Source organism: Spermophilus citellus, assembly GCF_964194105.1.
Source record: "Spermophilus citellus genome assembly, chromosome: 2".
Lineage (NCBI taxonomy): Eukaryota > Metazoa > Chordata > Mammalia > Rodentia > Sciuridae > Spermophilus > Spermophilus citellus.
The window spans coordinates 12,594,042-12,656,544 of record NC_138183.1 but is presented as its reverse complement, the minus strand read 5'-3'; the positions used below and the strand labels follow the sequence as shown (position 1 = coordinate 12,656,544).

Genomic DNA, 62,503 nt, shown 5'->3' with positions numbered 1-62,503 from the left:
AGATATGGTTTTTTCCTCCAGCCATATTTGTTTATTAATGTTACTAATCCTGATTTGTTTTCCTCTTTGATTACTTTCCCCCGTTTACTGTCCTACCTCCCACTGTTGGTTTTCAATGTTATTTTCGATTTCCTCTTCCTGTAATGTTTTGCCAAGGATTTTTTGAAGAGATGGTTTTCTAGCTGCGAATTCTTTTAACTTTTGTTTATCGTGGAAGGTGTTAATTTCATCTTCCATCCTGAAGCCTAATTTCGCCGGATACATGATTGTTGGTTGGAACCCATTTTCTTTCAGTGTTTGAAATATGTTATTCCAGGATCTTCTAGCTTTCAGAGTCTGTGTTGAGAGATCAGCTGTTATCCTGATTGGTTTACCCCTAAATGTAATCTGCTTTCTTTCTCTTGTAGCTTTTAAAATTCTCTCCTTATTCTGTATTTTGGGCATCTTCATTATAATGTGTCTAGGTGTGGATCTCTTATGATTTTGATTTTCGGCGTCCTGTAGGCTTCTAGGATTTGGGATTCTGTTTCATTCTTCAAGTCTGGGAAGTTTTCTCGTATTATTTCATTGAATAGATTGTTTATTCCTTTGGTTTGGAGCTCTGTGCCTTCCTGTATCCCAATGACTCTTAAGTTTGGTCTCTTTATGTTATCCCATATTTCTTGGATGTTCTGTTCATGGTTTCTTAGCAGACTTGCTGAGCTGTCTATGTTCTTTTCAAGTTGAAATACTTTGTCTTCATTGTCTGATGTTCTATCTTCTAAGTGATCTACTCTGCTGGTAGTATTCTCAATTGAGTTTTTAAGTTGGTTTATTGCTTCCTGCATTTCTAGGATTTCTGTTTGTTTTTTATTACCTCTGTCTCCCTGTATAGTTGATCTTTTGCTTCTTGGATTTGTTTATGTAATTCATTGTCGAAGTGATCTTTCATTGACTGATTTTGCTGTCTATTGTCTTCCTTGAGACTCCAGATCATCTGAAGCGTGTATATCCTGAATTCTTTATCTGACATTCCGTCTGTTGCAGCTATTATCTCTTCTAAAGTTGAGTTGACCTGCATTGCTTGTGGTCCTTTCTTTCCTTGTCTTTTCTTACTGCTCGCGTTTCTTTCTGCTTGGTGAAACTGTTGTGTTTTTGAAATTTTCCCCCTATTTATTTATATTGCTCTTGTATAGTTGGGAGATCTCTCTTGCAGGGCGGGTAGTGGCTGTGCTCCTCCTCTAATTAGGGTGATCTATCTACCACGCTGGTTAGTCACAGGCCTTCCCACCCTGCGGGCGTGGGAGGCGGCTCTACTCTGCCCCTACTCCAATTGTGGTGATGTAACTACCCCGCCCTCGGGTCGTTGGTCCTGATCCGGATGTGGGCGGCAGCTCTGCTCTGCCCCTACTCCAATTGGTGTGACGTGTCTACCACGCTGGTCGGCCTCTAAGCCTGTTCCGCCGGTGGGTCGCAGATCTGCCTACCTTGCGGGCTTGGGCGGCAGTTCTGCTCAGCCCCCACTCCCAGTGGGGGTACCTAACTGCCTCTCCAAGGGGTCGCTGGGCATTTTCCGGACACGGGCAGCGGCTATGCTCCACCCCCACTCCAACCAGTGTGACGTGACTGCCTCGATGCTACTTGTCCACCACACTGGCAGGCTGCCGAGCCTGTCCTGCCAGTGGGTCGCAGGTCTGCCTACCTTGCAGGCTCAGACGGCGGCTCTTCACAGCCCCCACTCCAAATGGGGTGACTTGGTTACCGCGCCGTTGGGTTGGTGGTCCTGTTCCAGGCGTGGGCGGCTACTCTCCTCGGCCCCAGCTGCAGTTGGGGTGTCATGATACCACACCGGCGGGTCACTTGGCCTGCTCTGGGCGCAGGTGGCAGCTCCAGTCTGCCCCCCAGGCCCCCACAGCACCCAGCAGGACCCGGACCGAGAAGCAGTCCCCGCAGGTTCCCCAGCTCTGGGCCAAAGCAGCTTCGGGAGCTAGAACCCGGCCTCTCCGATCCCAGCCACGCTCTTCTAGGAGCAGGCTCCACAGAGCGACCCCCGCGGGTTCCCCAGCCCCAGGCCAAAGCAGCCCCGGGAGCCCGAGCCCGGCCCCTCCAAACTCTCCCAGCTCGGTGCACGCTCCGCTAGGAGCAGGGTCAAAGACACAGTCCCCGCGGGCTCCCCAGCCCCTGGCCAAAACTGTTCCGGGAGTCAGAGCCCAGCTGCCCCTCAGCGCACGTTCCACTTGGAGCTGGCTTCAGCACGCAGTCCCCGCAGGTTCCCCAGCCCTGGGCCAAAGCATCCCAGGGAGCCAGAATCCGGCCCCTCAAAGTCCGGCGCACGCCTTGCCAGGAGCGAGCCCCGAAGAGTATTCTCCTCAGGTTCTCCGGTCCCGAGCCTGAGCGATCTGTCTGCGAGACGCAGGCAAGTACCAGCCTGAAATCACCTGTTCCGTAGTTGAATGAGCTGAGATCAGTAGAAAACAGGGATGATTACATCAGCTCTCCAAGATGGCGGCTGCTGTCCTCCTCCGTGGTCTGACCGGTGTCGAGAATCGAACTGGACCGCTTCTCTCCTCTGTCTCAAAGCCGGAACTCAGCACTAAGCACGGCCAGTGCACCACTGGCAGGAGCCCCCAGAATCCGCATCGCTGTACTCCCGCTCCGGTACCTCGCCGCTACCCAGTGCGCGCCCCAGACTCCATCCGCGGGGTGGTCCGCCGACCCTTTTGAGTTCTTTATATACCCTAGAGATTAGTGCTCTATCTTATGTGTGAGGGGTAAAAGTTTGCTCCTAGAATGTAGGCTCTCTATTCACCTCACAGATTGTTTCTTTTTTAAATTTATTTTTATTATTTTTACTTATATATGATAGCAGAATGCATTACAATTCTTATTACACATACAGAGCACAATTTTTCATCTCTCTAGTTGTATACACAGTATATTCACACCAATTCGTGTCTTTATACTTGTACTTTGGATAATAATGATCATCACATTCCACCATCATTAATAACCCCATTCCCCTTTCCTTCCCCTCCAACTCTCTGCCCTATCTAGAGTTCGTCTATTCCTCCCATGCTCCCCCTCCCTATCCCACTATGAATCAACCTCCTTATATCAAAGAAAACATTCAGCATTTGGTTTCTTGGGATTGGCTAACTTCATTAAGAATTATCTTCTCCAATGCCATCCATTTGCAGAAACAATCTGCAAATGCCATAATTTTATTCTCTTTTATTGCTGAGTAATATTTCATTGTGTATATATGCCACATTTTTTTATCCATTCATCTACTGAAGGGCAAGATTTTTCCCAACCTTTCACCTTCAGTCTGTGTATATCTTTTCCTATCAGATGAGTCTCATGGAGGCAGCATATTGTTGGGTCTTGTTTTTTAAACTCAATCTGCTAGCATATGTCTTTTGATTGGTGAGTTTAATCCATTAACATTCAGGGTTATTATTGAGACATGGTTTGTATTCCCAGCCTTATTTTGTTATTTTTGTTATTTAACTCAACTTGATTTTCTTCTTTGATTAGGTTTTCCTTCCGGGTACCACCTCCCTCTGCTGATTTTCATCATTGTTTTTTGTTTCCTCTTCATGGAATATTTTTCCAAGGATGTTTTGTAGTGCTGATTTTCTAGCTATAAATTCTTTTAACTTTTGTTTATCATGGAAGGTTTTAATTTCATCTTCAAATCTAAAGCTTAATTTTTCTGGATACGAGATTCTTGGTTGGTACTTATTTTCTTTCAGAGCTTGACATACGTTGTTCCAGGATCTTCTAGCTTTCAGGGTCTGTGTTGAAAAATCTGCCATTATCCTAATTGGTTTTCCCCTATTCTGCTTTTAAAATTCTTTTCTTAATCTGCATGTTGGGCATTTTTATTATAATGTGACTTGGTGTGGATCTGTTGTGATTTTGTACATTTGGCATCCTGTAGGCGTCTTGAATTTGGATTTCCAATTTATTTTTCATGTTTGGAAAGTTTTCTGATATTATTTCAATGAATACATTGTTCATTCCTTTGGTTTGGATCTTTATGCTTTCCTCTATCTCAATAACTCTTAAATTTGGTCTTTTTATGTTATCCGTATTTCTTGAATGTTCTGCTCATGGTTTCTTACCATTATCACTGTGTGGTCTATGTTCTTTTCAAGTTCATATATTTTGTCTTCATTGTCTGAGGTCCTGTCTTCCAAGTAGTCTACTCTGTTGGTGATGCTTTCATTTGAGCTTTTAATTTGGTTTATTGTTTCTTTCGTTTCAAAGATTTCTGTTTGTTTTTTTCATTACCTCTATCTCCCTGTTGGTGATCTTTTGCTTCCTGTATTTGTTTATGTAGCTCCTTGTTGAAGTAACCTTTCATTGCCTGGAATTGCTCTCTTATATCTTCCTTGAGTTCACAGAACATTTTAACCATGTACATCCTGAACTCCTTCTTGTCATTTCTTCTGCTGTGGCTGGCAATGATTCTAAGGATGTGGTGTCTTCATTTGTTGGGGGCATTTCCTTCCCTTGTCTTTTCATGTTGCTCGAGTGTCTTCCTTTCCAGCTCTGTGGGTCTGGATTGTTATTGTTTTTACCCTATAGATTTGTAGTGCTCTTGTAGGATTCTAAGACCTCTCCTTTGTGGGGAAGGGCAATGTTAACAGATCTCAATACCAATAATATACCACCTATGAACAATTTGTTGGTATTAAGACGTTTACAGTTTAGTCTCAATATATAGAAATATTGGATTCAATTATTATCTAAAATATAATCAGTAGTTTTGTAAAAAGGTTTATATTTTCTGACAGTGGACAATGAACTGGTGGTGAGGTGTAGGAAGATATGCTGAGGAGGTAGGATGTGAGGATATGGAGTTAATATATCTTAGGAAGTGTAAAGGAGAAATCTAGTGAAGAGGGTTAGTAGCAAGAGAATAGACAGGAAGTAATTTAGGATAGGCAAGTACGTGGGATGACAGTAGAGTACAGAAAACAAACACACATATGTATTTAGAAAAATACAGATGTTAAAACAGTAAAACTTGGAGGGGGAAAGAAAAATGAAAGAAGAAAAAGGAAAAGAAAAGAAAAAAGGGCATATACAACAACTCTATATTATATTATTCAGATGACACAGTCCTCAAAGTCCAATTTCATGCAATGTTCTTGGGTTCACATATGTTGGGGTGTGAGGGCTGGAGGATGAAGGGGTAGAAGAGAAAAAAAAAACCTGGGTGGAAGAAGCCAGGGTTGTAGCTAGCTTTAGAGATCCGTATCTTTCCTGCTTCTCTTCTCATCCAATAGGTGGTGTCATCTCTTGTAAGCTGGGGTCTCTGCCCTCAGGATGGTGGAGGTAACCAGGGTGGGATGACTGGTCCTGGTGTAGGGCATCTGGAAACAGGAATGGCACCTGCCAATCCCTGCAGAAAGACTACACGTCACAGGTCTCTTTTGGGGACGGCTTGTATGACTTGAGCGCCCGACACTATCTCCCTCTGTTGCCTGGAGATTTCCCAGTTCCTGGTTTCTCTGTTAGGCTCCAAACTTTAGCCCGCCTCCCTCTCCCTTAGCAATTCCTAATTGAGGAACCTGTCACACCGGAGCTCCCTTGGGCGGTGCCCTGGTCACACTGGGCAGTGGTGCTGGGCAGCTACTCTGTTGGGTTACTGCCACTGGGGAGAGGCAGAGGTTGCAAACCTGGTACCTGGCTGCTGGGGATCTGATCTGGGAGCTGCCCCACCTAATATGGTGAGAATATTGAGCCAAGATGGCGGCAATCTGCTTTCAGCGTGGGGTGTCTGATGGGGTGGGGGAACCTGGGTGATGGCATTGTGCTGTGGGTAGGTAGCAGCTGAGTGACCTTCATGGGGTGGAGTGAAGTCTTGGAGATCTGCAGATGTGTTAATAGGTGATTCTGCTATGGCATTGGTGAGCCCTGGGTGGCTAGACCTTCAGACTTTCGGTATTGAGAGCCAGGAATCCTACTGGAACTGCTGAAGCCCGGAGCCCTGCACAGGGTCATGGCCTGGGTACAGTATTCTTGATTGGCACTCATTTTCTTTTAGTGACCTCTCTATTCTGCCATCTTCTCAGAGGTCTCATATTGCTTAGTTAGTTGAGAAATCATGAGGAGTAATTTTTTTTAATCTCCATGAAAGCAGGGAAAAGAGGAGGTGATCATGAAGTTCTGGTTTGAGAAGGAAGGATTGCTAACCTTTGACTTCTAGGAAACAGGCAGGTGCACTGGAGCATTATCATCAAGGCAACAGGTAGTCAACCATGACCCATAGGACCCAGAACCACTCCAGAGGCTTAAATATCTTACATGATTACTTCACTCAAGTAGCAGTTCCATGTGCAGGTTGATTTCTAACTTGAACTGAACAAATCAATAGCATAAGTCTTCATATATCTTCACCTATAATAATGAGCACAAGGTGTTCATTATCTACCAATCATGGAAGAAATGGTAGAGTAGTCCTATTTTATGGTTTGGAAATGAGGTGTCCCTCAAAAGCTCATATGTGAGATAATGAAAGATGGTTTTGAGGAGAAATGACTGGGTTATGAGAGCCTTAACCCAACCAGTGAATTAATCCCCTGATGGGATTAACAGAGCGGTAAGTAAAGGTAGGCAGGGTATAGCTTGAGGAGGTTGGTATTGGGGGTTTACCTTTGTGAGCTGCTCCCTCTACCACACTCTTCTGCCATGGTGTTCAGCCCCACCTGATGCCCCAAGGAGCGGAACCAGCTGTTCATGGTCTGAGACTTCTAAAACTGTGAGCCCACAAATAAACTTCCCTCCTCCACAACTGTTCTTGTCAGGACTAAAAGACCTGACAGTGAAAAAGCTGACTAAAAGGTATATTCAATGGAATTGAAATCATTTTTGTAAAGGGTTGAGTGAAATCATAAATTAAGGAGCTATTTTATGGTTTTGTGAGTAATTTACATAGCAAAATGCTGACAGCTCAGCCTTTGGGCTGGGATTTATAGAAACTACATTGCATTTCCTGGGTCCAGGAATGATGATCGTTATAAGTTTCTGATTCTTTTATTCAGAGAGTGATAGGATTAGAGTGTTTCTAGTGTTCTTGATTTAGCATGGGGTCAGAAGTAGAAACTTTGATATTAGACTCAGCTCCAGCTTGGTTTATTATGAATTCTCAGTCACATTTTTCTAATGTAAAGAGAAGGCAAGAAGCTTTGTGGATCACCAGGTTCTTAATGGTTATTATTATTATTCCTCCAAGGGTGAACTCTTTCATGTTGCTTCAACAAGTAGTTCTTCTCCCAAGGGAGCCAAAGGCAATGAAGTAATTATATCCTATTCATGTTTAGTTGACCTGGGGATAGTGTAATTGACCCCTAGAGCATCCCCGTGGTTTGTCAACTTAGAACTCACTCTGATTTCATATTCCATATATGCATCTTGAATACTTCTGAACTGGTAGGTCTTCTGCCTGTCCCAGTGGAACTCTGAGACCCGTGTAGTTTAACCACCTGTTTTACTGTATGTTGAGCCTGCTAGAGAGAAATGCAAGAAACTTCTCCTGGCTCATAGCTGAAGGTAACTCTACTCATCATCTAGGGAAACTTGTCAGAGAAGAAGTAGAATTTATATTAAATAATTTGATTGTAGGTGTTTGTGTGTGTATGTTTGTGTCTAGTGTATGCTACTGATCCCTATCTCCTACTACACTCACCCTACACTATGACTGATCCCTATCTCCTACTACACTCACCCTACACTATGACAAATAGCACCCTGTAAAGACACTCATATTAAATGGAGTAGCTATCTGAATTTTGAGAGGATAGGAAAAAACCATATCTCCATGTTGAATTATTTTCTCAAAAGGGTTCTATGACTAATTTTGAGAAGATATGAGAAAAACATGCCTCCTTTTGTTTATCTTTATTCCATTAAGTCTTTTGGGATTTGTACCAAATTTTATACCAAATCTCTGAAATTTTATTCATCCCTTCTGCCACAATCCAGGTTTAACAGGTGTTATTTTGTGTCTAAGCTGCTGCCATAACCTCCTATTCAGTTCCTTGTGAATCTCTTGCCTTGTTGAAATCTGCTTCTCTACCCAGTAGAGAGCAAGTTACTTAAAACTTTCACTTATGTGTTTATTCAAATCTTTTCTTGGGTATACTTTTGCTTTGAGAATAGCACTGAAACTTTCTATCATGTCAGAAAGGTCTCCATGTCCTTCCCAGGGTGATCATGCTCTTCAATTTCTCTGTCCTGTGCCCAGGTCCTGTCCTCCCCAAACACCTAACTACAGTGCCCATACTTTGATATTCATATGACAAACTTTTATATCCATGACTCCATGAAGTACATGAGAGAAACAGCATCCTCAACACCAAAGTCTCATGAAATAGGACAGTCCATCAAAACTGTGAACATACAAACTTACTTCCCTAATGTCAGATTTGCATTATAACTCACAGGTTTCTTAAGTTGGCACCTGGCCTCATCTGATGATCATTCATTGATTTCATATTTTCTTTTCTTTCTTTCTTTTTTTTAGGTGTACACAATGTCTTTATTTTTCACTTTATGTGGTGCTGAGGATTGAACTCAGTGCCTCATGCATGCTAGGCAAGCGCTTTACCTTTGAGCCACAACCACAGCCCCTATTTCATGGTTTCTCCAAAAGATACTGTGTTAGTTCTTAGGTGGTCAAATAACACAGCTTGTCTAGACAATCACTAGAGCATTAGTGTGGCGACAGTTGGAGGTACTCCAGTTAACATGTACATACATATTAATTAGCTGAAAATCTATGTTGTTGTGTAATACTCCCAGTGACTTCTCATTCTTTCACATTTCCATCTCCTGTTTTCTCTACAGAAAAAAGTAACAAGAAGAGCATGAGGAGGGATAATCAGAGCAGTGTGTCCGAGTTCCTCCTCCTGGGGCTCCCCATCCAGCCAGAGCAGCAAGGCATGTACTACGCCCTGTTCCTGGGCATGTACCTGACCACGGTGCTGGGGAACCTGCTCATCATCCTGCTCATCAGGCTGGACTCTCGCCTGCACACCCCCATGTACTTCTTCCTCAGCCACTTGGCCCTCACTGACATCTCTTTCTCCTCAGTCACGGCCCCAAAGATGCTCATGAACATGCTGACGCAGACTCAATCCATCTCCTATGCTGGGTGCATTTCTCAGGCATATTTTTTCCTATCTTTTGTGGATCTTGACAGCTTCCTTCTGACCTCAATGGCCTATGACAGGTATGTGGCCATCTGCCACCCTCTTCACTACACCAGAATGATGAGGCAGAGCCTCTGTTTCCTGCTAGTGGTTGTGTCCTGGGTCTTATCCTTTGCCATTGCCCTTTTGCACACCCTCCTCCTAGCCCGTCTCTCTTTCCTTAGAGGCAACACTCTGCCCCACTTCTTCTGTGACCTCTCTGCCTTACTCAAGCTGTCCAGCTCAGACACCACCATCAATCAGCTGGTCATCCTCACTGTAGGTGTGGTGGTCATTACCCTGCCACTCCTGTGCATTCTGGTCTCTTATGGCCACATTGGGGCCAGTGTCCTGAGAAGACCCTCCATCAAGGGCATCTGCAAAGCCTTGTCCACATGTGGCTCCCACCTGTCTGTGGTTTCTCTGTACTATGGAGCCATTATTGCACTCTACTTTGTCCCCTCATCCAATAACTCTAATGACAAGGATGTCATTGTGTCTGTGCTGTACACGTTGGTCACCCCCATGCTGAATCCCTTCATCTACAGTCTGAGGAATCGGGATATGAAAGGAGCTCTGAGAAACATCCTCAGGAGAGCAACATTTTCAGCATAGTGGGACTGTCTTTTTACTGTATGTATATGAGACCTTCTTGATCCCACATGTCTTCCATTTCCTCTCTTAAATGCTGTGTTTTTCATGAATCTTGATGTGGCACTCTAGCTTTCTATCTGCCATTCATCCCAGATAGTTTTTCTGTCTGATTACTTTGATCTTAAGATTTAGGAATGGTTTTTACAAGCATACTTGCATTACTCTCTCTTATATTTTTCATTTTCTTAAGGTGTCCCTGTCCATCACACATATTTCCCCTTTTAATTAGTTGACCTAATAACAAAATAAATGGCTTTCATAAAAGAGCAGGCAATGATCCATGCAGAATTGTTATAGGTCTCAAATGGTACACAGATACTTACTTTGAATCCTGTAATTTATGAGGATACTTTTCAACCCTTGGCTAAATTGCTCCCATTTTGCTGGAAATTGTATTTTCATCTTTACAAAAATATTGAAATAGCATGACAACAAAATATCATATAAATATATACACGCATATATAACATTACATTATATATGTATATACCTATTTGTACATATATATGTGACATGAATGCATTTTAAATAGCCATATTAAAAGAAATATTCATTTAAAAATATCTAGGCTTAAAAAATAGAAAATTAGCAATATTTTTGGAGTTTCTATTGTCCTTCTCAATTGTTTTTCTTTCCCCTGGAGATACCCAGCATCTTTACTATTTTAAATAATCCTTGAATGCATTAGAGTTATACATAATAGTGGGGTCATTTGACATGTTGATAAATGCATGTAACACTTCTGTTTTGATATTTCAATTTTGACTGCTGAATATTTCATATAAATGAAATGAGTATATTTATTTATTTATTTTAATGAAATGTCTGACTGTTAGAATGGTATTAGGCTTTAAATATACCAATTTTGGTAATCAAATTATTGTTTTTTTCCTTTAATAACAAATGACACTAGAGAAGTGCAACACTGGCCCAACAGCCTTGTCTTTTCTGTTATAGCAAGAAACAGAATGTGAGTCATCAGAAAGCACTAGCAGGCATCAGTTAGTCCAAGATACTAGGTTCTTAGTTCCAAAAGCACTTGCAAAGAAAACCATTGGTTTTCTGGAATCCCTGCATACACCAAGTCTTATGAGGCTTTTTGAATTTGTCCTTTACTTGGTCACTTTTTCTTCCTCAAATACTACAGTTTTCCTTTGTTTTTTTTTTTCATCAAAGTACAAAAAGCATGAAATGTAAACAAATGCTTGCATTACACACTTGGAAGTGTTCAATTCAAGCATTATAGAGCTATCTATATACAGATAAATTCCATCAAATCTTGGATAATTTAATAATATTCAAAGTATCAGGGCACAAAATGAACTAAAACCCACTTGTTTTTGTTATACAGAAGATTCAAATATTCAATCTAAAGAAAAATGATCATTTGGGTCTCTTCTACATTTGCATGTTGATACACTTATTAAAATATTCCTGTATAATCATGTTTGGTCTTACTATTTCAAGTCAGGTTTGAAACCACAAAACCAGCCATCCAGACCAAACAGGTAATGAAAACGATTCTCTTTTCTCCACTTCCATAATCCCAATAACTCTGAAGCCAGTTACAACATGACTCCAAACACTGGATTGTGACGACAATTGCTAGGTCCAATTTAATCATAATCCTTTTTGGTGTGGCATACTTGATAGAACTCAGGCATGGAAGCCAGCATTGATCCTCCAAACCAAACTGTGTATGGCTGCATGTAGTGTGTAATAACTTGTACATCAATAGGTTTTGGCTTTAATCTACCACCACTCAATTCCTCACTTTATTTCAGCCTGGCATCTACATCTACAGTTCTTTTCAAATCTCTTTGCATGCGATGTCCAAAGTCCCTGAACATGGTTGAACCTCCAGAGGACAATATTCTTGTAGAGAAGACATCTGACATCCATAGGACAATTTTGAATTACCTCATCTACAACTTCTGAGATAGATTGTGTAAAGTCTGGATTAGCAAATTCTGGATGAAAAAAGATTTCAGGTCCCAAGGATCTCTTATAATCATCAATAGAAAATTCTTTCTTTGAGATAGCATTGATTCGAGTATACTGCTTAATCCAGTTTGATCCATCTGTGTCAAATTTGTTAAACTTTTTTTACCAAATCTGGGCAGACATAACTACAGCGTTCCTTTATTGCCTTTGTGGTTTCCACAGATTGCTCTGGAGGGACTAACATGAGTGACACCATCTCCAATGTCTATTACCGTACAGTATCTTCCCTGTTTCCTGGAGTATTCAGTGGAGGTTCAGTCAAAAGAAAATAATGGTCTTCAGGTTCTGCCCTTAAATATTTAAAGATCACTTGCTCCATAAACCTTTCCAACAAGTCCCAATCTTCAACTATGCCAAGGTGGACTGGCCACTTTGCTGCATATGTAAGTTTTTCTATTGCTTCATCACCAATGAAAAAGTCTAGGTCATCAACACCTTTCATGACCCTCCTTTGGGCTTGATCACCTACTTTTGCTGACTCCTGAATAGCAATACAGGAGGGATGATAAAATGTGGTTCTGTATTTCCAGCAGATACTAGTTTTATGTATAAGAAGTGCTTCTCTTTTCTTTGTCTTCTGCCAACCCAGTCTCCCGCGCTGGGTCACTGAGTCCCCATGCCCACAGGCAGGAAGGGGCTTGGAGGGAAAGGAAAGCCAGGTGGGCTGGGCTGTGCGACCACCTCCAGGGTGAAGAACACCTGGAGGCAGCGGCCCCATCTCTGCTCACCATGGTGGGGGAAGGGCAGAGAGGGGTATCGTGGAGGAAGCTGTTCCCCGGGGGTCCTAGAATATAAGAATAAGCCCTAGAATATAAGCAGAACAAAATGGACAATTCTGGTGTGAGCTTATAAGAACAAAATGCTGATGAGAATGTGGACACGTAGGGACTGTACTCATTAGGTTTTAGATGGAAATGAAGACTCCATTGGAAACTGGACTAGAAGTCATCCACATTACTTATGGTAAAAAATTCATTTTACATCCTGTCCTTTACGTGAGAATTAGTGTGAGACAGAGCTTAAAGGCAATGGGCTAATTAATCTGGCAGAGGAAACTTCAAGGCAGTAGGGCCATCAGCAGCAGCATAGGTATTGCTGGCAGCATTTAGAAAGGTTTACAACAAGAAGCAGAGGAGAAAGATTTAAACAATGTGCAGTTGGGTCAGGAAAAAACCCATGTAAAGTTGGGGCCATGATGCTGAAAAGACTAGCATCATTACCAAGAAGCCAAATACTTTGCACCTGGACAAGAGAAAAGATGACTTGAAAGCATCTTAGCAATTGTCAAGACACCCCCCATTCCAGACTCAATGGTTTGAAAGTGAAAACTCATTGGAAAGACTTTGCTTTGATGAGAGTCAGCATGCCCTTCTCCCACAAGAAGCCCAGGTTTCATTTCACTGTGATCAGATGTCCATACTAAGAAGTCCCTGTAGCCACGTTTCAAGTGGCTTCTGCTCAATCTGCTGGCAGGCTTTGGTATGATCAACGTAGCTCTGGTTTTGCAGGCTTGAGGAATGCAAAAATTACAGGGTCTGGAGGCTTCCACTGAGGTTTCAAAGGAAGGCCTGGGCAATGAGTGGTAGGTTTGAAATTCCCATGGGCAATGTTGAGGGGGTGGTGCATGAAGTTGTGATAGTGAAACTGAAGCTGCAATGGATACCCCAGGAAGTAAGAGATGACAGGAATGTGGAATATCTATCCATGAAAGCTTCAGACAGGGACCATGTCCATCATCTCCTGAAGCAGCTGCAGCACCTGGAGCCCACTGAGGCAGAGCCAGAGGGTTAGGAGGACTAGGGGTATATGCATGTGAGTATGTAAGGAGAAGAGAGGCCAGGCTACACTATGGGGAAATTGCCTAAGACGATTCTTAGAAGACTTCTGGAGGTGGAATTCTTGACTGGTGGTTCTCTATAATGCAGTGCAATGCTGAAGTGCTTGCTATACCACCAGTTCAAGTGGAAGAGTCAGATCCAGTTCTAGCTCCAGCATCAGTACCAGAATTGGTGCCAGCTGCAGTATCAGCTCTACCACCAGCCCTCCAGCTAGATCTAGGTAGCGCCAGTTTCAAACTAGAGCCATTCCAGTCCAGGTCTAGCACTTGCTATGGTGGCAGAGAGAGCTCCAGTGCAAATTCCAGCTTCAGTGCCAGCAATACAGTCTATTACAGAACCGCATTATCACATTGTTAAAATAAAAGATTAATGATCGCTTCTGGATGATCTTCACTAGGTGTGCTAGGGAACTCTCTGGAATGTGCTTTATGCATTGATACAAATTTACCAAATTAATTCACTAGTTCATTAGTATCTGAACCTTTAATTGTCTGTAACTATATTGCATAATTAAAAAACAATTTCCATATGTACCCTTTTGTTCAGAGATTGAGGGTGTTAGAGTGTTTCTGGCATTCTTTTTTGTGGAGGGGAATGCTGGGGATTGAACCCAGAGCCTCATGCATGCCAGGCAAATGCTTCATCACTGAGCTACATCCTCTGCCTATCTAATATTCTTGATATAACATGGTGCCAACAGCAAGAGCCTTTGGTTATCACATCCAACCTCCTGCTTGGCTTATTATGGAATCTGAATTGTACTTTTCCCAAAGTCAACTGAGAAGACAAAAACTCTGGTGAACCATCGAGTTTCTAACTGCAGTCTTTTGATTTTTGTCATTATTCCTCCAAGGGCAAACTCTCTTATGCCTGCTTCAACAAGTGGCTCTTCACCCAAGGGAGCCAAAGGTGATGAAGTAATTATATCTGGTTTGTCTTTAATTTAGAGCTGAGATGGGGGATTGTCCCCAGGTCTACTCCATGGTTTGCAACATTGGTACTCACACCAATTTCTCAGGAACTGTGAACCAACTCTCTATATATCTACCTTCTTTGATTCTGTGTGGACAGCTCTTCTCTCTGTTGCTATGGAACTTTGAGTGCCTTAGAGACTTTACCTGCTTCACTGTATTTTGTACATTCTAGAGGGACAGAGAAGAACCTTCTCATGACTTGTAGCTGAAGGTATCTATGCTTATTATCTAATGGCCATGTCAGAGCAGGGGTAGAATTTATATTAAACAGTATGATCGCATGTTTTTCTGTGCATGTGCATGTGTGTGTGTGTGTGTGTCCAGCATGTGCTACCAATCCCTAGATTCTATCCCTCATCACATCATATTATGATAGACAGCTCCATGTAGAGCAATTTATCTTGAATAAGTATTTATCCAAATTGTGAGGGCAGGGAAAAAAAATCTCCAGATAGCATAATTTGTCTCACACTGATCCTACATCTAATTTTTGAGAAAAAGGTAGAAAAATCATATCTTCTTTTCTTATTCTTAGCTCCATTTTATGTTGTTGGGTTTTCTTACAAATTCTATAATTTTGTTAATCTCTGCTGCCCCATCCAGGTGTAACAAGTAGTATTTTGTAACTAAATTACTGTAATAAATTATTCAAATTCCTGTTGATGCTCTCATCTTGCTATAATCTGATCTCTACCTAGTAGCAAGCAAGCTTTCTGAAATTCTTGGTCACTTCCTTACTTAATTTTTTTAAGTTTACTATTGTTTTATAATAGCAGAAAAGGTCTTACATACACTGGCTTCTTGATAATTCTCCAAATCATATATTTCCCAGGCTTACCATGGTGTGGAGTTTTCTCTGTTCCTCAAATACCCAATCCCTGTCCTCTCCAGACACTTAATAAGAATACTCATTATCATAATCTTTCTATAATAGGTTCTTCTATTAAGGACTGCTTTTGAAGTATTGGTTTTCTCATCACCTAAGTCTCTTGTAATTTGACAGACTATCAAAACCATATATATACATTCCCTCCAATTCCATTTTTGAGACTTTATCCTACAGATATATATGATAGTAAGCAAAAAGGCAAAAGAACAATTTGGTTTATTGCAATATTGCTGGAATAGCAAAATATTAGAAATAACCTTTATGTCCAATAGGAAGCTAATTATTATTTTTACTGCCATAAACTGATACCAACATGATAATCAGTAACATAGCTGAATGTATAATCCATCCTAGGTTACAATATAACATTAACATAATTTTAAACATAGGAGTTTTAAAGATGATTTCAATCAAGTTGGGAGAATTAGTACATTGATATAAATTTTAGTTAATTCCCCAAATGAGGGATGAGAGAGTTAGACATTTTCAGCTTTCAAAGAACAATTTCCTTTAGTTTTAACAATCTTTATATAGAATATAGTAGACGAGTTATCATATTCTGCTTTCCTATTCTTTGTGATTGCTTTCATGGATAGTTCTAAGATGAACTGATCTGAAGGAGAAGAAGAGGAATGATAGTATAAGCAACATAGAAGAAATGTCAGAAACATGACCAAAAAATTACAGGCTAAGAATCTTTGGCATAAAACCTAAGTTAGGAAATGTGAAAAAGGAGAAAATATTATTTGCTTTTGTTAGACAGATGCAAGTAATTGTTTGGAGGAGAAGATATGACTAGGAAAGTTTAATATTTCCCAGTATTCTGATGACTTCCATAAAAATGACCTGCTTTGCATTATGGGGATATAGGAAGTAGGATTTGGACGAGAACCTACTATTGCTGCACAGTCAACAAAAATTCCTACAGAAAGGATGATATGGTATTGAAAATGTTTAGTGGGAAAGAATTTTCTTAAAGGAATGACCAATGAATGTATTGCAAAGCTTGTCACTAGATATTTTGTTATTGGCTGAGATTCATGCTCTTAAATTCCTTGTTTGGATCACTGCAGATGATATTTCCACCAGTTCTCCAGATCCTGCTATCTTGAAAATCCAAAGCAGCCCACCCTGCTCTCTTATCTTGATTAAATCCATAAAAACAAAAGCCAAAATGTGTTCCAGAGGTGTGGGGAAGGCTAAGAGAGGCCAACAAGCCATAGAGATCATTTATTTTCTATTAGCTTGTTACAAACATGGTCTTGTACATAGTTTTCAAATTTTCATCATGAGCTCCTGGACTTCTTAAGCTTGAACCTGGTGGGATCTGATAACCATTCAGATGTCTCATGGTTTTTCGAAAAATGTTCAGTTGTTTTATAGGTGGACAAATATCATCCTTTTTACTGACCCTCACTAGCCCATCAGTGTGGCAAAAAGCCTGAGAGATTCAGGTTAAAATGCACTTACTGACTAATTCAAAGTCATGATTTTGTTGTATAGTATTTCCAATGGCTTCTCATTCTTTCACATTTCTATCTCTTGTTTTGTCTACAGAAAAAGGTAACAAGAAGAGCATGAGGAGGGATAATCAGAGCAGTGTGTCCAAGTTCCTCCTCCTGGGGCTCCCCATCCAGCCAGAGCAGCAAGGCATGTACTACGCCCTGTTCCTGGGCATGTACCTGACCACGGTGCTGGGGAACCTGCTCATCATCCTGCTCATCAGGCTGGACTCTCGCCTGCACACCCCCATGTACTTCTTCCTCAGCCACTTGGCCCTCACTGACATCTCTTTCTCCTCAGTCACGGCTCCAAAGATGCTCATGAACATGCTGACACACACTCAATCCATCTCCTATGCTGGGTGCATTTCCCAGGAATTTTGTTTTGTTTTGTTTGCAGATCTTGACAACTTCCTTCTGACCTCAATGGCCTATGACAGGTATGTGGCCATCTGTCACCCATTGCATTATCCCAGAATCATGAGTCAGAACCTCTGCTTTCTGTTAGTAATTGTGTCTTGGGTCTTATCCTTTGCCAATGCTCTTTTGCAAACTCTACTTCTAGCCCGTCTTTCTTTCCTTAAAGACAGCACTCTCCACCACTTCTTCTGTGACCTCTCTGCCTTAGTGAAGCTGTCCAGCTCAGACACCACCATCAACCAGCTGGTTATCCTCTCTGTAGGATCATTGGTTATTGCTGTGCCATTTATCTGCATTCTGGTCTCTTATGGACACATTGGGGCCACCATTCTGAGAAGACCCTCCATCAAGGGCATCTGCAAAGCCTTGTCCACATGTGGCTCCCACCTCTCTGTGGTTTCTCTGTACTATGGAGCCATTATTGGACTCTACCTTTTCCCTTCATCCAATAGCACTAAAGACAAAGATGTCATTGTGTCTGTGTTGTACACTCTGGTCATACCCATGTTGAATCCCTTCATCTACAGTCTGAGGAATCGGGATATGAAAGGAGCTCTGAGAAACATCCTCAGGAGAGGACCATTTTCAGCATAGTGGGAATTGTCTTTTTTATTAATAGGACATGAGACTTCAATACCATGCATGCTTTATTTTCTCTCTGAATTGCTGTTTGTGAGTCTTGATGTGGCACTCTCTCTTTTCAGCATTTATTTCATCTTGGATACAGTTTCTCTCCCTGTTTAATTGTCTTATTGATCATGAAAATCATCGGAAAGTTTACAACAAACAACTTGCACATTTTACCTTTTTCTTATAGACATTTAAATTTTTATGCATTCATCATTTTTTAAAAAAATTGGATAGTCTGTAACCATAGATATTCAAAGAATTTTTTTTACTTTCTCAAGATAACAAAAATATATCTTTTGATGGGTTCATGATTTTATTTTTGTAATTTTGTAATAAATGTCAAATTTATTTTTCTGAGTAAACTTAGTTAGAAACCTGGTTTTAATTTTGGTTTTTATTCATTTTTATTTATTTATATTTATTTTTAGGGCAAACATAAAATGTTACATATATACATATGTGTGGACACCATGTGACATTTCCTTTTATGTGTAGAAGTGCATAATGTCGAAATAAAGTATATAGATTTCTTCAAGTACACATGCCTTCTTTCTGTCCTATTGTTCTAAATAGTTTCTTCTAGTTTTTTTTGGAAATATATGTCATTTTATAACCTGTAGCTATATTTAGTAACCTGTAGTTACTCTGATGTGAAATAGAGCTCAAGAATTTATTTCTTCTATATAACTATAACTTGGAATCCATTATCCAACATTTTCACCCCATCTGCCTTATTCTCCCAAGTGTTTTCTACTGTCCTATTCATTGTCTTATTCTGGGTTTCGTTGTGCTAGATGATGATAACTAGCCATACAACTTTTTCTTTCTAACTGAGAGGGCCTGGACACAAATTGAAATGAGTTGGATTCTTATAAAAGGCCAGGACAATGATCTGGATGGAATAGACCCATGTCCCCAGCAATGAACAAAAACTTGATTGGAGCTGTCCAGATTCATTGAAGGTGAACTGGATATACGATAGAGCAATCAGAGGTTTTTAAAGGTCCACATGGTGGTGATGCGATTTGTGTCCATTCTTATGGTTCAGTCTCTCTGGTTGTGGACTAGAGGATGGCTAGGCAGGATGCAGGAACTCTAGGAAACCTGAAATGAGTTCAAGCAGATCATTATTTCAGTTTAATCCAACTATATTTTACTTTAAAATGTAAAAAGATACCTCCCTGGCCAAATACATAAATGTAGTATCCTATGTTTCCATATGAAACGGTAAGGTTTTGTCATTAGTTCTTGAGAAACTGTCTCTGCTCAAGGTAAAGGAGATTAACTTCTTTCTATAAATTTATTATGGTGATAGATGCTAATTCTAATGTTTAAATGAAGGAGGAAATTCAAATTTAAGAGGGATGTTGTCACTAGCCAAGTGCTGCTATGCTAACAAATATTCAGTGGGAGTGGAATTTAAACTACTGTGTGTGTGCAAGGTCAAATCCTGAAACCTATAAGTCACTTGAATGTTTTTCAAACATAAGCAATTTTTTAACCCATGTTACTAGAAATATTTTTTAAAAATATGGAAATCATAAGAAAAAAATAATGTATATGGTACATAGTTCAAGTAAATGTGTACATGTACAATGTTGTCTTACCCCTGTATATGTGAGTGTGTTCGCATGTGTATCCAGGTTTTCTAGCCCTTCTTATTGCAAAGGCTCTCCTACTCCACTGTTATGTTTTGGCACGTTTGTTGAAACTCAGTTGACTGTAGGCACATTGGTTTATACCTGAGTTCTGTTTCATTGGTGTATGTGTCTGTTTTTATGCCAACACTACATTGGTTTACATTACTATTGCTCTCTATATAGTATGTCTTGAAATGAGCTATTGTGATGCCTTCAGATTTGTTTTTTTCAAGATTATATATTTTGTCTTCATTGTCTGAGGTCCTATCTTCCAAGTGGTCTACTCTGTTGATGATGCTTTCGTTTGAGCTTTTAATTTAGTTTATTATTTCTTTCATTTCAAGGATTTCTGTTGTTTTTTTTTTTTAGCACCTCTATTTCCCTATTGAGGTGATCTTTTGCTTTCTGTATTTGTTTATGTAGCTCCTTGTCGAAGTGATCTTTCATTGCCTATAATTGCTCTTTTATATCTTCCTTGAGTTCACAGAACATTTTAACCAGGTACATCCTGAACTCCTTCTCTGTCATTTCTTCTGCTGTGGCTGCTAATGATTCTAAGGATGTGGTGTCTTCATTTGTTGGGGGCATTTCCTTCCCTTGTCTTTTCATGTTGCTCCTGTGTCTTCCTTTCCAGCTCTGTGGGTCTGGGGTGTTATTGTTTTTACCCTATAGGTTTATAGTGCTCTTGTAGGGTTCCAAGACCTCTACTTTGTGGGGAAGGGCAATGTTAACAGATCCCAATACCAATAATATACCACCTATGAGCAATTTGTTGGTATTAAGACGTTTATAGTTTAGTCTCAATGTACAGAAATGTTGGATTCAATTATTATCTAAAATATAATCAGTAGTTTTGTAAAAAGGTTTACAGTTTCTGGTGGTGGACAATGAACTGGGGGGTGGGGCATAGGATGATATGCTGAGGAGGTAGGATGTGAGGGTATAGAGTTAATATATCTTAGGAAGTGTGAAGGAGAAATCTAGTGAAGAGGGTTAGCAGCAAGAGAATAGACAGGAAGTAATTTAGGGTAGGCAAGTAGGTGGGATGACAGTAGAGTACAGAAAACAAACACACATATGTATTTAGAAAAATACAGATGTTAAAATAGTAAAATTTGGAGGGGGAAAGAAAAATGAAAGAATAAAAAGGAAAAGAAATAAAGGCATGTACAACTCTATATTATATTATTCAGATGACTCAGTCCTCAAAGTCCTATTTCGTGCAAAGTTCCCCGTTTCACATATGTTGGGGGTGTGAGGGCCGGAGGATGGAGGGGTAGAAGAGAAAACCAACAAACCAACAAACCAACCAACAAACAAAAATCTTGAAGGAAGAAGCCAGGGTTGTAGCTAGCTTTAGAGATCCCTATCTTTCCTGCTTCTCTTCTCATCCAATAGTTGGAGTCTTCTGTTGTAAGCTGGTGTCTCTGCCCTCAGGATGGCGGAGGTAACCAGGGTGGGAAGACTGGTCCTGGTGCAGGGTGCCTGAATGTGGGGAGTGGCACCTGCCAGTCCCTCCGGGAGACTGCACCTCACGGGTCTCTTTTGGGGACTGCTCATACGGCTTGAGCACCCGGTACTAGCTCCTGTCTTGCCTGGAGATTTCCCAGGTCCTGGTCTCTCCCCCTCCCCCAGCAGTTCCCAATTGAGGAAACTCTCACCCTGGGGCTCAGGTAGCCAGCTCCTTGGTCGCACTGCACACCTGTGTTGGGCAGCTACTCTGTTGGGTTACGCCGCTGGAGATCTGATCTGGGAACTGACCCCACCTAATGTGGGGTCTGCTTTCAGGGCCAGGTGTCTGGTGAGGTGGGTGGAGCGATGGCATTGTGCTGTGGGTAGGTAGCAGCTGGGTGACCTGCGTGGGAGCAGAGCGAGGTCTTGGCGATCTGGAGATGTGTTGATCGGTGATTCTGCTGAGAGCTCCCCGAGCCTTGCATGGACTGGAACTTCGGGCTTTGGGCCTGCTCCAACGCCCCCGGGGTCCTACTGGAACGCTGAGGCCCAGAACCCTGCTCGGGGTCACAGCGCTGGTGATTTCTGCAGAGAGCAGCTGGACAGGGGTCCCCTAACACTCCCAGAGATGGAGGATTCCCACTAGGTGAGGTCTGCAGGAGGGTGGTGCAGGGCCCGAGGCTGCTCACTGCCTTCCCACCGCCATGTTCTCTCCCAGCACAGATTTGTTTTTTTGTTTTTGTTTTTTCCCTTAAGGATGCTTGGGCTATTCAGGCTCTTTTGTACTTCCACATAAACTTTAGGTTTCTTTTTTCTAGTTCTGTGAGGAATGCCAGTGGTATTTTGCTGGAGACGGCACTGAATCTTTAGATTGCTATGTAAAGTATGGACATTGTTTGAATCCACTCTTCCTATCCATAAACATGGGAGATGTTTCTACCTTTTAGTGTCTTCTTAACTTTCTTTCTTCAGTGTTCTAAAATTATCATTGTGGCGCTCTTTTACTTCCTTAGTTAAGTTTATTCCTTGGCGTTTTATAGTATTTTTTTGTGACTATTGTGAATGGGATCACTAATATTTTTATCACTACATCCATTATTGGTACATAGAATAGCTGTTAATTTTTTATCCTGCTATTTTACTGAATTATCAGTTTTAATAGTCTTTTGGAAGAGTCTTCTGACTTTCTATGTACAGAATCACATCATCTTCAAATAGAATTTGCATGCCTTTTAGTCATTTCTCTTTCCTAATTGCTTTGACAATTAGTAGTGAGTGTGGCAAAAGAGTGAGTGTGGACACTTTCATCCTGTTCCTGATCTTAGAGGAAATGTTTTCAGCATTTCTTCATTCACTATGTTGCTAGCTAAGCTGTGTCTTACGTAGGCTTTATTATGTTGAGATATGATCCTTCTATACCCGTCATAACAAGGTCTCATCATGAATTGGTCTTGAATTTTATGACATGGTTACTCTGCATCTGTTGAGATGATCATATGATTTTTATCTTTCTTTCTATCTATGTGTTACTGTTTTTGTTTTGTGTTTGTTGAACCATCCTTCAGTCATGCAATAAAACCAGTTTGATCATGTTTTATGATATTTTTGATGTGAACATAACAATATTCAATCTCTTTGTAATTTGTTGAGGATTTTTGCATGTATGTTCATTAGGTATATTCATTTATAGTTTTTTTTTAATTTTGTTGTACCTTTTTTCAGGATTTGGTAACAGAGTAATGCTTGCCTGAGTTTAAACTTTTAATTCTATGGACTGTTTTGAGAAACACTGGTATTAGTTCTTCAAAAGTTTGGTAAAATTCTGCAGTGAAGACTTTTGTCCTTGGATTTTCACTTTGGAAAGTACTAGGAAATGAGATTGATCAAATTGTGTAATGTGCATGTGCAAATATGGCAAAATAAATCCCACTATTATGTATAATTGTGATGTACCAAAGAAAAATTTAAACTTATTGATTTGATCTCATTAAGTATTATTGATCTATTTAGGTTGTTATATCCTCTTGATTCAATTTTGGTAGGTCACATATATCCAGAAATCTGTCAAGTTCTTCTAGATTTTTGTTTTTTAGCATACAATGTTTTCAAAAATCTTTAATCATCCTTTGAGTTTCTTTGTTATTAGTTTCAATGTCTCCTTTTTCACCTCTATTTTTGTTTATTTGGGTCTTCTTTCAATTTTTTTGTGGGTCTAGTTAAGGTTTGTCAATTTTTTTTTTGTACAGGGATTGAACCCAAGGATGCTTAACCACTGAGCCAAATACTTAGCCCTTTTAATTTTTTATTTCGAAACAAGGTGTAGCTAAGTTGCTTAGGGCCTTGCTAAATTGCTAAGGCAGGCTTTGAACTTGTGATCCTCCTGTCTCAGCCTCCTGAGCACTGGGATTACAGGTATGGTCACAACTCCTGGCAAGTTTTGCAATTTTATCTTTTCAAAGACCCAACTCTTTGTTTCATTGACCCATTGTATATTTTTCCTTTTGCTCTGATCTTTATTATTTATTTCCTAGCAATAATTCTGGATTTGATTTCTTTTTCTAAATTTCCTGAGATGCATCATTGTATCACTTATTCAAAATCCTCTTTTTTCTTGATGTAGGCACTCATTGTTTTAAACTTTTTTCTTAGTACTGCTTTGTTTGTGTCTTACATGTTTTTGTATATTCTGTTTCAATTTTCATTTGCTTAGGAATTTTAAATTTTCATCTGACTTCCTCAGTGACCCACTGTTTATTCAGAAGTGTGTTGTTCAGTATCCATGTATTTTCCCAAATCTAAATTTTCTGTTGTGGTTGATTTCTAATGGGACATGGTTGGGGCTTTTATTCTTGATTATTTCAGTGGTCGTGCCTGACAGGGATCAAGCAGAGACAGATGGTGACTGTAGCCAGGCGGAATTCCTCCCAGCTGAGGTAGCTGCAGGAGCAGGGAAGAGAAGAACACATTAGTACCAGGCAGTTTCTCTCTAGACCTTTTTAGCCACAGGTGGGATGTGCTCAAGACTGACCCAGGAGGCCCCTGGGGACTGGAGATCAGTGAAACCACACAGTTCTTTCTCTGCCTTGTCAGTGGTACCATGTGACTTCCTGAGAGCAGGGTGTCGAGAACTATGTGTGCCATTGCCTTCACTGCTGGCACCCACATGAAATCCCATGTCATGGACCATGCTCCTTGTCTCCGAGGGTAGGCTCCTAATCCTCTGGTTCTTATGGGTTTCGCCCTCTGTCCAAACCTATGACCCAAAAACTGCTCTCTAGAATGCAGTACTCTCAGTGGGTTTGTGTCATCGTTACTCTACAGAATTAAATTTTCTTCATCTCATAGCTACCCAGTGAGCCAGGGCAGTGGATATCTGTGGGGTCTCAGAAATGGGAACATGCAAGGGTTTCTGACCCCTGGAGCAGTCCAAATTTAGACAGTAAGTTTCTTTCCGAGATGGTTCCTGGCTATAGCACCCTGGTAGTTTTCTGGGTACCCCAGGTTTTTTTTTTCATCTACAAAAGTATTTTTTTTTTGTTGTTTTCCTTACTATGCTGCTGTCATAAGTATCTGGATTTTCAAGGTTTCCACTTTTTTCCAGTTGATTGTGGGTATTCTAGCAAGACGATGTACCTCAATAAGCAGCTGTATATTTATTGCTTTGGCTCTTATTTGTGGAAGAGCAGGTACGGGTTGGGTACCTCTATTCAGTCATCCTCCCAAATTTATTATTTTTTGATACTAGAGATTTAGCCTAGGGGCACTTTACAACTGAATTACTTGCCCAGCCTTTTTTATTTTATTTTATCTTTATTTTGAGCAGGGTCTCACTAAGTTACTGATGTTGGCCTTGAAATTGCAACAATCTTTCTATTAACCTCTAAATTGCTGAGATTATAAGTGTGCATCACCATATTCAGCCTAACTTTATTTTTGATAAACAAAACCTAGAACAAACTAGAAACAATCTAACTATGTATCAACTGGGGAAGGATAATGGATTATCGTATGTTCCTTCTGTGGAATAATATAGAATAACACAGAAAAAAATGAATCTCTGATATTTAAAATATAGACTTACTTTCACAACGTTGAGTGAAAACCATTATGTATACAGATTAACAAATGAAAGATTCTATTAGATGAAGTTGAAAAATGTGCAAAGTTAATCAGTGATGATGGATATTAGGAGACCATTTACCCTTGGGAAGGCACGGACTGTGAGAAAAAGAAAGCTTTCTGTGATGTTGGAAATTATCTATACTTGTCCTGAGTGGTCATTTCATTAGTGTAATATATTAGTCAGGTTCTTCCTAGGCGAAAGAGCCAATAGGATATGTATACCTATGGTCATAAAAGGGGATATATTAGAATGATTTACATTATCAAAAGCCAGACAGTGCCACAATGGCCGTTTGCATGCTGCAGAACTGGAGGAACCAGTAGTTGCTTAGTTCAAGTAGCTGGAGCCTTGAGGAACGCATGTTGAAGCCCCAGTTTGAGACTGAAAGCCTGGGAACTCCCTAGAGCATTGCTGCTCAGGGCCCATGTCTGAAGAGTGAAGGAGCCAGATCATGATGTCAGGTGATGCTGACAGCAGCAATCAAGGCACCCACTCAAGAAGAATCAAGCTTGCATACACCTCAGCTTCCTCCTTCCTCCACTTTTTGTTCCATCTGGGCCCCACGCCTATTGGACAATGCCACCCATGTTCAGGGAAGGTCCTTGGTTTGCTGTTCTACATGCCAATCATCTCTAGAAACACCTTCATAGACACTCCCAGAAGTCTTAATTCTGGGTGTTTTACTCATTTTTTTTTTAATTATTTTATTGTTGGTTGTTCAAAACATTACATAGTTCTTATTATACCATATTTCACAGATTGATTCAAGTGGGTTATGAACTCCCATTTTTACCCCGTACACAGATTGCTGTGTCACATCAGTTACATTTCCATTGATTTACAAATTGCCTTTCTAGTGACTGATGTATTCTGCTGTCTATCCCATTCTCCATTGTCCCCTCACCCCTCCACCATTTGACCCAGCTATTCCCCTCCTCGGTCTATTCCCTAAAGACCTAACAAGAGCATGCTACAGGGACACTGCTATATCGATGTTCATAGCAGCAAGATTGTGGAACCAACCTAGAAGCCCTTCAATAGATGAATGGATTAAAAAAATGTGGCATTTATACACAATGGAGTATTACTCTGCAATAAGAAATGACAAAATCATAGAATTTGGAGGGAAATGGATGGCATTAGAGCAGATTATGCTAAGTGAAGCTAGCCAATCCTTAAAAAACAAATGTCAAATGTCTTCTTTGATATAAGGGGAGTAACCAAGGACAGGGTAGAGACGAAGAGCTGGAGAAGAAGTGAGAGTCAATTTTTTTTTTACCACAGTGATTAAAAGATCTGACAAAAACGATTTTAGAGGGATGGGGATGTGGCTCAAGCGGTTGCGCGCTCCCCTGGCATGCGTGCGGCCTGGGTTTGATCCTCAGCACCACATACCAACAAAGATGTTGTGTCCGCCGAAAACTAAAAAATAAATATTAAAAAATTCTCTCTCTCTCTCTCTCTCTCTCTCTCTCTCTCTCTCTCTTTAAAAAAAAGAATTGGAAAGTTAAAATTTATGTGTTAAAAAAGTATGTGATACCTCAATGAATATTGTCAAGAAATGAAAGTCTTATTCCTTACTTTAGAGGAGATGCTTTCATTTTGTTTTCTCCATTCAGTATGATGTTGGCTTTGAGGCTGTTAAATATAGCCTTTATAATGTTGATGTCAGTTCCTTCTATTCTTAGTTTCTCTAGCATTTTTAACATGAATGGATGCTGGTTTTTTATCAAAGCCTTTTTCTACATTTATTAAGACAATCATATGATTCTTGTCCAGATTCTCAGGCTATCCAAAGATCTTGAATATGTTAGAGGTTAAATTTCACCTTTATTAAAATATCATATCACTAAATATGATGAAAAATTCTATTTTATGATGTGACTTTTTTGGCAAATGTATTACATGGAGGATTATTAATTAATTGCACATTTCTTGACAATCATGATTCTTGTCCATCTTTAATTCTATTTATGTGATGAATTATATTTGGTGATTTACATATGAACCAACCTTGCATTCCTTAGATGAAACCCACATGATTGTGGGGTACTATGTAATAAAAAATTTTCAGGATTCAGAAGAATGAGAGAAGCTTGATGTAGAAGAGGATACAGATGAAGTTCTTCCAGAAAATGATATCTGGTACCTGAGAAAGTAGTAATGACATTTGTTAATACAATGAGATCCTTTTTTCTATACTGTTAATCAAATAAGAAATATAGCAGTCATAGATTTACTTTTTACCCTTACACATGTAAGGAAAGAGGGAGGTGCAATGATGTCTTTGGTTTGAGAAGGAAATGTTGTCAATCCTTTGCTTCTAGGAAAACAGGTGGGTTGGTTGGATCTTTATCACCATGGAGACAGACGGTCAACCGTGATCTTTGGGAGCCACCCCAGAGCTACTTTAGCATCTGTACTGGCCTTGAGCCAAGAAGATTTTGGACTTGCATTGCAGCTGTTTTGTGGTTCCTTCCGCTCTGCACAATGGCCATGATCTCTGTCTTTGCTCAGCTAGGAAGTTTGCTCTCCTGTAGCTCAGGAGTTGGGCTTGGACAGCCTACCTCCTGTCTTATATGGTGAAGAACATTCTATGGATAACCTTTGTTTCAAGTTTTCCCATATGTAATAAAGCAAACGTAGCCTCTCACTCCCTCCTTTTTCCAGTGGGGAAGCTTGACCCCTAAAGTGGTAGGGACATCCACCCCCACTTTCCAAAATTACATCCGTATGTGTCCTGTGGTCTTTTCCTCACCTTCTTTTTTTCTTAGCTTTATTTCTCCACCAGCTTTCTCCTCGCAGAGGAACTCTGTTTCCATCACCCATGCGGGATGTGGGTGGGAATGATCTAAAGGCTGAGAAGCCATTCCTGAGGTCTAAATATCTTATGGGAATCCTTCACTCAAATGCCAGTTTCAATTAGAGGTTTGATATACTATAAGAAGAACAATATAATATTTATAAAATTTATAAAACCATAATATTTATAAAACTCACATATCTTCACACCTTGAATAATGACCATGTGATATTAATTTTTCACCAGACATTGAGGAAATGGAGTTGTTGATGTATGGAGTGAATTTGGAATCAATTCTGTAAGGAGCTTAGTGGAAAGCTGATAGTGAATGGTTATTTTGTGGTATCATGAGAATCTTGTACCAATGGAATATTGACACTATAGCTTTTTGACACAAGAGATTTGTAGAGACTGTATTCCATTTCCCAGGATCTAGTGGTGACTGTATTTTCCCCTCTTTTCATGGGAGAATTAAGGGGATAGTTGTAAAATAACATGGGATTCAGAACCAACACACTTGGATTGTCACACTCAACCTCCACCCTGTTTTTTGATGACCTCTGATTCACACTTACCCCAAAGCAAACTGAGAAGGCTTTTTGATTCATCAGGTTCCTAATTTTAGTTGCTCTGTGGTTATTGTCATTGTTTTTAAGGGAAGAGGGTGAATTCTCTTAGGCAAACTTCAATAGGGAGTTCTTCTCCCAAGGGAAGCAAAGGAAATGTCTCTAATTTGGAGCTGGGGATGGAGGCATTGCCTCTAGGATCTCTCCATGGTTTGTAAAATTATTACACTAATTGTGAACAAGTGTTTATCTATATATCTACATTGTTTCACTCTGAAGGGATGACTCTTCTGACCATTGCTGTGGAACTTTGAGCCTTTGGAGACTCTTCTTATTTCACTGCATTTCATGTCTTTTAATGGGAAATGGAAGAATGTTCCCATAGCTAGTACCTGAAGGTAACTGTGCTCATGATCTAATGACCAGTCAGAGGAGGGGTAGAATTGGCAGTTAGTGGTATGATTAAGTGTGTGTGTGTGTATGTGTGTGTGTGTGTGTGTGTGTGTGTGTGTGTGTGTGAGATAAAGCAGTCAGGGCCTATAGTCTTTATGAGAAAAGTTTGGTTATGTTAATGGCCAGAGAACTTATTTGACCTCTGTTTCTTTTTTTTTCTTTTTAGTTGTATATAACCCCAGAATATACTCTGACATTGTCACTAAGTTATGGAACTCAACCCACTCCAATTCAATCCCCGGAACTCCCCCTAACTCCCTGCTCCTCTCCTTCCACTCCACCAATCTCTGTTCAGGAGATTGAACAGAGGAGGAGCCCATGGTGCCACGTTCATGCATGCACCCACGAAAATTCAGTTAGATGGATTACACTGTCTTCCCTTTTCCTGTACCCTTTCCCTCCCCCTTAATCCTCTTCATCTACTGTACTAATCTTTCTTCTATTTTGACGACATGGATGTGTTTGTAGGTGCGTGTATGCATCCACGTTCATGGAGTGCAGCTGGTTCCTAGACTCCACCTCTCCTCACACACCTCCTTGTGGAGTAATTTACCTTTAACTAAGTGTATATCCAAATTTTGAGAAGATAAGGTAGAATCAAGTTTCCATGTAGAAGAGTGAATCTCTAAATGATCTTATATTTCATTTTTGAGAGTATATTTGTAAAAACGTTTCTCCTTTGGTGTACCTTCAACCTCACTAGGTCTTTTGGGAAGTTCCTTGAAATTTTATACCAAATCCCTGTAATTTTACTCATATCCTCTGCCACAATCCAGGTTTTATTTTGTATCCAACTGCTACCATAACCTCCTATTCAGATTCCTGCTGACTCTATGGCCGTGTTGTAATCTGATCTCTAAGCAGCAGATAGACAGCTACTTAATTTTTTTCTTTGCTTTTCTTCAATCTGAGTTTAAGTGAGCTATTTATCTGAGAATAGAATTGAAACAATCTATTTTAGCAGAAAAGATCTTATAACTGTTCTGAATAGTTCCTCACGCCATAACTTTTTCAGGATGACCATAATCTTGACCACAATCCTTTCTTGGTTCATCAAGGTCTCTTGCCCTGCCATTTACAAATACATAATTGGAAGTGCCTATTTTTATATCTGTCACGTGACTTTTCTTCTATTAAGAACTCCTTTTAAAGACCACATAGGAATCAACTTCCTCATCTGCTTGGCCTCTTGTAATTCAATGTCTTTCAATGTCATGACTCTACATTTCCTCCACTTTTATTTTTAGGAAATTATCCTATAGATATATAGGCTAATTGTCAAAATCTCATATATACATATGTAATTCATATCAGTATTTTTAGAAATAGCAAAAATATTAGAAATAACCTACATGCCCAACCAACAGCTAATTGTGATTTTCATTGCGATAAACTAATAGGTACTAACCTGTTAATTAGTCACATAACTTAATGTATTATTAATATCAGGTAACAATAGCATATTAACAAAACTTTTAACTTACTTTGCTCAAGAATGTAGAAACCTTAAAGAGTTTCAATAAAGTTGAGAGAATTGGTACATTAATGCAAACTTTAGTTAACCCCCAAATGGGTGATGAGTCCAATCTTGAAACATCTCTCCAGCTCTCAAAGACAAAAGATGCTCAGAGTGATTGAGTCTTTATATGATACAGATTCTAATTTCAATAGCTCATCCTGCTCTCTTTTCCTATTATGTTATGATTGTTCCAATGGAAGGTGTAAAACAAACTGACTTGAAGGAGAAAGAGAAATGAATGATTAGTAAAGTAGAAGAAATGTTACATTTATGACAAGAAAAGTAAAATTAAGAATCTTTGATACAAGAAGTTAGGAATGAAATAAAGGAAGAGGTTTTATTTTCTTATTCTAGACAGACATTTAAAAAGAACTTCTTCATTGGCAGATCCTAGTTGTGACTGGAAAAGTTAAATATTTTCTGAGTACTTAAATAGCAATGATCTGCTTTGAGCTCAGGGAACGAATGTGACTGGGAAGTGGAAATTTGGATCAAAATTGTTGAGTGTGAAAGAATTTTCTTAAAGGCAGACCTGATGGATTGGTTACAAGGATTGTCAACAGACATTTAATGTTATTGGCATAGATTCTTGCCCTGGATGACCTTCATGGACTTGCTACAGATGATATGTCCACCAACTCCACAGTTCCTGATATCTTGTAGATCCAAAGCAGCCAACTGGATTCTCTTCAATTGATTGGATCCCTGAAATTAAAGCATTAGCTAACTTGTGTTTAAGAGGAATGGAGAATTTAAGAGAGGCCAACAAACCATTAGTGTTTATCTACAAATTTTCTATTAACTAGTTACTGACCTGGCCTTGCAACTAACCCTAATCTCACATTTCCATCTCACATTTCATCATCCTGCTCATCAGGCTGGACTCTCGCCTGCACACCCCCATGTACTTCTTCCTCAGCCACTTGGCCCTCACTGACATCTCTTTCTCCTCAGTCACGGCTCCAAAGATGCTCATGAACATGCTGACGCACACTCAATCCATCTCCTATGCTGGGTGCATTTGTCAGGACTTTTTTTTCTTATTGTTTGGGGGTCTCGATAGCTTCCTTCTGACCTCCATGGCCTATGACAGATATGTGGCCATCTGCCACCCCCTGCACTACACCACCATCATGAATGACAGCCTCATTTTCCTGCTAGTCATTGTGTCCTGGGTTTTATCCTTTGCCAGTGCCTTTGTGCACACTCTACTCCTAGCCCGTCTTTCATTCTGTGGAGACAACACTCTCCACCACTTCTTCTGTGACCTCTCTGCCTTACTTAAGCTGTCCAGCTCAGACACCACTGTCAATGAGCTGGTCATCCCCACTCTAGGAACAGTGGTCATTACCCTGCCATTTATATGCATTTTGGTCTCTTATGGCCACATTGGGGCCACCATCCTGAGAAGACCCTCCATCAAGGGCATCTGCAAAGCCTTCTCCACATGTGGCTCTCACCTCTCTGTGGTTTCTCTGTACTATGGAGCCATTATTGCACTCTATATTGTCCCCTCATCCAATAGCACTAATGACAAGGATGTCATTGTGTCTGTGTTGTACACTCTGGTCACCCCCATGCTGAATCCTTTCATCTACAGTCTGAGGAATCGAGATATTAAAGGAGCTCTCAGAAACATCCTGAGGAGAGGACCATTTGTAGCATGATGGAAATTGTCTTTCTTATTAACTAAATATGACATGTTTCATTTCTAAATTCCTCACATACATTCTTTCCACTCGGAATTGCTGTTTCTTTATAAATCTTGATGTGGCAGTCTTTATTCCACCATGTTTCACTTTGGATGTAGTTTTTGTCTTGTTTTGATTGTCTGTAGATCTTCATGCACTACTACTTTTCTCTAATTTTTTCCAGTTCATAATGTATTCTTTCCCTAGGAACATTTAAAATTTTTATGTGGTCACAGGTTTTGTGTCTGTTCTCCCTTTTGACAGTTTATAGGCTTTGATAGACTTTTGTAGCAAAGCTTTTCCTTTTCCTTTCTTATGATAAATATATTTTCTGGTAGGTTCATGGTCTCATTTTTGTCTCTAATTTTGTGTTACATTTGGAATTTACTTTTGCTAGTAAGTTTAATGAGAAATGTAGTTAAATCTTTGTTTATAATTTCTTATTCACTTTTTAAATTTACATATAAAATTTTGGTATGTATTCATGGTATGCCATAGGTGCTTGATACATGTGTACATTGTGTATTATCCAAATGATGGTAAGCACATTTCTTTCCTTGAACACTTTTCATATTCTTTGTGGTCAAACATTCAAAAGTCTATTTTCTAGCTTTCTTGAAGTATATACAATATTATCATTAACTCTAGTCAACCTGTGCAATCCATCAGTCCAGGTTATTCTTCCAATGTATCAATGAAGTAGCTATTGACCAAACCTTCCTCATTTCTCCTTTCCTTTGTTCTCCCCAACTGCTTGTATTTCCTCAACCATTGCCCAAATTATTTTTAATTTTGTTATTAGAGTGACTATATCTAGGCCCATGATATTTTTTTTCTCAAAGAGTGTGGCCCTTGTTACAGATTGAAATGAGACAGTTTTCTGTAAAAGGTCAGCACAATGGTCCAGATTGAATGGTACAAGACTCAAGTGGTGAACAGTGGTGAACTTGATCATTCCTCTGCCTACATTCTAGCAGGGTCACATGGGGGTAAGGCAAGCATTGAGAGTGGAGATTATTACAAGGCCTTCCAGGAGATGCTGTGATTATGGGAAATTTGTCTTTTCCATTAAGGGTGTTCAACCTCTTTGGGATGGGTTGGAGAGAATGACTAAGCAGGGTGTCAGGAAGTCAGGCCACCTGAATTGAGTTCAAGTAGAAATTCAGCACAGTTTAATCCACTCATATTTTATTTTAAAATGAAGAAAGATACTTTCTTGACCAACTCATAAATCTAGTGTTTTGTGTTTCCATCTGAAATAGTAAAGTTTTGTCTTTAGCCCTTAAGAAACTGCTTATGCTAAAGGCCAATGTAATTAGCTTCATTGCTGTAAATTGGTAACTGTGAGAGATGTTTCCATATTCCTTTAACTCTAGTATTTGATATAAAGGAGGGAATTCATATTTCAGGGACATTTAGTAACTATCCAAGTATTATTAAGCTACTTCTATTTAGATGAATTGTATTCGTATTATGTGTGAATCAAATCCTGAGACATAAGACACTTGAATATTTTTAACTTGAGTGATATTTTACTGGAAATTTTACTTTAATATTTATAAAACATTGATATAACAGATGAAAATATTCAGTTTAAATATATAAATGCATACATAATATATTTTACATAAAAATGTGCATGGGTCTTGATATGTGACATGATAACATTGTAAATAATTTATAGAAATATTCATTTTAAAAGCTGTAAGTTTAAATAAAAAAACTAAATACTGTTGAAGCTCCTTCAGTAATCCTTCATCAATGATATTTTCTTTCTTCTTGAGGGTAGCCAGTATCTTCACTCTTTTCAGTATATGCTTGGGTTTCTTTAGAGTTTTAATACTTCTACAGTGATCCATAAATTTTGCCTGATTTAGAACTGCATATTTATTCTCTGACATTTTGCCTATGTTGTTTTCTGTTGTCCGTGTGAAATTCATCTATATGTTTTCATCTTCCACTCTATACTGCTTTATTTTGTACATTTGTTCTTTTTAGGTATACATGACAGCAGCATGTATTTTGACATATTCTACGTACATGGAGTATAACTTAGTCTAATTAGATCACCTGTACTGTTTTAATGTTTTTTTTCATTTACAACATTGGCTATTTTGAAAAATGCTATTACCTACATTCTTATGTGTGCATCCAGTGTGTGTATCAAAGTGATTCTGTAAATTGTACACACTGAAGAATTACTGGATTTTAGGGCAACGATCACTGCTAAACTCTTGTACAGAATAGTTGCACTGAGAAGCCATTCTGAAAAGAAACATAAAGCATATGATTTCTAATAATTTCTAATATCCTAGAAAATGCAGGGCTGGAGTTTTAGCTTATTGGTAAAGCACTTGCCTAGAAGGCGTGAGGCACTGGGTTTGAGTCCTGTGAGTGTAACACACCCACCTGACCTAATTAATACTGTGTTTGGAATCCAAGATAGGTGTCATCAGGAGTCACAACAGCAAAACACCTGATGGTACCTGATGTGATAATGATCAACAAGACCCAGTTATTACAGCATGTGAAAACTCCCCTTCCCTAATAGAATTTTCTTCTGGAATTTACTAGTGAATCTTATACTTTACACTATGTTTTAACAAAAATATCTAAATTTTGAAAAATAAAGTAATCCTTTGCCCTATGTACATAATGATATTACACCATAGGTTTTTAAAAAATTTCACCTGTTATTTTTAGTTATATGTGACAGTAGAATCCATTTTGACATATTATACAAACATAGATTATATTTTATTTAAAATAGGATTTTAGTTTTGGGGATGTACATAATGTTGAGATTCACTGTGGTGTATTCATATATGTGTGTAGGAAAGTTATGTCAGATTCATCCCATTGTCTTTCCTATTCCTATCCCCCTCCCTTCCATTTATTCCCCTTTGTCTAATCCACTGAACTTCTATTGCACCCCCACCTTGCTGTGTGTAAGCATCCACATATCAGAGAGAACATTCAGGCTTTGATTTCCTGGGACTGGCTTACTTCACTTAGCATGATAGCCTCCAGATCCATCCACGTACAGGCAAAAGTTATAAAGTCATTCTTTTTTTATGCCTGAGTAATATTTCCTTGTGTATATATACCACAGTTTCTTTATTCATTCATCTGTTGTAGGGCACTTAGTTTGGTTCCATAGCTTAGCTATTGTGAATTGAGCTGCTATAAACATTGATGTGGCTGCATCACTGTAGTATGCTGATTTTAACTCCTTTGGACTGAGGAGTGGGATTTCTAGGTAAAATGGTGGTTCCATTACAAGTTCTTTGAGGAATCTTCATACTTTTTTCCAGAGTAGTTTCACCAATTTACAGTTCCACCAACAATGTGTGAGTGTATGCTTTTACCTACATCCTTGCCATATTTTTTGTTTTTGTTTTTTTGTTTGTTATAATTAGTTATACATGATGGTAAAATACATTTGACACATCATACATAATGGAATATAACTTCTCATTCATCTGGTTGAATATGATTTACCAACATTTATTGTTATTTATATTCTTGATAATTGCCATTCTGACTAGAGTGAGATAAAACTCTCATTGTGGTTTTATGTGGAGTTGTTAATTTTTAATGTAGTATGAGGTAGAAATTCATTTAAATATTTTCTCCTTTTAATAATAAAGTATTTCAATTTAATTTTTAATAATGCATCCTTTCTCCACTTCTCTTCAATACCAACTATAACATTACGTTTTTTTCTAGATGTATAAACTGCTTTACATGTGGGTATACATCTATATCACTCATATGCCATACTTATGTTTTTTTAACTGGCTCATTTATAAATCTGCTTTTGATATGCATCATTATTTTATTTGCCAAAACTACATTTTATGAAAAGTTTCAATATGTGGGATGACAACTAGCGTTGAATAATGTATACCTTATGATTCAGCATATCCATTTCTGGGTATACAAACCATGAAAACTAAGTGCTTATGCTTGATGAATTTCCTATCTGAGAATGTTTTTAAAAGCACTGGTTATGGATAAATATAACTGCATAAATATTTATGATTATATGTGTGATAAATACATATATGCAATAAAAACCCCTTAATAGTCTAACTAACTGACAGTTCAGCTTGTTTGCTATCACAGCATGGTCCCATCTGCTCTTTTTTATAGAAATATTTTAAATGTGTAACATACAACATTATTAATTAGAAACTTCATTACTCATAGACAAAAATATAGACATAGCAACATTGTTTTAACTGTAAGCTTGGGAATGCTAATCAGATTTTTGCCTCTATAATTATGGAATAATATCAAATAATGAGAGTGAACTCTTTTTCTCCTCCTCCTCCTCCTCCTTCTCCTCCTCTTTCTCCTCATTGGAATTGAATTCATGGATGCTTAATCTCAGAGCCACATCTCCAGCACTTTTTATTTTGAGACAGGGTCTCACTAAGTTGCTGGGGTGTTGCTAAATTGCTAAGGCTGATTTTGAATTTGCCATCCTCCTGCCTCATCTTCTCAAGTGGCTGGGATTGCAGGTGTGAGCCACTGTGCCAGGTTGGAGTGAACTCTTGATATGTACAATGACATTGCATAACATTTCATCCTCCAGAGGCAGAGTGCACATTTGTCTTCAAAACAGTGGAATATTCTCCAGGAAAGACTGACCCCAAACAAGTCTTAAGAAGTAAAAATAAATTAATAAATAACTAAAAAATAAGAGAACGAAAGCAAAAGAGAGTAGCATGTATCTTCCTTGCACATAGTGGAATAAAGCTAGAAATCAGGAACAAGAGGAACTTTGGGAATGAAACAAAGACCTGGAGATTATACAACAATCTTTTGAATGATCAAAAGATAGTCATGAAGAAATCAAGAGAAGTGAAGAAATGTATTGTCATATGAAAATGAAAACTGAACCCATCAACACCTGTGAGATGTAGCAAAAGTGGAAAGATTAGATAAATAAGTGCTTATATAAAAATAGAAAAATTTCAAATAAATAACCTAGTAATGAAATTCAAGAAACTAGAGGAGCAAGAACAACCAAACCCCAAATTAGAAGGAAGGGAGTTACAAAGATCAGAGATGGAATAAACAACACAGAGACCAAAAATACCAAAGGCCAACAAAATCAGAAATTTTGTTTCTGAGGAGTTTAACAAAATTAACAGAACATTGGCAAGTCTAAGCAGGACAAATAGAAAAAATAACCCAAATAGATAAAATCAGAGATGAACAAGAATACAGTACAACTAATACCACAAAAACACAAAGGATCACTAGTGACTATTGAAAATAATTGTAGTGAGCACAATGGAAAACCTAGAAGAAATAGACCAATTTATGGATATTCATAACCTACCCAAATTAAACTATAAGTGTATAAAAATTAACAGATCAAAAATAAGTAATAAAGTTGAATCAATAACTTAAAATGTCTTAACAAAGAAAAGCCCTGGATGAGATGGCTTCACTGATGAATTTTACCAACCTTTCAAAGAAGATCTAACAACAGTTTCTCAAATCCTCCAATGAATTGAAAGGTAGGGAACCTTCCAGACTCCTTCTCTAACTCCAGTATCAGCCCAGCACCTAAATCAGCAAATGACAAAACAAAAAAAGAAAAACACAAACCAATATCTATATGAACAATAGGTTGTACATAACTGCAAAATTTCTCAAAAAGTGATAGCAAATCAAATAAAAGACACAGACACACAAAGACTCACATAGAGAACTGTGGACATAGTTCAGTGGTGGAGCATGTGTTTATCACGCATGAGTCTGGGGGGTGAGTCTCCAGCACCTCCAAAGAAACAAACACCATCATGATCAAGTGCAACTTCTAATCAGGAATCCAAGGATGATTTTTTTTAATGGCTTAACAATCACAATTTGTAAAAATAATACAACACATCTACAGAGTGAGGATTAAAAACCATATGTTCATGCCAATAGATACAGAAAAATCATTCAATAAAACTAGCATCCCTTCATGATAAAAACTAAAAAAAATTAGATATAGAAGAAATATATATCAGCACAACTGGGCTATGTATGACAAACGCAGCCTTAATAAGTGAGAATGGGGAAATGCTTTTTCTCTAAGATCAGAAGGAAGACAAGGCTGTCCACTTTCATTACTATTAAATATAATGTTTGGAATCTTAGAGCTTTTAGGCAAGAAAAAGAAATAGAGGCTACCAAAATCAGAAAGGAGGAGATCAAATTATTCCTGTTTGCAGACAACATGAATTTATATATATCTTCTAAAGATTCAGGAAAAAAAACAACCAAACTTTTAGACCTGATAAACACATTCAGGAAGATTGTAGGATTATAAAAATCAGTAACTATATTAGATGTCAATAACAAAATTACTGAAAGAAAAACCAGAAGAGACATTTCATTCACAATATCCCCATCAAGATACCAATGAGATGCTTCACAGAACTGGAAAAAATTGTCCTAAAATTCATTTTGAAGGTTAAAATACCCAGTAAAGCCAAAGAAATACTGAGAAATAAGAGTAAAGCTGGAGGCATCACAATTATACTACACAGATATAATAAAAAATTAGGCATGATATTGGTATCAAAACAGACATGAAGATCAATGGAAAAGAATAGAAGACACAAAGAAATTCACATAGATATAGAAATGTGATCCTTCAAAATTGTGCCAAAAACATACACTGGAGAAAAGACAACCTTTTAAACAAATGGGATACTAGATACATAGGCTTGTGGTTTCAGAGATTCAGTCCGTGGTGGCCAACTCCATAGCTCTTGGCTGGAGGTAAGGTAGAACACATGGCAGAAGGGCACGCTGGAGGAAGATTGCCCATTTCATGGTATCTAGGAAGCAGAGAGGGAGAAGGGGAGATAGAGGAAGTCCAGCCACACCTTAGCTGCCTAGATTTACCACTCATTAATCCATTCAAATTATTAATTTATTAAATGGATTAATCCACTGATTTGACAATAGCTCTCATATTCTAATCAATTCTTTGGGGGAACAGCTCATATCCAGACCATAACAACAGCTGATAGTATGTAGGTGTGTTTTTGTGGTAATTCATCAATTTTTGCACTTCAGGCATACTCATTTACATCTGTGAGTATTACACAGCCATTAAAAATACTTATTTTTAAGAAAGCAAACAAAAAAGCAAGTTTGGTTTATAACATTTAAAAAAAACAATTAATCACAATAAATAGTCACACATCTTGACCTTGAATAATGAGCACATGATATTCATTTTCTACCAGGCATTGTGGAAATATATGGGATAAATTTTGTAATGGTTTAGTGGAAGGCACACATTTTTAAATGGTTATTTTATGGTATTGTGTGAATCCTACACTGATAGAATGTTGACTCCACAGCTTTGGGCAAGAGGCAGATTTATAGAAACTATGTTCTCTTCTCTAGGACTGATGAAATATAATTTATCTCTCTCTTTGGTCATAGAGTAAAGATATTAGAGTGTTTCTGGTGTTTTTGAAATAATCGGATTGAGAAATGCGACATTAGTTAACAAGCTCAACCTCAACGTCCCATTATTCCAAACTCAGAATGAACTTTTCTGAAGGTGAACTGGTAAGGCAGTAACATTTGTGAACCTCCAAGTTCCTAATTGCAGCCTCTGTTTATTATCATTATTCCTCCAAGGGTGAATTCTTTTATTCCTGATTCAACAAGTAATTCTATCCCCAAGGGAGAAAGGAAATAAAGCAATTATATCCTGTTTGTTCCTAATTTGGAGATGAAGTGGAGGTTGTCTCCTAGGACTTCTGTATGGTTTTCAAAATTAACTCAGACCACTGTTCAGATGCTGTAAAAAAATATATAGCCATATACTGTCTTTTTTGGTTTTGAACTGATAGCTCTTATGCCTATTAGGGTGGATCTTTGAGCCCCTTAGAGACCCTCACCTGTTTTCACTGTATTCTATGTCTTCTAGAGAGAAACTGAAGAACCTTCACATGGTATGTAGCTTAAGGTATCCATGCTTATAATCTAAGGGGCCATATTACAGCATGAGTAGAATCTATGTGAAAATGTATAATTGCATATGTTTGGGGTGTGTGTGTTTGTATGTGTCCAGCATGTGCTACTGATCTTTAGACTCTACCCCTCCTCACATAAGAGGATGACAGACAGCTCCATGTAGAGTAATTCATCTTGAATATCTATCTAAATTTTGAGAAAATAGGGCAAAACCAAATCTCTATGCAGAATACTTTCTATCTGATCCGGTATCTAATTTTTAAAAAACCAGTGAAGAAATATACTTCCTTTGTCTTATCATTAGCTACTTTTAGGTCTTGCTGGGTTTTCTTCCAAATTGTATTCCAAGTCTCTGTAATTTTATTTATCTCTGCTGCCATGATTTATGTGTTATTTTGTACTCAAAGTGCTGCAATATATTCCTGCCCTCATTTTTGCCATACTACAATATGATCTCCACTCAGAGGATTATATGCTATTTAAATTTCTTAGTCAATTATTTGCTGAAACTTTTTCTTCGGTATACTATTGTCCTGAAAATAAAATTGAAACTTTCCATTGTGTCAGAAGAGGCCTTCTATAGTCTGCCTCCTCAACAATTCACCAAACCATATCCGTCCCATGCTGCCCATGTTCTTGAATTTTCTCCTTTCCTCAAATGCCTCAGCCATGACCTCTCCAAACACTTCACTAAAGTGCCCATTTTTAAGATCTTATGTCAGTTTCTTCTATTAAGAGCATCTTTTAAAGAATATGTAAAAATAGACATCCTCCTCACTGTACATTCCTATAACTTGACCATTCACCCAAATCATGACTCTTCTATTTCTATGAATTCATCCTGAAGATACATATGTCATCATATAAAATGACTTATAAATAACATTATTGATTGAAACGTTGTTGGAAATAGGATTAGAAACAACCTAAATGTCCTGCAGACAGATAATTGTCATTTTCATTGTGATGAACTGATTATTAGTCACATGGCAATGAGGAAGATAACTGAATGTATAATTCACTTCAAGCAATAGGTCTATGGAGACTATTTTTACTATAGTAAGGTTACAAGTATTGGTATTTTAAAGATAATTTGAATCACATTGGGGAAATGGGTACCTTAATGTATACGTCAGTTGACCCCTGAATGAGTGATGAGTCACAGAGTGAGTCACCTCTGCTGCTCTCAAATACAAAGTCCTTAGGATTAAGTCAGTCTATGTCAAGAATATGGGTTGTAACTTTTGGTAGACACATCATCCTGTTCTCTTTACCTATTATTCTGTGATTGTTCACGTGGATAAATCTAGGACCCACTGTCTCAAGATAGAAAAATGGAGGAATGATCAGCACAGCATAAAAATGTTAGAAATATAACAAGAAAAATATCAGTGAAGATTCAGTGGTGTACAAACTGGGTTAGAAAAAAAAGTGGTGAAAAGGTTTTATTTGTTGATGCTAGATAGATATTCACAGAGATTTTCTTTGCTGTTCTGATGACTTGAATAAGAATTATCTGGTTCACTCATACGTGGCTGCTGGGACTGAATATTGGTGCAACCATATACTGTCTTTTTTGGTTTTGAACTGATAGCTCTTATGCCTATTAGGGTGGATCTTTGAGCCCCTTAGAGACCCTCACCTGTTTTCACTGTATTCTATGGAAAGCACTGTGGAGATTCCTTAGAAAACTTGGCATGAAACCACCATTTGACCCAGCTATCCCACTCCTCTGTTTATACCCAAAGGACTTAAAATCAGCAGAGTACAGTGATGCAGCCACATCAGTGTTTATAGCAGCTCGATTCACAATAGCTAAATTGTGGAACCAACCTAGCTGCCCTTCAATAGATGAATGGATAAAGAAACTGTGGAATATATACACAATGGAATATTACTCAGCATTAAAGAAGAATGAAATTATGGGATTTTCTGGTAAATTAATGGAGTTATAGAATATCATGCTAAGTGAAATAAGCCAATCCCCAAAAAACCAAAGGCCAAATGTTTTCTCTGATATGTGGATGCTGATCCATAATGGGGGTGGGGTAAGGGAAGAATGGAGGAACTCTGGATTGGGCAGAGGGGAGTGAGGGAAAGGGAAAGGACATTGGGGTGGAAAAGATGATGGGGTGGAAAAGATGTGTGTGTATGATTGCATGAATGGTGTGACTCTACATCGTATACAACCAGAGAAAATTCAAAGTTGTTCTCTGTTTGTGTACAATGAGTCAAAATGCATTGTGCTGTCAGGTGTAACTAATTAGGACAAATAATAAGAAAAAAGATCTACTTTGAGATGAGGAAATACAGGATGTAGGATTTGGAAGGGAGTATACATTTTTTTTCCACACTCAAGAAAATTTGCTATAAAAAGACTGATGAAAGATTGAACATGTTGAGTGAATTGTTGAATGAAAGAAAATTTTTTAATGGAAAAACTTATGGATGTATTTAAGGTCACTAAATAGTTTATGACATTGACATAGATTGCTTCCCTTAATGCTCAACATCAGCCCATGTGGTTCTCTTATCTTGATCTAACTCATGGAAATATAGCATTAGTCTAGTGTTTCTTAGGCCTGAGGAAGGCAAGAGAGGCCATCAGATTAGACATTTCCCAGTGGTCTCCATTGACTGGTCACTCACCTGGCCTAGAACATAATTTCATAAACTCGTATTTCCATGATAAACTCATGGACTACTCTTGTTTGAAGCATATGTGATCTGATAAAAATATTTCATGTTTTCTCCAAATGATATTGTGTTGGCTCCTGAGGGACAAAAATGTCCTTTGTCCTGACCATCGATAGCTCACTGGTATGGAAGAAAAACCTGAGATATTTGAATTAAAATGCATATACTGATTAGTCCAAAGCCATGTTTTTATTGTGTAGTAGTCACAATAACTTCTCATTCTTTCCCATTTCCATCTCTTTTTCGTCTCCAGCAAAAGAGAACTTGAAGAGCATGAGGAGGGACAATCAGAGCAGCATATCTGAGTTCCTCCTCTTGGGGCTCCCCATCCAGCCAGAGCAGCAAGGCATGTACTACGCCCTGTTCCTGGGCATGTACCTGACCACGGTGCTGGGGAACCTGCTCATCATCCTGCTCATCAGGCTGGACTCTCGCCTGCACACCCCCATGTACTTCTTCCTCAGCCACTTGGCCCTCACTGACATCTCTTTCTCCTCAGTCACGGCCCCAAAGATGCTCATGAACATGCTGACACACACTCAATCCATCTCCTATGCTGGGTGCATTTCCCAGGTATATTTTTTCTTGTCATTTGGGGGTCTTGACAGCTTCCTTCTGACCTCCATGGCCTATGACAGATACGTGGCCATCTGCCACCCACTCCACTACACCACCATGATGAGTCAGAATCTCTGTTTGCAGCTAGTTATTATGTCTTGGATTTTATCCTCCACCAATTCCCTTGTACACACCCTCCTTCTAGCCCGTCTCTCTTTCCTGAAAGAAAACATCCTGCACCACTTCTTCTGTGACCTCTCCGCCTTACTCAAGCTGTCCAGCTCTGACACCTCTATCAATGAGCTGGTTATTTTCATTATAGGATCGATGGTCATAACTGTGCCATTCATATGCATTCTGGTCTCTTACGGCCACATTGGGGCCACCATCCTGAGAAGACCCTCAATCAAGGGGATCTACAAAGCCTTGTCCACGTGTGGCTCCCACCTCTCTGTGGTTTCTCTATACTATGGAACAATTATTGGGCTATATTATCTGCCCTCATCCAATAATGGTGAGGACCTGGATGTCATTGTGTCTGTGTTATATGTTCTGGTCACCCCCATGCTGAATCCCTTTATCTATAGTCTGAGGAATCAGGATATGAAAGGAGCTTTGAGAAACATCCTAAGTAGAGGAACATTTTCAGTATGATAGAGTTTTTTTTCTATTATGGATATTAGACCTTCTCAATCCCTCACATGTATCACTTTCTCTCTGAATTGCTGTTTCTTGGTGAATCGTGATAGGGGAGTCTTTATTCAATCTTGCTTCAATTTTAATTTGGTTTTTGGCTCTGTTTAATTTTCAGATGGATCTAATAGTCTCCGGAAAGGTTTTTCACAGACATGTCTGTACATTTTTGCATTTCACTTAGTATCTTTGTCTTACCAACACTGGAATTTTTATGTGGTCATAGCCATTACTCTTCTTTTAAAAATTGGATGGTTTTCTTTTTGTAGCAAAGCGTTTTTCCTCACACATGATAACACATTTAATTTAAAATTAATTTTTTTGTGTAAATTGTATGTATTTATTTTATATTTACAACCGACACATAAAGTTGTACATATTTATAGGTACTCTCCTGTTTCTTTACTTGTACACATATTATTTTCTTATGTATATTGCCTCAAATGAAGGTATGCATATCTATGACTCATCATTTCTACTGCTTTCAAAAAGCTTTGAGTAGATAAAACAAAGCAGATTTCAGGGTGGAAAAATTATTCTGTATGATGTTGTAACAGTGGGTACATGTCACTATGCACTAGTCTGAAACAAACAAAAGGGCAAAGTAATCACAACTGTACAATACAAAGCATGAACCCTAATGTAAATTGTAGATTTCAGTTAATAATATAACAATTTCATTCAGTTGTAACAAATGTACTATACCAACGCAAGATGTCAATAGAGCAGGAGAAAAAATGATGTCAATAGAGGAACTATGGCCAGTGGTAGGGAAAAGAACTGTATGAGCACTTTCTGTTCATTTTTTCTGTAAACCTAAGGAAGATCTTAAATATCTATTTTTGAAAATTATATTATCTTATATCTTTACTACCAAAGTACAAGAGTTCCAGTTACTTTACCTCTTAAACAACTTGTGTATTGACAAGAAGATTTAAAAAAAAATGCTCTGCAAGTGTTGACGAATTAAATGTCATTGTGCTTTGACTTTCTACTTCACTGATCATCATGCAGTAAAGCATATGACTCTATGTTCACCTGCTACTTTGAACAGAGATGGCTGGTATCTACCCAAATTTCACCTTTGTGAAGTTTCACTAGGAGAGAGCTGCTACATTTTCAAGTAATCTATGTGGGTCTCAGTGACATTGTTCCTAGTGAAAGAAAATGTTTGTTATTTCCTGGTCAAGATTTAAAAAAAAACACATGGTTCTACTCGTCTTTTGGATGGAAACAGATTATCCTCAGTCCATGGAGATAATGGAGCCTGCTTCCTGAATTACCAGATAGTCAAAAGTCATCTACTCACAAGATGACCTACAGGGCAGATGACCTACCATATACCATTACAACAACCATCATTACTCTTACTAATAAAAAATTTCTTCATGTAACATAATTGTTTATGTCTTTCTTTTGCCTATTAGGTGGTTTGTTTTTTACATATTGGATTGTACAGAGTCTTTATATAATGTGGATATTAATTATTTGTCCTTTGTATACAGTGCAAATGTCTTCCATTATTTTTATTTTGCTAAGTTAAAAATATGTACCAATGGGGCTGAGGATGTGGCTCAAGCTGTAGCATGCTCTCCTAGCATGCGTGGAGTGCTGGGTTAGATCCTCAGCAACACATAAAAATAAAATAAAGATGTTGTGTCCACCTAAAACTAAAAAATAAATATTAAAAATTCTCTTTCTCTCTTTCTCAAAAAATATGTACCAATGTCTCAATTTTGCTGTGCTTAAAGTAATTAATTCATTTATTTAGTTGGTGTTCTTGATTTTAATGGGATTCTTTGAGGAAATCACCTTGCAATGGCCACCATTGTGTTTTCTAGACACTAAGGAAGAGACATGGCATCAGGAAAAGGACTGTCTGATAAAGATGGACTTATATTTCTTTTCGAGAAAATGCCTTTTGTTTGCATATAGTAGAGATATTCCAGTGAAATCCCTTCTAGAACAACTCCATATTAACCCAAATTCAACACATACAATTCTTTATGAACAATGTAGTTGTGCAAAATATTGACAGAGTCTAGGGGATATTTGTGTCTGTGGAAAATAGGAGTCAATTGAGTCCCTTGAATGAAACACAGGCAACCAACCTAATTAATACTGTGTGATAAGAAACTGAGCTAGATTTCATCAGTTAGCTTATACATGTTTTGGTAATTATTCAATGTTACCCAATTATAACAGCACTTGAACAGTCCCATCCCTGGACAGAGCTTTGGAGTAGCTTTGCCCAGTGAATCATGTCATTGTTTCAACCAAATATCTCTCAAGTATGAAAAATAAAAACATAGGCCATTTTATCTTATGTACCTAATGAGAGTAAGTTATATTTTCATGTGAAATTTTAAATCCTTCCTTCTAGGCCTTAAAATCCTTAAAACACAAGCGGTTGATCATTTTTAGTGTAATGTGAAGTATAAAGTCATTTAATCATTTACAAGTTAATAATGAAGTATTTAAAATTAACTTTTATAGTTTAATCTTTCCTCACTGCTCTGACATGCCAACTGCAACATATCTGATTTTTGTAGATGTATCAGTTGTTTCTAATGTAGGTGTTATGTCTACATGGTTCTTATACCATATCTTAATTTGTTAATATACATTATTACCTCTTAAAAACTTTTAATTTATGATAACTACTCTTATGAGGCAAGATGACTGAAAAATAAGGTAGACTCTATGACTCATCCTTTCTACTGCTGGCTATAAAGGCAGGAAAACTGAGTGCTTGTGCTGAATACGTTGGATACATGAAATTGTTTTTAGAAGCATTGCATAAATATTGATAAACACACTATTCAAGAAATAAAATTTTTATTTCATTTATATTTCATGGAATAATTTGAGGAGGATTGGCATTAGTTCTTCTTAAAATATCTGTTAGAACTTCTTTGAGAATCCGTCTGGTCCAGGGCTTTTCTTTGTTAGAAGACTTTTTGTTACTGCTTTAGTGTTGTTGCTGGTCACTGGTTTGTTTAGGTTTTCACCCCAAGTGGGCATGGGGTGCCCTGGCACCTGGGGTGAAGAGGAGCTGCCGGGCACAAGAGGGCAGAGCTCAGGGATGTGTTCAGGGCTGAGGTCTGCTGTAGAGGGCAAGCTGGGACATGGTAGTAGCTATGTTCTCTGTTCCCCACACTTGTCCCTCCCTGTGCCAGGTGCTGAGTGCAGCAGAAGCCCTCAGCAGATGCATGCAGATCCCCAGGAGTGGCTCTCTCTGAACAAGGTTATGGAGGTGGCTTCAGGGATCAGATGTTTGAGTCATCTCTTGGCCCTGCCCTCTCTGGCAGCTGTGCTCTATCAAAGCACCTACAAAGGTGCAGAGTTGCATGTTGCTTTCTGGTCTTTGCCCTCCCTAGTGGAGACTCACAGAGGGAGGGAGGCAGTGGTGGTGCATGCTGATTCCCAGGCGAGGCTCTCCCTGTCAGAGGTAGTTGCAGTGACTGCCAGCATCCGAGGTGTGAGCTTCTCTGCAATCTCAGCCCTCCCTAGAAAAGGTTCTGGGGTTGGAGGAGGCCCTCAGTAGATGTGTGAAGCTTCCAAAGCTTGACCCTCCCTACCCGAGGCTCTCGCTGTGGCTTCCCGTGTTGGTGATGCATGCCACAATCCTTTCTTTTTCTTTTTTTTTTTTAATATGAAGCTAAATAACTTTTATTTATTTTTATTTCCACCTTTTTATTGGTACATTATAGTTGTACATAATGATGGAATTTGTTGTTATATATTCATAAATGCTCACCATATAACATGTAATTTGGCAACTATCACTTGGATGCCACTCTCTTGGCACAACCTCTTTGGCAGATGTGCTTGATAGAGGTGCAGAGGTGCATGACGTGTCTCAGCCTTCACCTTTCTTGGCTTAGGCCACAAGCAGCCAACTTTCATCTTACTAAGTCAACCAGCCTCAGAGGCATCCTCTATGATATGAACTAGTGTTCAACCCAGGACTTTAAACACTCCAGCATACTGTCTTCTGACCCCAAAGGAAGAACTTGTAGGACTCAATAGAGAGGTTTTGGACGTGTTATTTGCACTTCTAGGGATACCCTCCCATCTCCTCTCAGGAGGAAACAGCTAGATCAAATTTCAAATTTTGTGTTTATGATTTTTAGTTTTGTAATTTATTTCCATATGTATTTGTTTATCTCGGAAACATATATTTATATTTCACGTATCTATGACCATGACTTTACTTGCTTGGGCTATCATAATATTAGACAAAGGTCTAGTTAGCTTAGACAAAGACAATAGAGAATTATTTTTCCACTGTTCATAAGGCTAAGAACACATGATCAATATTTCAATTGGTTTGGTTTCTTGTTGAAGACCCTCTGCCTGCCATACCATACCATAGTTGCCTTCTCATAATGTCTTTCTATCAGAGTTTATCCCTTAACATTATTTAGTTAATAGCAACACTGATGGGTAGGGCTTCAATTTATAAATCTATGGGAGAGGGACACAAACATTCAGTATTTAATAATATATTTACATGAAAATTTTTGTTTATGTTTTGTCATATTATTGAAGACTTGCATTTTTCTTACATGATTATTTTTCTTAATTTAACTAGTATATGACATAGAATTGCTCTACAATATTTACTCTGTAAAATTATCATAACTTATTGATTGTTGAACTTCCCCCCACCCCTGTTTTTGTAATAGGATTCTCAAAGTTGCTATGAAACTGCTTATTTGTCTGCACTTGTATGTGTGCAGGACATCTTTGGGGTTTAAACTGATGTTAGAATACATGATCCATGGCAATGCAAGTTTTCAATTGTCAATCATAGTGCTCCATTGTTTCTATATTAAAATGATTAAGACGTCAATAATACCACCATTGTCTTCAAAGACAATCTTCAAAAACAATTTTTCCAAACCCTTGATATAAAATGGACTCCTACTGAGGTTTCACTATGGCTTTTGGGTTAATTTTGAGATTGATCATTTTTGTAAATGGGCGTTAGCCTCAATTGAAGTTCATTGTTCTGAAATCCCTTTTCATCTTATTTGCCAGCTTTTGCTGTGGCTGCATATTTGAGTGTGTTCCATTACTCAATGATAAGCTGAAGCCTGGGTCTTGTTTGAATAAAACTCAGAAAGATGAGAGAAGTTTGCTGTGGAAGGAGACATAGATGAAGGTCATCTAGGTAATGGTATCAGGTACCTGGGGAAGTAATAATGTCATTTGTCAATACAAAGAGACACATTTCCTCATGCTGTTAAATGAGAAACCATGTAGAGTCTGAACTTACTGTTTTTGTTTTATTTTCTAAGGTTGTTATAGTTGTACATACCATTTGGGTTCATTTTGACATAATCGTGAAATTTGAAATAATCATGATTTGCATGAAATTTAGTTTACTCCACCTCTCTTCCCATTTTCCCACAGGTTTCCTTTTCCCTCCACCCTGCTCCCTTGCTCTTCTCTACTTGCCTACCTTCCACTCATTTATTTATTTACTTTTGGAACTGGGGATTGAACCCAGGGATGCTCACCCACTGAACACATTCTCAGCCTTTTTTTGTATTTTATTTGAGACAGGGTTTCCCTGAGTTGCTTAGGGCCCCACTGAGTTGCTGAGACTGGCTTTGAACTTTCAGTTCTCTGGTCTTAGCCTCCTGAACCACTGGGATTACAGGCGTGCGACACTGCGCCTGGCTTCATTCATTTATTTTTAATTGGTACGTTTTGCACGTATATAAAGGTGAAATTCACTGGCAAATTTATAGGTACATGTAGTATAATTTTGTCAACTTAATTCCATATTTTCTTCTATTTCCAAGACCTTCTCCCTCCCCCTCAATCTCCTTCTACTCCACTCACCCATCCTATATCTTTATGATGTCAGACACCCACCCCCACTTTATGTCACTCTTGCTTCCACATATGAAAGAAAATATTCAATTCCCGATTTTCCAAGTCTGCTTTGTTTTAGTTAGCATGATATTCTCTAGTTCTACCCATTTACCAGCAAATGCCATAGTCTTGTTCTTCTTGATGGCTAAGTAAACCGTGTTGTGTATATATGTACAATATCTTATTAGTTTATTCATCTATCAATGGACATGTAGGCTAGATCTATATTTTGGCTCTTGTGAGTTGCACTGCTATAAACATTGATGTGGCTGTATCTCTATATAATGCTGATTTTAATTCTTTTGGATAAATTCCAAGGACAGCTGGGTCATATGGTGGTTCCATTGCTCAGTTTTTGAGGAGTCTTCAAAATGCCTTCTAAGGTGGTTGTACTAATTTGCAGTACCATCAACAATATATGAGTGTACTTTTCCCCCACATCCTCACCAGTATTTCTTGTTATTTGTATTCTTCTATTGTCATTCTGACTGTATTGAAATGAAATCTCAGTGTAGTTTTTATTTGTATTTCCCTGATTGCTAGAAATGTTGAATATTGTTCCTATATTTGGTGGCTGCTAGTGTTCCATCTTTTGAGAAATTTCTGTTTAGTCCATTTTTCCATTTCTTGATGGGTTATTTTATATTTTGGTGTCAATTTTCTTGAAATTTTTTAGGTATTCTGGATATTCATCCTCTGTCAGAGGATTTTTTCAACACTTTAAGCTCTATCTTCATGCTCTTCATCATCTCCTTTTTACGCAGAAGGCTTTAAATTTTATGCTAACCCCATTTATTGATTCTTGTTTTTGTTTTCATGAGCTTTCGGGGTCTTGTGAAGGAAGTTGGTACCAGCATCAAAATGTAGGAGTGTTGACCATAAACTTTCTTCTAGTAGTTGCAGAGTTTCTGGTGTAAATTTTGAGTTTTCTAAGTCATTGATCAACTTTGATTTGACTTTTATGCAGGGTTAGAGATAGGGATCTAGCTTCGTTCTTCCACATGTGAAAATCCCATTGTCCAGCAACATTTGTTGAAAGGCTGTCTTTCCTGCAACATATATCTTTGGCATTATTGTCAAGTATCAGATGACTATCACTATGTGAGTTGTCTCTGTCTTCTGTTCCATTGGTCTTCATGTGCATTTTAATGCCAATACAATGCTGTTTTTATAACTATAGCTCTGTAGTATAATTTGAAATCAGATATTGTGATGCTTCCAGGATCCTTCTTCTTACTCAAGATTTATTTTGCTATTCTGGGTCTTTTAATCCTCCAAATTAATTTTAGGACTTTTTTTCTATTTCTATGAAGAAAGTCATTGATATTTCGATGGCGAGTACATTAATTCTGAATAGCATTTTGTCAATATTGATTCTGCTAACCCAAGAACTTGAAAGGTTTTCCCATCTTCTAAGGTCTTCCTCAATTTATTTCTCCAGATTTCTGTAGTTTTCATTGTCTTTGACCTTCTTGGTTAAGTTGATACCCAAGTATTTTATTTTTGATGTCAATGTGAATGGGATAGTTTTCCTGATCCTGAATTGCTGTTGGAGTAGAGAAAAACTATTGATTTATAAATGTTGATCTTTCATTCTTCTACTTTGCTGAATTTATTTATCAGCTCTAGAAGTCTTCTGGTGAAGTTACTTTGAATCTTCTAGATATAGGAAAGTGCCATCAGCAAACAGAATATTTGACTTCTTTTCATATTTGTATCATTTTAATTTCCTTTACTTGCCTGATTATTCTGATGAGAGTTGCAAAAACTACATTGAAGAGGAGTGGTGAGTTGGACATCAGACCTAGTTGTCAGACTGGTCACCAGAATCTCTGTAGAGCTCTGTATGAGTAAGCTCTACAAGATAAGCTCTCTCCTCACTATGCCCACCCGGTGCCACCCAGCACTGTCCTCTCTGTGCTGCTTCAATCACGTTGGCCCAGGCACACTCTGGACCCCACAATCAGCAACTGCTGGGTCAGGCTGGTGTCTTCCTATGGTTTCCTAATCTCACAACTCACTGTGCTCACTGTCACATGGTTATTCAGAACTGGTTCCTGCACAGGATCTCTGACTGCTGTGGACAATCTGCCCTTTGTGAACTGAAATACTCTTCACCCAACTTCTCCCACCATCTCTGTATCAGTTCAGATCAAACCCTCCCTCTACTCCACAGGTTCTCCCAAGTCAATTTTACTCACCAAGCTTTTCTCTCTCTCTGTGCTTCCCATCCCTCAGTGGTGGGAAGTGCATCTGTAACGTACTGTTCCTATGTTATGATCAAAGTTTCTAACTTTCCGTGTCTCTGTGATTATTTTGCTGTCCAACATCAGATTTCAGTTCATTCTCTTAGTCGTCCACCTTGTTGAGGAGCACTTTTCCCATTTTAAAATTCTTGAGCTACAGAACCGCTGTGGACCTGCTGGGGAGTACACCCTTCCTCTAATCTGCCATCTCATGAACTTTTTTTTTTTATTATTCTTTCATCTCAGAAAAGAGGGAGGTGACAATGACACTGTTGTGTTTGAGATGGAAGTTTTGTCAACCCCTGACTTCTACAAAACAGACAAATCAATTGGAGTCTTATCATTAGGGAAACCATGACTGACAGACCCAGAAACCATTCTGGAAGTTTAAATGTCTTACTGGACTTCTTCACGTGAACAGCAGTTCCCAGTACAACTTGAATTTAACATAAATAGAAAAAAATAACAATATTCACAAATATTCAAACATCTTCACCTGAACAATGAGCATATGAAATTCATTTTCTACCAGCATTGAATAAATGCTGGGAAGTATGAAATGGATTTGGGATCAGTTTTGTAAGGGTGAGTGAAAAGCAAGCATTCAAAGATTATTTTATAATATCATGGGAAATGTGCACCAATAGAATGCTTTCAAGCAAGAGAATGAAAGTTATTGAAATGATATTTCATTCCCCAGGTCTATTAATAATGATGAGATTTAACATTCCAAGGTCTTTTATTCAGAGTGATAGCATTTGACTTCTTTTGTGTTGTTGAAATAGTATGGGGTCAAAGGCAAGAAATGTTGATTATCACTCTCAACCTCCAGCCTGGCTTGCTATAGACTCTTCATCACACTTTTCCCAAGGTCAGTTGAGATGACAAAAAGCATTGTGAATCACCAGGTTCCTAATGGCTGGCTTGGGGTTATTGTCATTATTCTTCTAGGGATGAACTCTCTTATGTCTGCTTCCAAAAGTAAGTACCTCTTACCCCAAGGGAGCCAAAAGCAATGAAGCAATTAGATCTTGTTGGTCTCTAATTTGGATCTGGAATAGGGGATTTTCACCCTCCCCAGGTTTTCTCCATGGTTTATAAAGTCAGAGAGTTCAGACTCATTTCTCAGGAACAGTGAACAAATGTATATCCATATGCCTATCCTAAATGGTTTTGAACCAACTTTTCTCTTTGTTTCAATGGAACTTTAAGCCATTTAGAAATGCGACTTGCTTACTATATTTTGTGCCTTTCAGAAGAAATGGAAGAATCTTCTTATGACTTGCTGCTGAAGGTATCTGTGTTCGTTATGTAAGGGGCTATGTCATAGCAGGTGTAGAATTTACATTCAGTAGTACAATCTTCTGGGTTTTATGTCTATGTGTGTTTGTCCAGTGTGTACAACTGATCCCTAAACACTATCCCTCTCATATCACACTCTGACAGACAGCTACATGTAGAGTAATTTATCTTGAATTGAGTATAGATCCAAAATTTGAGGTAATAGGAAAAAAAATTACTAAAAGCATAGCATAGTTTAATCTCAGATTGATACAATATCTAAGCTTTGAGAGGTGGAAAAATGTATCTCTTTTTCTTAACTTTAACCCCATTAGGTTTGTTGGGGTTTCTTCCAAATTGTATCATAAATCTCTATTATTTTCTTCATCTCTGCTGCCATATTACAAGTACAGATAGGTATTATTTTGTACCTGAGCTGCTGTAATCACCTCTTATTCAGATTCCTGCTGACACTCTTTCCTTGGTATAATCTGACCTCTATCTAGACAGCAGCAAGATTAATCCCTTCTTTATTTAATTCTTTACTTGAGTGTGCTACTGTTGTAGATATATTAAAAATTTCTATGTTAGATGTAAAGGGTTTTATATACTGTGGCTTCTCAATAATTCTCCAAGTTGAGTATTTCCCAGACTGACTATGGTCTGGAATTTTTTGTTTCTTAAATGTCCTGGCTCTGTTGTCTCCACATACACAACTGAAATGCCCATTTTCATAATCTTCTGGTGACATGTTCTTCTATTAAGGACTCCTTTTTAAACAATCAGCTTCCTTTTCACATTAGCCTCTGGTAAATTGGCACTCTATCAAAACCATAAATATTTTCCCTCAAATTCCATTCCTAAGAATTCCAGATTTTTATTCCAGATATATATATGCTTGTGAAAAATTATAAGAACAATGTTTACAACATACTGGAAATAGAAAAATATTAGAAACAACCAATATGCCTAACTGAGAGCTAATTACTATTTTAATTGTGACAAACTGATTGTTACTAACATGGTGATAAGTAACAACCAAAAGTGTAATCCATGTCAGCTCACAGGATCACATTAGTATAATTTTTAACATAGTGCACTGAAGGATATAAGAATTTTAAAGATAATTTCAATTAAGTTGTGAGAGTTGTTACGTAAACTTTAGGTAAATTCCCCAGATGAGTTTATGATAAGTTAGATAGTGAGACACTTCCTTAGCTATCAGATGATAATTTCCTTCACTTTTCCCCCACATTTTCTATTGGTACATTATGGTTGTATATATTAATAGGATTTATCAGTACATATTTGTACATGCATACAATATAAGAATAGAATTTAGCCAATATCACTCCCCAACAATTTCCTTCAGTTTAAACAAACATTACAAAGAATATATATTCTAATATTTAGTATACAGATTATAATCTGTTTTTCTATTATTTTGTGTTAGCTTACATGGGTAGGTCTGAGACTAACTGACTTGAAGGAGAAAAAGAAAGGAATGATAATATATGCAATGTAGAAAAATATTGAAATATAACAAAGGTTAAGATTCTTTGGTATACCATTAAAGGATGAATGGATAAAGGATATATAGTATGTTTTAACATGTGTGAATATGCCACAATGAAACCTATTATTATGTATAATTAAAATGTGCTAATTTAAAAGAATCTTTGGCATCAAACCTAGGCTAAGAATCATGAAGAAGAATGGTATCATTTGTTTTTGCTAGGCAGGCACCAAGAAACTCTTTGGCAGATTCAAGAAGTGACTGGAAAAGTCAAGTATTTTCCAGTACCATAATGACTTCAATAGGGTGATTTGGTTTGATTGAGGGAATTCCCAAGGTGTTAATTTTGGGTTTTCTAGGTGGACAAATAACATGAACAGAAGTTTTATCCCCAACCCTTGAAAATTCCATTAGAAAGAGAGATGGAAAATTAAGAACCTTGAGTATAAAGAACTTTCTTAAAAGAATAACAGATAAACATATTGCAAGGTGTGTCATTAGATATTTTATGTTATAGACATTAATTCATAACTTAGCACCCATGCCTCAACCTGTCCATATGATACTTCCACCAAGTCTTCAGATCTTAATATCCTATAGATCCAAAGCAGTCCACTGTGTGCTCTTGATTCAGTCCGTGGAAACAAATCATTAGCCAAAGTGTATTTCAGAGGCATGGGGAAGGCTAAGAGAGGTCAAAAACCATTAGACATCACATCATCTAATAGTCTTTCCATTAGCTGATTACTGACCTGGTCATATACACAAATTCCCTAACTCAAATTTCTATACTGAGCTCCTCAAGTGGAACTTGGTGTGATTTGATATTCATTCTGAAGTTTCATGGTACCTTCAAAAGATGTTCAGTTGTTTTATAGGTGGACAAATATTATCCTTTCCCTGACCCTCACTAGCCCATCAGTATGGCAAAAAGCCTGAGAGATTCAGGTTAAAATGCACTTACTGACTAGTTCAAAGTCATGATTTTGGTGTATAATATTACCAAGGACTTCTCATTCTTTCACATTTCCATCTCCTTTTTTGTCTCCAGAAAAAGGTAACAAGAAGAGCATGAGGAGGGATAATCAGAGCAGTGTGTTTGAGTTCCTCCTCCTGGGGCTCCCCATCCAGCCAGAACAGCAAGGCATGTACTACACCCTGTTCCTGGGCATGTACCTGACCACGGTGCTGGGGAACCTGCTCATCATCCTGCTCATCAGGCTGGACTCTCGCCTGCACACCCCCATGTACTTCTTCCTCAGCCACTTGGCCCTCACTGACATCTCTTTCTCCTCAGTCACGGCTCCAAAGATGCTCATGAACATGCTGACGCACACTCAATCCATCTCCTATGCTGGGTGCATTTCTCAGGAATTTTTTTTTGTATTTTTTGCAAATCTTGACAGCTTCCTTCTGACCTCAATGGCCTATGACAGGTATGTGGCCATCTGTCAACCCCTGCACTATTCCAGAATCATGAGTCAGAACCTCTGTTTCCTGCTAGTGGTTGTGTCCTGGGTCTTATCCTCTGCCAATGCACTTTTGCACACCCTCCTCCTAGCCCGTCTCTCTTTCCTTAGAGGCAACACTCTGCCCCACTTCTTCTGTGACCTCTCTGCCTTACTCAAGCTGTCCAGCTCTGACACCACCATCAATCAGCTGGCTATTCTCACGGCAGGATCAGCAGTTGTTACCCTGCCATTTATATGTATTCTGGTCTCTTATGGCTACATTGGGGCCACCATCCTGAGAAGACCCTCCATCAAGGGCATCTGCAAAGGCTTGTCCACATGTGGCTCCCACCTCTCTGTGGTCTCTGTGTACTATGGAGCAGTTATTGCACTCTATATTGTCCCCTCATCTAATAGCACTAATGACAAGGATATTGCTGTGTCTGTGTTGTACACTCTGGTCATCCCCATGGTGAACCCCTTTATCTACAGTCTGAGGAATCGGGATATAAAGGGAGCTCTCAGAAACATCCTCAGTGGAGGAACCATTTCAACATGATGAGCTTCATCTTCCTTATCAGGTGTACCAGTCTTTTAAAAAATTTGTTAATTTGTAGCCTTTTGTGACAGTTTGTTCACTTCTCAAATAATAATTAAATTTTCTCCTAGCTTTATAATTTTATTTTTGTGTTTAATTTTGTAATTCCCTTTGAATTTATCCTCGTGTGTGATCTTAATTAGGATTCTAGATTTACTTTTGGTTTCAGTAACTTTTTATATATTTATTTTTAATGGACAAATAAAAAATGGTACATGCTTATGGAGCAACATGATGTTTTTATAAATAACATATATCATTTATACTATTCAAATCAAAGAAAGTGTATCTATCTCCTCAAATATTTATCACTTCCTTATGTGAAATTATTCAGGACTGTTTCTTCTAGTATTTTGAAGTACATAGTATTGTATTATTATCACAGTTACTATACTGTACCATGAGTCATAAATTATTTCTCCTACTGTAACTTAAAATTCATTGAACAATATTTCCCCATGTCTCTCCCTTTTAATCTTTGCAAGTGATTCTAATTTCATATTCGTTTTTCAAAACATTTTCACAAACTACAGAGGATGGCTTTCTGTCTGTGGAATGCCAGGACAGTGGTACCCATACAACAGGCGCATGCCCCAAATGTCAAACATAAACTTGAACGGAGCCCTCGAGGTCTCAGATGTTATGTGGGTGCGAGGCAAAGTAGTGAGAGGTGAGAGTTTTAAAGTCCTCCCAGGTGGTGATGTAATCATGGGGAATGAAGCCCATTCACATCAGGGGCTTCAGCGAATCTGGGTCAGGACTAAAGAATGGCTAGAAAGGATGTTAGGAATTCTAGGCAACCTGAACCGAGTTCAAGTCAGGCTTCAGTGTAATTTAATTCACTATATTTTATTATGAAAAGAAAAAGGGCATTTCTATCCCTGAACTATCTAAATGTTCTGTTTCCATCTGAAATGGTAGTGTGTTGTTTTAGTCCTTGAGAAACTGACTTTGCTCAAGGCAAAGTTACTTAACTTCATTGCTATAAACTGATTACTGTGACAAACATGCTTGCATTTATTACTTAACTCTAGCATTTGGTATGAAAGAGGCAATTCAAAAAAATTTTTTTAAACTAGGCATCTTGCACTAAGTTAGCAATATAGTAAAACTAGAAATCAAACTTCTGTATGTGAAGTCACATCCTGAGAAATACAAGCCACTTGAATAATTTTCAAACCTGAGCAATATTTTTACCAATTTTATAGAAAATTTTGCTTTAATCTTTAATAAATATTGAAATAACATTTAAACAAAATAACATACATAACATATGTAGAATTAAATATATGTGCCAGGTATATTTTTTTCTTATTATTTGGGGATCTTGACAGCTGTAGCATGCTTATATTTGTGTATGTATTCATATATAGATGATATATGATCATATTTTAGAGAAAAATATTAAAATAAATATTCATTAAAAATATCTTTGCTAGAAATACCTAGAAAACTAACAATATATTGGAGTTTTTTCGGCCATTTCTGAATTGTATTTTCACTCTTCTTAAAGTTACTCAGAAATTGTGGATGTGTAACCGATGTGACTCTGCAATCTGCATTTGGGGTAAAATTGGGGGTTCATAACCCACTTCAGTCCAATGTATGAAGTATGATATGTCAAAAGCTTTGTAATGTTGTGAACAACCAATAAAAAAAAAAAAGTTACTCAGTATTTTTACTATTTTCTATGTTCCTTTACTTTTTGTAAGAATTTTAACATTTAAAAAATCTTTCCTAATCCATAATTCATGTAAATAAGACTTTATTTATTTTATTTTTCTTTTGTTTTTACTATTATCCTTATTAAATTTATTTAAATATTTTCAACTTCTGCTGTGAGACTATAACACTTTTATTTTCTCTCTTTTCGGGGTCATTTTTTTGGATTTACTGTATTGCTATTATGAACAATGATGCTATCAATGCTATGCACATACATATAGTATGTATATGGTCATGTAAACTATATATACAGAAGAATTATTTGATTATATGGCAAGTGAATATAAAATTTATCACTGCTAAATTCTTCTAGAAAATAGTTACACCAAGAAGCCTTACTGAAAAGGCTACATGGGGGATGATAAAACAATCCGTGATTGCCAAGGTTTGGTATGGGAAAGTGAGGAATGAATAAGTAGAACAGGGAATTTTTAGGGACAAAAATTATTCTGTATGTCCCTGTAACTTTAGGATACATGTAACTATGCATTTTTCAAAACCAAACTAGAGAAAAACAATCAAAGCAAAAACCTGTAGAATAAAGAGAGTGAACCATAATGTAAACTATGAGCTTTAGTCAATTTTAGCTTACCAATATTGATTAAATTGTAACAAAGTCACTATACCAATGTAAAATATCATGGAAATCAAAGGACATTGGGGAAAATTTTCTGCTCAATTTTTCAATAAACCTGATTGCTTTAAAAGTGTTCCACTAAATTTTCAGAGCTTTAATACTGCATTATAGTTATACATAGTAGTGGGGTTCATTTTGTCATATTTATACATGCATAGAATATAATTTGTTCCATTTCAATCCCCAATACTTCCACATTTCCTTTCCTTTCCATTCCCCTCCCTTCCTTTCTTCCCCATGTTCACCTTCCTCTATTCCACTGGTCTTCCTTCTAATTATTGTTTTTTTAAATTGGTGCTTTATAGATATACATAAAGGTGGAATTCACTGTGGTGTGTGCATATGTGGAAACAGCATAATTTGGTCAACTCATTGCACAGTTCCTCTCTATTTCCATCCTTCTTCTCTCTCCTCCAGTTTCCTTCCTCTGTTCTGTTTATCAGCCTCCTATTTTCATGTGACCTCCACTCCTCTTTTTTCCCCTTATTTCACTCTCATTTCCACAGATGAAAGAAAACATTCAACCTTTGATTTTCTAAGTCTGCCTTATTTCACTTAGCACGATGCTCTCTGGTTCCATCCATTTACCAGCAAATTACATAATTTCATTCTTCTTTATGAATGAGTAAAAGTGTGTATTTGCCACACTTTCTTTATCCATTCATCTGTTGATGGGGACTTGGGCTGGTTTCATAACTTGATTACTGTGACTTGTGCTTCTATAGATATTGGTATAACTGAATCATTATCATATGCTGATTTTATTTCTTTTGGATAAATACTAAAAGGTGGCATAGTTGGGTCATCTTACTCCAATTAGAATGGCAATCATCAAGAATTCAGATAATAATAAATGCTGGCAAGGATGTGGGGGAAAGTAAGACTCATACATTGTTGGTAGGACTGTAAATTAATACAACCACTTTGGGAAACAGGATGGAGGTTCCTCAAAAGACTAGGACCATTCCTATTTGTTAAATTACACTAGTTTAAACATGTATCCACAAAGCTTGAGTGTTCCTATTACTTTTTTCTTAACACTTTAAAGACAAAGATTTCACTTTTTTCTTGCAGATGTAGCAAATGGCAAATTACATCTCACTATGCTTTTACTTTCTATTCTCATGATCATTAATGCAATAAAACATCTGACCTAGTGTATACTATCTGTTTGTGACAGAGATGACTGACTGCTCACCATACTCATGATCTAAATTTGTCACTGGGAAGGAGCTTCTACATTTTTTTTAAAAAACTGATTTAGGGAGTCTGGGCAACACATTCTCAACAGTGGAAGAGAATGTGTGCTATTCCTGGACAGGGTTTTAAAGAAGCAGAAGGATTTTCTCTATTAAAAGAAATAGGTTACCTGCTGTTCTCAGAAAAATTGAGCCTGGCTCTTGAATTACCAGCTGGTGAAAAGCCTTCTACCCACTGGGAGACCCACACTGAATCATGAGAACAAGCACCATTATCCTTATTGCTCTAGAAAAAAATACATGATCATTTTTTTTCTTGATTTTTCTATTGGGAGGTTTGTCTTTTATTTATTGCATATAGACTTCATATAATTTGGAAATTAGTCCTTTGTCCAATTTTAAAATTTTAATTTTATTTTTTTATTTGTTCTTTTTAGATATACCTGATGGTAGAGTAGATTTTGACATATTCTACATACGATCAGTTATTCTAATTAGGATCCCATTCTTGTGGTTGTACATGATGTGGAGTTTCACTGGTGGTGTAGTCATACATGAACACAGGAAATTTGTGTCCAATTCATTCTACTCTCTTTCCTATTCCTATCCCATCCCTTCCCTTCATTCCCCTTTGTCTGATCCACTGAACTTCTGTTCTTCCCTGTGGAGAGCGGTGATTCGAACCATGGTTTCTGATTTCTTCATGACTGCATTTGCAGTGGGAGCTGCCTATGTAATAGTGCAGCATGAGATGCCCCAGTTGCTATGGTAATGCCAGCCAGGGGTAGCCATGTGCAAAGTGAGCAGCTTTAACAGTTGGAACCTTGGATTCAGACACCAACTCCCAGGGGTAGAGAATTCTGGGCATAACAAGATGACCTCGATGTCTTACAAGTTTCCAGTGTCCTTCAGACTGACTGCTTTGCCAAAACTTTCTCACAAATAACCTGATGACAAAACCTATATAATAAACATGTCAGTCAAGCCTCATCAGGGAGTGGCTACCCACCTGGTCCCTGCTTTTTCTCTATGTGTGTTTGTCCTTTCTTCATCCCCTCATCACCCTCTGGTTTCTCAATTAATGGCTATGCTGGTGGGGGCACTTCTCTTCCCCCCTGGTTGTATGTTAGCATCCACATATCAAAGAGAATATTCAAACTTTGGTTTGGGGGGTTTGGCTTATTCACTTAGCTTGACAGTCTCTAGACCCATCCATTTATTGGCAAAAGTCATAAAGTCTTTTTAATATTGCAAGTGTGTTCATATAAAGATTTTGACTTTTTAATGTACCACTAGTAAAAATAGTCCATTTTAATGTGTTTGAAGTTATTGATTCATCCATTTATGATGTATTGGTGTATTTTAAGTGATTTTTTGAGGAAGTCACCCTGACAATGGCAATCAACATCAAGACATCAAGTCAGGGATATGGCATCAGGAGAAGTGCAGAAGCTGAGCAAGAGTAGATTTATATTCCGGGTATGTATGCAAATACAGGGGTGCATTGTTTGCTTCAGTAGTAGGAATACCCCAGTGGAATCCCCTCTAGAACACTTCATATTAATACCAATTCACCACACACACACACACATACACACACACACACACACAATGACTGATAACTTATATGTGCAACAGATTCTTATGAATCAAGGTGAAGTTTGTGACT

At 38.1% G+C, this 62,503-nt stretch overlaps 4 protein-coding genes and 1 pseudogene across 5 annotated transcripts; 4 read left to right on the top strand and 1 right to left on the bottom strand.

The window, feature by feature from the left end:
- Positions 1 to 8,858: 8,858 nt before the first annotated feature.
- LOC308635387 (olfactory receptor 1J21-like) lies at positions 8,859 to 9,797 on the top strand (the record flags this gene model as incomplete). The annotated part of the gene is made up of 1 exon (XM_081269758.1): positions 8,859 to 9,797. The coding sequence occupies one exon, from the start codon at positions 8,859 to 8,861 to the stop codon at positions 9,795 to 9,797; it is 939 nt and encodes a 312-aa protein (XP_081125884.1).
- A 1,604-nt stretch (positions 9,798 to 11,401) lies between these two features.
- Positions 11,402 to 16,892, bottom strand: LOC308635384 (actin-related protein 3-like; annotated as a pseudogene). The gene is made up of 3 exons: positions 16,798 to 16,892; positions 12,569 to 12,624; positions 11,402 to 12,376 (listed from the first exon to the last, which is right to left on the bottom strand). The product of its transcript is annotated as an actin-related protein 3-like (transcript).
- Positions 16,893 to 17,118: 226 nt separating this feature from the next.
- On the top strand, positions 17,119 to 32,316 carry LOC308635376 (olfactory receptor 1J21-like; the record flags this gene model as incomplete). The annotated part of the gene is made up of 2 exons (XM_081269729.1): positions 17,119 to 17,483; positions 31,743 to 32,316. The coding sequence occupies 2 exons, from the start codon at positions 17,119 to 17,121 to the stop codon at positions 32,314 to 32,316; spliced, it is 939 nt and encodes a 312-aa protein (XP_081125855.1).
- A 10,945-nt stretch (positions 32,317 to 43,261) lies between these two features.
- On the top strand, positions 43,262 to 44,253 carry LOC308641981 (olfactory receptor 1J21-like; the record flags this gene model as incomplete). The annotated part of the gene is made up of 1 exon (XM_081280566.1): positions 43,262 to 44,253. The coding sequence occupies exon 1, from the start codon at positions 43,315 to 43,317 to the stop codon at positions 44,251 to 44,253; it is 939 nt and encodes a 312-aa protein (XP_081136692.1). The 5' UTR covers positions 43,262 to 43,314.
- Positions 44,254 to 56,295: 12,042 nt separating this feature from the next.
- LOC308640766 (olfactory receptor 1J21-like) lies at positions 56,296 to 57,234 on the top strand (the record flags this gene model as incomplete). Its single annotated transcript, XM_081278602.1, has 1 exon — positions 56,296 to 57,234. The coding sequence occupies one exon, from the start codon at positions 56,296 to 56,298 to the stop codon at positions 57,232 to 57,234; it is 939 nt and encodes a 312-aa protein (XP_081134728.1).
- Positions 57,235 to 62,503: the final 5,269 nt, after the last annotated feature.